Source organism: Girardinichthys multiradiatus, chromosome 17, assembly GCF_021462225.1.
Source record: "Girardinichthys multiradiatus isolate DD_20200921_A chromosome 17, DD_fGirMul_XY1, whole genome shotgun sequence".
NCBI lineage: Eukaryota > Metazoa > Chordata > Actinopteri > Cyprinodontiformes > Goodeidae > Girardinichthys > Girardinichthys multiradiatus.
This window is the reverse complement of record NC_061809.1, coordinates 15,684,167-15,745,114: the sequence shown is the minus strand read 5'-3', so window position 1 is coordinate 15,745,114 and position 60,948 is coordinate 15,684,167. Positions and strand designations below refer to the sequence as shown.

General features: G+C 38.5%; 2 protein-coding genes across 5 annotated transcripts; both read right to left on the bottom strand.

Moving 5' to 3' along the window:
- Nucleotides 1-561: 561 nt before the first annotated feature.
- Nucleotides 562-24,440, bottom strand: waslb (WASP like actin nucleation promoting factor b). 4 transcript variants are annotated; one of them, XM_047389451.1, is made up of 12 exons: nucleotides 24,025-24,440; nucleotides 16,559-16,693; nucleotides 16,268-16,354; nucleotides 15,823-15,919; nucleotides 13,080-13,103; nucleotides 10,015-10,198; nucleotides 9,295-9,337; nucleotides 7,481-7,634; nucleotides 6,997-7,014; nucleotides 4,738-5,258; nucleotides 4,541-4,649; nucleotides 562-3,654 (listed from the first exon to the last, which is right to left on the bottom strand). In XM_047389451.1, exons 1-12 carry the CDS (start codon nucleotides 24,127-24,129, stop codon nucleotides 3,590-3,592), a joined length of 1,542 nt encoding a protein of 513 aa, XP_047245407.1. In that variant the 5' UTR covers nucleotides 24,130-24,440; the 3' UTR covers nucleotides 562-3,589. The 4 variants fall into 4 exon arrangements, with proteins under 4 accessions (XP_047245407.1, XP_047245410.1, XP_047245409.1 ...); XM_047389454.1 differs by lacking the exon at nucleotides 13,080-13,103; XM_047389453.1 differs by lacking the exon at nucleotides 6,997-7,014 and having other exon boundaries at nucleotides 24,025-24,438.
- Nucleotides 24,441-38,306: 13,866 nt separating this feature from the next.
- Nucleotides 38,307-42,539, bottom strand: tmem229a (transmembrane protein 229A). Its single transcript, XM_047389091.1, has one exon. It carries the CDS (start codon nucleotides 42,433-42,435, stop codon nucleotides 41,371-41,373), a length of 1,065 nt encoding a protein of 354 aa, XP_047245047.1. The 5' UTR covers nucleotides 42,436-42,539; the 3' UTR covers nucleotides 38,307-41,370.
- Between the last annotated feature and the right edge of the window lie 18,409 nt (nucleotides 42,540-60,948).

The window sequence follows — 60,948 nt, the reverse complement described above, 5'->3', positions numbered from 1 at the left end:
ACTGTATTTCTATTTATAGGTGAAGAAGAACAGCTGGGGCCATCATACCATGAATGACTGGCTAGTGAGAGCTGTACTTTTCTCTATCCACCACCTAGTTGTCATTTCTACCTGTCTTATGGGAAAAAACAGTAGCTACATAATATGTAATAGTAGTATTTTTCCCAGGAAAACACATTTAAGAATGCATCTTGCATAGGAAACAAAACATAAAAAGACATCAAATTATTTTGTTTATTTTTGGCAGGATATTATTGTAAGGTTTTCTCTATGACTGCGTTAGAAGCCTGTTTTGTTTAGAGGACTGTGAACTAGTGTGCTACAAGCTAAGCTATCAGAATAAGCTGCTAGCTGCTACATTAGCATCAAAACCAAGCCTGTTTAATACTGTCAACTCTTGAACAGACATGATCGATGCCAAGTCACCGTCATTCATGAGCAACTTTTAAGGTCAACAGAGGGGAACATCCTACGTTTCATGAGCTGCTAATTGAAGCTGGAGGGTTAAAAAAGCTGCCCAACAGAAAGCCCAAAAATATTAAGCAGAAACATGACAAGAAATGTTTTGCAGTCAGCTTTATTTTCCTTAAGAAGAAATATATTTTTTACACTGTCAACAAATTTCACATCCATGTATTTACCTATAAAATATGCATTTATTTTTCTTGTTTGTCAAGTATTTTGATTGCTTTGAGATATTGTAAGACTCAGACTTCTGTCTTCACATCCAATGTTCATTGATTGTTGTTTTGGCTCATTTGGGCCGCTTGACTTTAAGTATTACATTTTTAAACTCCTGTAAGCAACCTCATGCTGGACATATACTTCTTAGTCATACAACCATATTTCTTTACAGTAGACTACAGGCAGATTTTGAAAAATTGCTTTATCTATAGTCAAAGTAGGTAGGAGAAGGTTAGTATGAAATGTACACTGGGAGACCGTAGCTTAAAGTTTTTCCTCTATTCGACTTTTTGGGGTAGAAAGAAATCCCCATAACATTAACCTCACATTAACTATTATTAATTGTTGCATTTTGTGTTTGACTGATGGAGCATTGTCATCTTAAAAAGGCCAAATGTAAATTTTAAACTAATGGATGACATCTTTACCATTCTGTTCTGCAGCTAAGAACATAAGGTGTTGCTAGGGGAAGATGGGCTGGAGATCGTAGTAAATCTCTTTTTTCTTTGGTTTTTGTTGCTCAGGTCAGTCATTTGAAATTCCTGTCTTCTAACCCAAAATATTTTTTATCCAAATAAAATGCTTTGAAATGCAAAAAGACCTATAAGGAAGGTCTATTTTTTAACAGTTTATAAGCTAGCTGGATGGCTAGGTTCTAAACACTAAAAAACATGTTTTTTCCAATACAGACTATATTTCTGTATTTTCAGGACTACTATACAACAGTTATACCTTTTTATCTTTCATCAAAGCAGGTATAAAACTTTCCTAAACAGGTACGAATATGGACAGTCAGGAGGAAACTTCCTGTGACAGATGGGACCTTCTCATGCCCAAAATATATTTTATTTTGTAGCTGACGTTCCTGGGTATGAAAAACAAAAACATGTTGAAGGTGCGAACAGATAGTGTCCATTTTCTGTAACATAACCTTAACAAATTATACTGACCATAGCAGAGATGGGCTTATCTGTTTAAGAGATGATGCAAGCACCATTGAGTTGAACTTGACTGCATCATAATCAGAAATATGAGATATTCTGATTGTTTAGATGCTACTTTGAAAATGCCAGAGAACACTCAAACTTATTTAGGTGTTTGAAACCCAGCTAGATAGCTTTACAATACAGCAATGTTTTTATACTATAAAGCCGCCTAAAATTGACGTGTATGGTACAAAATGTCCCGTAGCAGATGACACAGGACATTTTAAAAAACCGAAATGGTGGAGGAGCAAAGTGACCAGCACCTCATAATAACCATAAGCAGGTCTACGTTACCTTGACCTCAGAGTAAAACTAAGGTACGGTTGGCATATAATGGCCAACATTAGGAAACTGTTGACTGGTATATAACGTTTGTCTCATGTCCAAACAATAATGCAAGAACCGCTGAGCTAAAAATTTTTTCTCATGTTTCTTGTAATAATGCATACCTCTAATAAACCCCAAAATTCATTATTTTTATTAAACAGTAATTTCACTTTTAAAATGTAAAGTCAAACTTAAATAGAAAATGTCTACATGATAATTTGATTTTTGTTATGCGTTGATTCCCTAATGTTACATCCCATGAATAAAAGTTATATTAGGTCAGGAGTTTGCAACCTGCAGCTCTGGAGCCACATGTGGCTCTTTTGGCCCTCACACATTGACAAAAAATGACAAAGAACCAGCTAATGTTTTTAAATACCAGTTTTACATGATATATTTGCATTGAATTTTCACAACAGAATGTCACAAAAAGTACCAGTAATATTTTTTAGATCTATCATGGTTAGAAACCATGTGCTTTGTTTCCATCCTCTTTTATGAAAAATTCTAAGTTGGATTGATGGCAAACATGGCTCTTTGGATTGTAAAGGTTGCAGACCCGTGTTAAGTAATATATGTGCCAGCATTTGGGGTGTACATAAATGTAGCAGGGGACCCAGTAGAAGAATCAGTGTGCAAAACTAAAATATCTTTATTTTAGCATCACAGGATGAATTACCTGATTACAAAGAACAGGCATTTATTAATACTCCACTTTCTACTGCAAAAGAAAAAAAATGATGAGCACAGATTTGTTTAAAACTGTAGTGTTGCGGACATAAAAAAAAAAAAGGAGGCCAAACATAACACTGTGGGCTACCCTTATTACTGTTTGTAGTGTGATCGATTACTAGCTCACCTTTTCATACTTAAAGCACATCTACTTTAAATCATGAAGCAAACCTTCAAATATTCTCTATTCTCATTTTTTAATCTGTGCAAAAATAGAAAGACTGAAAGTTTAAATAAAATTTAGTCTGCAGCGAATGGAGCTAAATATTCCAAAGAGTATTGTCGTCCTTTTCCTTTTTTTCAAGAAAATATAACCAATAAACTAGAATTATTTGAATATGTAAAAATAAACTACAGAGCAACACGGTATGAAAATAGCCTTTTTTTCTCCCTTTCTAAGAATGTTAAATAACAAAGAATTTGTGGCAACTTGTCTCACTATCTTGCAAGTCCCTCCCAACAATCGCTGAAGAGAAAAGAATTATAGCAAACTTTCAACTCAGAGACATTTAAAATTGCACATTGAGGAGATGGGAACAAAGATAGGAGGCAGCAGATATGAAAAATGTCAAACTGATAGTGATCAACACATCTGGGAATACAGGTCAAAGCCGTATAGCAACAAAGAAAATGATCCAATCAGGAGAGAGATGCAGCCAACAACAACCTCTAAGATTAGACTGACAAACAGATTAAATGACGTATTGCACAGATTAATAAAAAAAAGCATAAAGGCAAAAAAAAATTTACAGCAAACTGAAAGAACATTTATAATTTTAATTACGAATTCATCGATTTTATTTTGGAAAAACTGGGATAAATTTTAGTGTCATGGGGGAAAAAATAAAAAAATAAAAGTTTCACTCGTCGTCCCATTCATCCTCATCCTCAAAGTCCTCGTCATCCTCGTCGTCGTCATCATCATCTGTGGAGAAATAAAAAAATAGAGGAGAGGTCAAGAGCAATGAAAAAATTTTTTTGATTATTTCTAAGGTCCGAGTTTATTTTTTTAACAAATAAATTATTCCTCTGATAATGGTCTGGTACTGGAGTGAAAACAAAGAAAAAAAAAAAAGCCTCCAATGTGGAAGAAAAATATTAGAAAGACCTGGAGGACAAATGCTGGCAAGGTACCGATTATGATCGCTTTAAAATAATCTAATAATAAAATATTACGGGACAAACTTATTAATAATACCCTCTTTGCATATGAAAATGTTTAAAAACAAAAACATCCACAAATGTCTTTTTGTTACTCTTCGAAGACGAATATGTGAAATAATATTGTAATGTCACATGTGAACATGTATGGTCAGTCTGGGAGGTTCATGATCTGCACACCACCCAAATAAATCTGTAAAGAGAATCCACAAACGCCCTCTACTGTGCAGGGGGTGTAATAGCCAAGAAGTCAACATTTGTGGGGCTTCCTACATAATTTCCATTTCAAATTTCTAGTTCTCGGTCCACTTATTGAGCATAAATAGAGGTTTGATGTGAGTTTACAGGCGATACCTCGACAGAGGTCAAGATTTAAAGAAGAATAGAAGGAAAGAAGGCAGGCTATAAACATACAGAATACGGTAAACTGAATGAAAATAAAAAATTAATCTAAAATAACGTAGTTTTTTTTACACTTATTTATGTTTCAACTGATATTATTCAAACATTTGTGATTGAAACATTATGTAGAATTAATTTTTATTCAATTGAGTGAAGCCCAGGCTGATGTAGTTACAATTATATACTTGGTTTGGGTTATTTATACAAATGTAAGGTAGAGAGATTGCAAATACCGAATGTGTATGTACCTGAAGAGTGAATAGCTTTGCTTCTTTTCTGCATCGCTGCCATCAGTGCCCCAACGATGCCAGCTGTAGGGGCTGCATCAGCAGGTGCTGGTTCAGAGTTATCATCCCTCTGTAAAGATGGTAAATCAAAATAAGTGCTGAAATACAGTTACACACAGCTGACTTGGAGATACCGTGAGTAATAAATAAACACAAACAGTTTTCAGTTGGAATCCTTGTCGGATCTGGTCCAGAAGTGCGTCTCTGCCGCCGGTGGACACCGGTCTCTCCTTCTGGTCCACCTTCTTCAGCTGGGCTCCCTCTCTGATCTGACTCAGCAGCGCAGACTTGCCTTCCCCTCCGTTAGCCTCCACAGAGGGTGGGGGAGGAGGTCCAGGAGGCGGGGGAGGAGGTGGTGGCGGAGGACCGCCATTGCTGGATGGAGCTGAAGAAGGCGGTGGAGGTGGGGGCGGTGGGGCCACAGGGATGGAGGCATGAACTGGGGTGGGGGGAGGCGGGAGAAATCCTCTGCTGGGTGGCGGAGGCGGTGGAGCGGACATACCCGGTCGGGATGGAGGTGGAGGTGGGGGCGCAGAGACGGGAGGTCTGGAGTGGGGAGGAGGTGGCGGGGCACCTCGTGTAAGCCGGGATGGAGGAGGAGGTGGAGGAGCCGAGCTGTGATGTTGGGATGGGGGTGGAGGAGGAGGGGGGCCCCCTCTGGATGGAGGTGGTGGAGGAGCTAAAGGAACAAAATAAAACAGAAAATAAAATGTCTGGCACTTTTCATGGCTGTAAGTCAGTGACAGCTACTATGACCATCAAATTTCATTAAGTTTTTCCCTGTTGTGATGGGACTGTAGGAGGATCTCCATCACCAGAGATTTCACAGACCAAAACGTCTGGTAGTTCTGCAGATCTTACATGTGCCAAACCATGCAATAATAAAATTAAGCCAAACAGGATCAGCCTTCCTTTCCTGTAGCTAATGTCAATAATGTTAGTAAAACTGGTAAACATAGCACCTTGCAGAGTATTCTGACCTTTGTCACACTACAACTACAACATCGTTTGTATTTTATCGGGATCTTATGTGATAGAACAAAACGTCGGGTCCCTTTTTGCTCCATTTGGAGCAAACTGATAAATACCTTTTGTCTCATACGTTTGTGTCACATTGCACTGTGGTCAAAGTTCAACAACCTTTGGAGTGCAAAGCAAGTACTACACTCCATGTGTGCTTTGCTCAAGCAGTATTACATGGTGCATGCATTACAAATGAATGACTTTAGAGCTCTGTCGTGCTGAAGTCAATCGCCGTCCAAAAGCCCCTTTAATTGGAGAAGCAGCCGTGGGGTCCCATGGTAACTCTGGGGGAGCTGCAGGGATTCTATCTCCTTCTACGTATCTATTCATAGGACAACCGTTAGTCTTGCACTCCTCAAATTTGGCCAGAAGAAAGCAATAATAAGTCTCGTTTCCACTTTGCCACAAGCCATGTAGTTGTCCTGGCAAATGTGACAGAAAGAACGTAAATTTAACTTTCGGCCTGTGAAGAAAAACTAACAACATTCACCCTTAAAACATAACCTCCACAGCAAAAAAAAATGGTAGTAGCAGCATCATGCTGTAGGGGTGCATTTCCTCAGCAGGGTCACAGAGGCTGGTCAGGATAGATAGGAAGAAGAATGGAGCTAAACACACAACAATCCTGGAAGAAAACGTTTTAGAGGCTGCAAACATTTGAGATAAGAGTGAGGCCTAAACATGCAGCCAGTGCTACAATGGTATGGTTTAGGTTAAAGGGTATTCATGTTATGGGGGGCCCAGTCAAAGTCCAAACCGAAATCTAATTAGAGAAACAGTAGGAGGGCTTTAAAATTAAAAGGTTTTAGGCTCTAGATGTGCAAAGCTGTTAGACCATAGAAGACTTGGAAGTGTAGCTGTGGAGAAAGGTGCTCACACAAGGTACTGACTCAAGGGGTTGAACACAAATGCACACTTTCCAGATTTTTATCTGTAAAAAACAATGACTCACTGTCCTTCCACTTCACAAACGTGCACTTCTTTGTGGTGGTCTATCACATAAAATCCCCCCCAAATACTTGGAAGTTTGTTGTTATAAAGTGACAAAACAGTTCAGGTATATAAAACTTGACCAACAAGATGCTACCAAGTTTCAGCTGCATGTAAAACCAAATTCCTTCCTGCATTATTTTACATGCAAAGAGTTAAACAAAGTCAACCAGAAGTTTGAAGTTCTTTAGATTCTCAAGGAAAGGGACGCTCTGCAGTTATTCAATAAAACGTCGGAAAATGTATCCAGCAAGACTGGTGGCAGGGCATCCAGCTAGAGTATCATAAACAGCAAACACAGAACTTCTGCAGTAACTACAAACACTTGATGGTGGAGTTCTTAGCACAACGGCACATGCACCGCCATAATAAGCTTTCACAGCAGGTCATGCACAGAAACCTACCGCTCCACCTGGGCGGACCTGGGGATAAAACCACCACACTAGTTAGACTGTTTACGGCAATCAACCCATTTAACAGAATTTCAAATGATCCTGAAAAACATGTACACTCAATAAATTAGAATATTAATTCAGTATTATTAAGTTTTTTTTATTGCTCTGATGTAATATTCCAATGTTAAATGTTTTAATGTGTTTTCGTTAGCTGTAAGTGGAAAATCATCATAATGAAAAGAAATAAAGGTTTGAAAACATCAATATGTGTGCAATTTATCAAATATAATGTGTTTCACTTAGTGAACCGAGTTACTGAAATACATACAATTTTTAATATTCTAATTCAGTGTATATGACTATATTCATTTAGCAGCTGTTTTTCTATTCATTCTGGCTTACGCTCCTCATTCCTAAGGAAACATCATGTTGAATCTAAATTCCATGTAAACACTGAGCGGAGACCTTGATTGCAACAGTGTGACCGTCTTACCTTGTCTCCGTACCTCGTTTTTCACGGCCTCCACGCCTCCATTTTTCTCAATGAAGTCGTAGATGGCCTTCGAAGTCTCCTTGTCCTTCAGCTGAGCCTCGGAGATGCCGGCCAAATCAAACAGGTTTTTTAGCTCTGGGTCCAAGTTATTCATCTACAGCAGGGGGAGAAAGAGGCACGCATAAAGCTAATACATACCTTTATACACAGTTAATTGCAAATAAGCATTCATACCCATCAAACTCTCACATTTTATTATGTTTTGACCACAAACTATTATTTTTTTGTCCCACAAAATACCTCAAACTTAGGTAAAAAGAATGGAGAGTGTCTGTGGTCATCAATTATCAAGTTTTGCCACACGTCAACTGAAATTAGATCCAGGCTTGAACTAGGCCATTCTAACGCATGAATATACTTTGAGCTAAATCCATATTCCTATCAGCAGTTTCTCTGACTCTGCTAAAGAAAATATCCCCACAGCATGAAGCAGTCACCACCAAGTGAACTGGTAGAAGAGGTGGGTTCATAGTGATGTGCAGTGTTACACTTCCATTAAACACATAGGTCATAAAGTTGATATTTGGTCTCATATGACCAGAGCACCCTCCTCCACATGTTTGCTGTAAACGCCAACAAAGCTTGTGGCAAACTGCAAACATGACTAATGTTCTGTGACCTTTGAGGCCAGCACAGACAAGCTGTATAAAAGCCAAGATTAAATTCCTTTCAGATGAACTATTTACTAATATTGGACTTCTGAAGGCAATTGGCAGCCCTGGACTGTAGTTGGGGAATATTTGAGTAAAGAATAAAAACACAGGCCATGTTTTTTTATTTTTTTATTTGATAAAATCCAATTAATACACAATAAACTTTGTGGTCGCAGCGTGCCAAAATGGAGTGGAATGCAAGGGGTATGAGATCCTTGAACAATTTAAACAACATTGCAACCTAAAGTCATAGATGTAATCTGATTCTCTTAAAAAAGTCTGGCATCAACCATAAAAAACATCTAGACTAAAAAGATTATATCTGTTATAGATTAATGTTCCAGCTAAGAAACTTCTTGACATGAGAAAAAAAAATACCTGCTGCTCTGCTTCCACCTAGTGGTGAATGTTTGAACACCAGTTCTGACCTTGACTTTTGGCTCATAAAATAAAAACACCATGTTGAGCAGCTCTTCATCACTGTACGATGTTGAAGACGAAACAAAGGTGAGGTTTAATCCGCAGTTCTGTCCATATTTGCGATGCTTGCACTTATGAAAAAGTTCCTGTCATCTAGAAATCTGTATTTAACCTAACATGACTGAAAGTAGCCGATACCAGACTAAGCTCTTTAATAATGCATAGAGGAAAAAAAACAAAAAACGCTTCTATATGTGCAGCCAATAATAGTGCCTTTTTACCTTTGAGCCAAGAGATTTAGCACCCTATAAATTACTCAGAGCTATAAAAGGTTCCCTAATTTATTAAGCAAAAATTGCCTGTGCTTAATATTCTCATTTCTAGGCTCAATAAGTACTGTGCCCTGCATGAACAAAACTCCATCATCCTGCAGTTTTACTGATTGTGCTATTTGGAGCTTGGGCTATAGATTATGCAGGTTGATTCACTTCCCTCTCAAAATCTCGGTGCACGGCCCTTCCCAGGATTGTGCACGCAGCTCGGATTAGCGTTTAGAAGCTGATATTAAGTTTTAAATAATCTGCCTCAAAGAGGCATGCCTGACTGACGGACAGGTCTCCGTCATGCACTGTGACATGCGAAGACACACAAAGAGACATCAACTCAATCAATGCTGCTTACGTCAAAGCCAGTGTTTGGATTCCATCCTATGTGATTAACATGCCTGTAAGGGAGAAAACAGAAAGAGTGTAAGTTAAGGTAGTTAGGCAAGACTAAACAGGCTGTTTACTGTAAAATGTGGTTCTTTTGCAACCTGTCAAAACTGAATAAAGTATTGTACAGAGATTTCAAACAATTTAAGGCGAAATTCCAGAAAGATTCCAGAGATATGAAAGGAAGAGCTGAAAAAACAGGGTTGAAGAAAAGGTCGAACAAAGGTTGAGAGGTGGGGTTGAAGACAGGAAAGATTTAAGAAAATTGAAGAAAAGCGATTGAAGCCAGGATCGGAAAAAAGGTTGATGGAATGACTGAAGGAAGATGAAGGATTGAAAAAAGGAAGAATGTAATAAGTAAGGAAGAAAAGAAGGTCAATATTTAAGTGATGGGTCAGGGAATACAGATCATGCTATTTTTTCACACTTTAAAATTCTATAATTTTCCAGACTTTTCAATCGTTATTTCACTATCCTTGCAGTAAAAATATGGTGGTGGAAGTATGATGACATGGGGACCAGCCAGTGGATTTAGACTGGGACATAGGGTTACTTTTCATTAACCTGAAACAACAAAAATCTATACACACTAAACAGGACAGAGAACCTCAGGGAGCTGGGTTGTGCTGACAATGTCTGTCCATTGCCTGAAACTAAATCAACTACGGTTGCACCAAAGGTTACTCACTGGAAGTTACTGGGTGTGCCGATGTCCGCCTTGGTCAGCCTCTTCCTCTTCCCGTTGTCCTTTTTGATCCTCCTGGGAAAGGAGGCGTGCACAATGCTGTTCAACTGCGAGTTGTTGTGAAAACGATGAGCGTTGCTGATTTCTGGGTTTTTGATGTCGATGGTAGCCATGGGCAACGCAGGTCCTGGAGAAACAGTGACAGTATGGTAATGGTACCAATAATGTAAATGTTCAAAGAAACAAAAAATAGACAAAAAAAAAAAAAAAAAAGACAAATTCATGAAAGGTGGTGAAAAAAAAGCAAAGCATTTGAAATATCATATTATAAGTCCTTATAATATTAGAATAGGTTTTAGTTTAGTAACTGTGAAAATCCAGGACGCACAGAAAAAAACTGAGCATGTTTGAAGATGGTGGCAGTGAAAAATCTGGGAATTTACATGTAAAAATAAATTGGATCTTTACTGGACCTTTATCCAAAAACACATGATATTTACTATAGAGGTTGACATAATTCAGTTTTTCCTTCCACTCAACTTTCTATGAACATGCTTGGATACAGCTATCAGCTGCTTCAGGAATAATAATTAGTGGTTTACTCTTCTTATGGACAACTGTTGACTGGACAACTATCAACTCAGCAGCTTTATTTATGATTGTGTAGGCCATAACATAACATTTTATAACTGGTCTTATGTTATATTTACATTTTCTAGGAAAGAAAAGCTGTAAGATATAAGTTATAACAATATAAACACTTAAAATATGACACTACGTGTGATGCGTTAATACATTGTTTGGGTCACAATTTATAAACTGATTTACTAAAAAATTACCTTATCAATAAATTTTTTTCTTTTAGATGCCACTGTACATTTGTGATTGCAACACCTTAAAAGGTAATCAGATGAATCAAAAGTAAGACCTAACATTCAAAAAAACTTAAATTGTCAGAAAGAAATTGATTTGGAAATCTCTTGAGGTTAAAATGGACAAATATTGAGTTTTTCTATTAATACTAAAGGTAGGCTGTCATAACCTCTCCTATGATTAAGAATTAAAGCCATATTCTGTCTTTGTCAACTCTGCTTACTTGAGCTCTCTTCACAGAAACATTCGGGAGTTAGGCTGGGCGATGATGACGCTGACTGACCGCATCGCCCTCCCACCCTGCCCCAAACACGCCCGCATTCTCCCGCCCGGCAGCTGCTCAACCCGACATCTACGAGCATTTTACCCCCCAGGCTGCGAGCTCGCTCCTCTGTGTGAACGGAGAGCTGAGCAGAGGGGTCAGAAAGAGACGAGTAGAATTCGTCCTGAGGGAGAACCAGGCAGTGAAATGAGGAAAGACAGCCTGGACCCAACCCACCACCACAAGCAGCTACCTGAGGTGCTGCGCCTCCTCCAACCCTACCCTCAGAATGAAGCTCCTCACAGGGAGCAGAAAGAAAGGTCGTGCAGAACATCATTGCATCTTTCACAGTTAAAAAAAACCTCTGTTGCAGAAGATGTCAAGCAGGTAAAACATCAAAAAAAGATTTCCAAAGGTAATAGAAAAGAACGTCCACTTGTTTGGCTCTAGAGATGAGACCAGGTTTCACAAGGAGGAGGATAATAAGATATACAGCTTAATAAAAATTTGAAGCTCCGATTGTTTTTAGCCCCAGTTTACCAAATTGGTCCGCATAAACCTCAGGTGGAAATGGCAAGTTAATTGCTGAACAAGAAAGGAAGATATCCAATATCGACAAAGCAAAAACAGCCAACATTTGGCCAGCCAGCAGCTGACATATCCGTTCTACTTCATTCCCAGCTGGTAGGAGTACAACGCCCAGTTTGGCATGCCAGGATCGATTAGTCTGCCACGGTCCGCTACTACCAGCTCCTGGTCTTACCCTCCAAAATACGCAAATGTATCTAATCCCAGAAAGTTATTCCGGACACAGTGATGCTGGCCTTTACGTAACCAATAAAACCCACCCAGCCATAATCCCATATTAATCTGTTTCTAAAACATGATGAATCCGCAGGATGGGAGAAAAAGAGGAAGCAGACAGAGTAAGAGACTGAGACGGGATGAAAATGGTGACAGATTAAATGATGAGCGAACGGGGAAAGAGCAGCTGAGGTCATCGATGAGCAAAGAATAGCTGGAACAGGCAGCATTAGAAAAGAAGAAAGTGGGAGGACAGCAAAAACCAGAGCTGGGATGATGGGAAAATAAGAACAGGTCAGATAGAAACAGAAAAGGGCTGGCTCTCTCAGATAGATTAATGCAGCCCTAATTTCACATTTAGGAGAACTTAAACTCTGCACATACAGTGGATGTAAAAATCAAATACATCTCTGTTAAAATAGCTTTTTTTTTTAAAGCATTTCAGAAAGAGAACATGGTGGTGCTCTATAATGGAAAATCATGAAGGAGAATGTCCAGCCAACAATTTGTGACCTTCACACTTGGGTTGTGCAGCAGGACAATTATCCAAAGCCCACAAAAAACGAAAATTCTCCCGTTTCTTCTCACCATCAAAGGTTTTGGAGTGGCCTAGTCAAAGCCTGGACACGGATTGGTGGGCCAAAATTCATCGAGATGAAATGTTTGATGGCTATTGTTGCCACCAAGGGTGACACAACCGTCATTAAGTTCAGGGGATAAGCTGGTTTGTGTAGCTTTTCGCTCCCTCATGAATGAAATTATATATATTCTATGGTTATCTTTGGCTGATATTCAATTTTGTTTGATAATTTGAAACATTTAAGAAGGACAAAAACAAAATAAAAGAAAAGGAAATCATAAAAGGATGAAAAAACTTTTCAAAAATACTTGTAAACTCTTCCTTTAGATTCCCCAAATAAAACGGTATGGTCTAAAAAAGCTAAAACTAAAAACAAAAACAATTTGTCTTTACAGGAAACCAGCTCTGAGTCATGGATTCCTGCAACTACAAGGGGCAATAATCATCAAGTCGTTTGCCACGCCGCAAAAAACCGATCACCACAGCGTTTGGTCAAGATAAATGACAAATTGATATTCACCATTTTAAAACATACAATCAAAAACATACCATTTGTAGGGTCTCGCCTCTTCTCTGTGAACACAAATAAATCATATCATTACAACCCTGCGTTTGACGAGTGGTTCAAATAATTAGAGGAGAAAGCGAGCGAGCGCCAAACGGTGCGCAGATGTGGAAAAAAGGAGCAAGGTGTTTTAGCATTTTCAGTGCAGGGGTCAGAAGGTGGAGCGGAGCTGGCGAGAAAACTGTTCAGTTAGTGTGTTTAGGAGACCAGACACTCATCTAATATGAAAAACAGATACCTATATATAAAAAAAAACACAAGTAGAGAAAACAAGGTTGAAAAGACAGCTTCAAAATACAAGTTTGTCTTCCAGGAGTTAAAAGGTTAAACAGGAAATAGCGATAGTCATAAAACGCAGAAGATTTAAAAAGGGACAGATAGAAAAAAAAAAAATAACCACAGAAATGAAAAAAATGTTTTTAATCAAGTTTGTGACAATAGCAGTGATGGAAAAGTGCTCATAGTAAGTTTATTAAGGGCATGGGTAAATTAGAAGTCCGAAGGGAAAGATAAGACAGAGCATGATCTGAAGACTGAAAATAACAATTTAAAGTGGTGTTGAAGAGTAACTGTTAAAAGACAATATTTCCGCCATTTATTGTGTGACAAAAAGAGTAAATAATAGAGCATCTCAACAAATAAGAGTTAATTATTTTTAAAGTAATTCAATCAAAATAATGGAACTCATATTATAGATTCAACACAGAGTGATATATTTCAAGCATACAGCTTACAGCTAATAAAACATACATTTTGTAATTTTTGTAAATTTTAAATATTGCAAAACGCCAATAAAAAAAATACATCTGATTTTTAAAAACAGAAATGTCCTACTGAAAAATACATCCCTGTACTACACAGTATAAGCACTCCTTTTGCATTAATCATAGCTTATGTTCTCCAGGCCTTCCACTCAACTTTCCAATACTATGCTTGGTTTCAGCACTCTGTGGTCAGTCTGCTTCTTTAGCAATTACCTTTTGTGTCTCCATCCTGCTTGTGGAGGGTGTCAGGGACTGTCTGGTGGACAACTGTCAACTCATCAGACTTCCCATGATTGTTTAGGCTATAACATAACATTTCCGTATTTAAAATATATACAGTACAGACCAAACGTTTGGACACACCTTCTCATTCAAAGAGTTTTCTTTATTATCATGACTTTGAATATTGTAGCTTCACACTGAAGGCATCAAAACTATGAATTAACACATGTGGAATTATATACTGAACAAAAAAGTGTGAAACAACTAAAAATATGTCTTATATTCTAGGTTCTTCAAAGTAGTCACCTTTTGCTTTGACTACTGCTCTGCACACTCTTGGCATTCTGTTGAATGCTCCTCCTTCAAGACTGTTGGAAAACCATTTCAGGTGACTACCTCTTGAAGCTTATTGACAGAATGCCAAGAGTGTGCAGAGCAGGTAGTAAAGTAATGATGGCCACTCGTTTTTCTTTACTTAGCTGCTTTTTTCTTGCCATAATACAAATTCTAACAGTCTATTCAGTAGGACTATCAGCTGTGTACTGTATCCACCTCCTGCACAACACAACTGATGGTTCCAACCCCATTTATAAGGCTTGAAATCCCACTTATTAAACCTGACAGGACACACCTGTGAAGTGAAAACCATTTCAGGTGACTACCTCTTGAAGCTCATCAACAGAATGCAAAGAGTGTGCGGAGCAGTAATCAAAGCAAAAGGTGGCTACTTTGAAGAACCTAGAATATAAGACATATTTTCAGTTGTTTCACACTGTTTTGTTCAGTATATAATTCCACATGTGTTAATTCATAGTTTTGATGCCTTCAGTGTGAAGCTACAATATTCATAGTTATGAAAATAAAGACAACTCTTTGAATGAGAAGGTGTGTCCAAACCTTTGGTCTGTACTGTATGTTTATTGGACTTGTGTGCTACTGTAATTTTCTAAAATACTGGATTTCGTGTGGATTTCATGTTTTCATTATCTTTAAGCCGTGACCAGAACATTTAACAGAAACAAGCATTTGAAATATATCACTGTGTGAAATTAATCCATAAGTGAAGTACTGAAATGAAACAACTTTTAGATGATATTTAAATTTACCGAGCCGCACCTGAATCATCCTGCTAAAGGCACTTGTTGAATTAAGACCTTAATGGCGTTACATACAGGTTGAGAATGGAGGAAATTATTTAAGAAGAGGAAAAAAAAGTAGAGACAGACCCTAGACAAAAAAACAAACGTTTTTGCCAAGATCAGTGCATTAAAAATCGACAAGCTCAGACATGCATTTAATTTGGTGCTCTCATTTGTTATAGCGGTTCAAGTCAACAATCATTTTTTTCATCGAAATAATTGAGTGACAGTTTTGGCTTGAAATCAGCTTAAAGAAAGTAAAATTGTTTAAATTACAGGTTAAAATGCACCAATATTGTTTTTAAATAATTAGTATTTGCACCCCTTGGACCTTTTCACAGTACACCCACATTGGAGATTTATGCAATAGACTAATGCAAAGTAGCCCAAAATTGAAAAGTGGAAGTAAAAGAATACATGAACTGGATTGAAAGTCACACATTTTCCTTCCACTCCAAATGATGTACTACTTTGTGCTGGACTATCACATGAAATCCCAATAAAACAACACAATGTAAAAAAGCTCAAAGTGTGTGAAAACATTTGTAAGGCACTCAAGACGAGTGGTGGTTTTAGCAGGGAAATAAGCAGTAAGGTGGTACCGGTTCTCCTGTTTCTTTTCACCGTCACCTCTGTTAGGGCGGCATCAAAACGCTTGGACTCCTCCTCGCTAGAGAAGTTCAGACCCACTTGGCATGTCTGCAGAGGCACAAAAACATAAAAAAAGAAAAAGCTAATCACCACCCTGATTTTAATGACGCACACACTGAGCGGACGTAGCTCCATTGCCATCGCAAGAAATCTCTCACACAGCTTGCTGGAGTCTGAGCAACTGCACCCACCAACAAGATGTTCACTCAACATATAGAGGTAAACCTCTTACGTTTTGGTTTATGGTTTAAGGTCAATTAGTAAAAGTTACCTAAAGATCTGTTTTGTTTACAAAATGGCACAAAACACAAGCGAATCACATCGTGTAAGAAAACCCGTCAACGACAGAAGATTAGGTTTAAATCTGGACACCCAAAGCGGAGAAGGACGACTTACATCTCCAGCGAATGTGATGAAGTAAGGTCTCTGTAGGTTATCAGTGAAGCCAGTATACAGCTCCTGTTCAAACATCGTCTTACCCTCCTGTGGAAGAAAGAAAGAAAAAACAGGCTGCTTCTTAAACAAAATATATTCCACAGTTAATTAAAAGACATCAAAACAACACCATAAAGGCTATTTCTGGGAATTAAGTGGGTGTAAATCTCAGTTTACGGTCCCAGTGGGCACTCTCCACTGACGTCGTCACGTGCAATCTGCTGAAATGAGAGTGGTCATATCTGCGCCTACCCTGATGTCTAAGACCCTGATGAAGTAGGAGCGCCTGATGTTGTCTTTGACCAAACAGGCCACCCCGCAGCATCTTCTGTTCCAGCTGCCGTTTCGGTCTGCTGTGAATACCTGGACCACTCCTGAAGACATCGTCTGGAGAGGAAGCAGGGGAAAAAACAAAATGAAAAGACTGAGAGGTGGAGAAAAAAAATCAGGCAGTGTTTTATGCAGTTTGAACGTTTGGTATTTTAAAATAAAGACATTTGCTTAACCCTCTGTAATCAGACACATATAGTTGCACTTAAAATAACAGCAGTAGGACATCACTAACCGGATTAATGGTTGTTTTTAGGAGTTTTATGATTCTTTGTCACTGACTCGTCCATTGAAATGTTCATGCTTAAAATTGCAATCAGTGATGCCATTCGTTCTGGTATGAGAAAATACATGAGTCGAACCGGAGGCCCTCATTAAAGGATGTAGGTGATGGATCATTTCTCTCAGAAAAGCTTGAGAGTGCTTCCAGATAATCAGCTAACATGATCTTAAAAGCTTTTAAATGAAAAACAAAAGCAAAATAAGTGTATGAATTTAGAAAAAAAAAGACTTTATTGAATAACTAAAATGATAAAGATTCAGCCACAGCGTGATCAGAGAAGGTTTACAGGTATTACTTGACGCCAAGTGCGCCCCGCAAAGTCCCACCACTGAAAAACGTTCTGAAGACGTTACAATCTGCCAAAGAATACACTGCCGGGAAAAAAGGAAAACATTTTGAGGTCCAATGAAAGTAAAAGTGTTTTTCAGGTTGAGACAGTTTATCAGAGAACCCCCAAACAATGAATTCAAGCCATTGAAGACTGAATCGGGGCCTCGGGCATCATAGTGAGGAGATGTTTCTCATTACCTATCTATGTTATCAAGATGATTAAAATACAGTGGAGCTACTTGAAATTATTTAGCCTTTCAAACAAAGCAGCCATGAGCTTTGGCGTCACAGCCGCCACATTTATACATCCTGTATGGGCATTAAGGGAAATTAAAGTATTTTCAACTGGGCTAACTAGTTATAGATATGCTGAGGGAAAAAAGCCAACAATCCAAAACACACAGAGTTTTTGGGGTTTGCAAACGGCCTCAATTACAGTTTATTCTATCATCATGAACTGACCAGCTCTTATGTCCGTAGATTTTATTGCACCGAGTGATATTTACCCGACCCAGCTGGACCTGAACTCCCTTCAACTTCACCACAAATAATGTCCGGTTTCGATATCACGAGATCTCATTACACCCCTAAAAAAGACAACGATGGGGAACAAAATCTCTCCAAATACTGCTTCATTTTTATAGTTACAAGAACACAAATAACAGGTGTTAAAAGCTGGAACAGTTACTCACCACCTAAAGTGTAACAAAGGATTTGACCATAAAACTAAGCAAACACCTCATCCCTTAACACACATTATGAAGTTAAGCAAAGTAGACACCCCAGCAACCTCTGGAGAACGGTCTGCCAGACTGACTAATGATGTGGACCCTGTTGTTAAGGCACGTTCATGTGGTTGCTGCAGGAGTTCAACATACAGAATGCAAAACCCATTAGCTGCAGGGTGTAAAGTCTTCTATATGCACACACCTGTAGAGCACAACAGAAGTGAGATCATAAGGGCCGGATTAGCCTCTTATAGATTTTACATGCTGCTGCAGGGTGTTTCTCTCAAAGGGGGGCTCCGGTTTCACAGCCACTAACAAACACACACATGAAAGCAGGAGCATCAGGAGAGGAAATACCCGGCAGGGCTTTTGGTCCACGTTACTGAACTCCGGTTCCAGGAATTACTGCTTGCATCAACATCTCATGGACTGCTCAACAAATCAAACAAAAATAAATGTCACCCAGCAGAAATGTTGAATTCAACAGACACAGAAGCAGCATGTTCTTATTGTTCTTATAGGCGCTATAATTTCTATTGCAACACAATAATGTCAAGGTGTTTCATCTTTTCACGAAGCTCTGGTTTGTCTTGACAGACCTAAAGGCTGCAAGAAGTGTGTGTGTGTGTGTGTTTGGGGGGGGGGGGGGGGGGGGGGCTGTGCATGTGACATCACCATAAATCCAAGAATAACACTCGCTTACGGAGCTGCTTTCTCAACACCAAACGGCCTCTCGATCATGTACTACTTCAACATGCGACAGTGATAATCCAGTGATGTAACCAAAGCACAAATTCTGCACAGTCAGTCCTTATTTACTCAGAACAAGAGGACTACATTTTGCTCTCAAGCCATTAGGCTCTACAAGTCGCTCTCAGTGAAAGCTATGGAAACATAAATGAAATGGCAATGGGGGCCATTTTAAATGTGATTTGCATGTGAACAAAGAAATTGGTAAAATAGTACTCAAATGTCTAAAAGTTGACTTGACTTTTAAGCTGAATGTAGAAAATATGAGCTGGAAAAAGAACAAAAAGCCAAGAGAATATGAAAAACAGCAAAAAGCAAAAGGAAAATCCAGAGGAGGTCGACCACAGGGCTTCCTGTAGGACACGACTGCTGATTAAGCAGTCCACACACACACCCCGAACTGGACCCTTTCCACCTTCTGCCAAGTAAGACGGAGCTTCTGATGCTGAAAACAGCAGGAGGAATACTAACGAGCCAAACCAATCAGTGAGTTCGTTGTTTAGCTACCTGTGGGTGTCTAGCACGTCAATGAGAGCAGGAGTTCGCTACAAAAAATGCAAAATAGACAAAAGAAGAAAGGACACAAACGAGGAAGGCAAGCAAAAAAGAAAGCCAAGGAAGGACATAAAGAAGGAAACACAGAATGAAGAAAGGAAAGAAATTAGGGACACAAGAAGTCAGGGAAGAAAGAAAGAAACAAAGAAAAAAGGTGAAGGAGGGATAGAGAAAAGAATAACACAAGGAAGGAAGTTAAGACATCAGAAACAGGACAAACACGAGGACGAAACACAACAAAAAAAACAGAACATAAGTGAGGAAGAAAGGAAAAATACAAGGAAAGAAGCAAGAAATGACACAATGAAGGAAGGAAGTAAAAACATGCAATTTAGGCAATGAAATACAAACAATACAATTTTCTTCTATTGTTTTTCCAAACTTATTCAGACCTGAAAATACACAAATCAAAATCATTACTTTTCCAGACTGCATAAGAACCCTATTATAATCTGTGTCAGCAAAAAACAACAGAGACCTGGCAGCCTGTTTTAGGACATGTGTTGGTGGTGGAGTGCTAGTTTATGCTCCGTCCAACTAGAGAGACCCACACCGTCTCTAGCATGTTTTTAAAATGGGATTAAACCACATAAAAGGGCAAAGACACCATATTATAGGGATCCAGAAATGGGGACAAGTGCGCATTCAGATAATGTGTAAAATTGGAATGCTTAACACAATGTTGACAAACAGGTTCAATTCATATCCAATTATAAAGGATCAAGTTTAAATTGAATTCTAATAGAATTCTATAATTAGATTTTATTGTAAAAAGAAATTTTTAATAGAGCAGCCCAGCTTTTCGTACATTTTCTGCATAATAAGTACATTACATAATATGCAATCATTCTGTAAGCCAGGACATCGCTTACTGCTGGCCATTCTAATTAGATCCACCATGGAGACACATAACGTCAATCACTTCCAGTCTGACCCTCGCCGCCATCCGTCACTCTGTCTCACACACACATTGTCTCTCTCTGCATGAGACGACACACACAAACGAAACAAGCGTGTGGGCCTGGGAGGAATGTTCCTGATCCGAGGTCTCTGTCACATGCTGCAAGATAACACAGCCAGGAAGCCAGAAGAACGCCGTCGCTGGATTTCAAACAGGTTACGTAGCTGTCGGACACACCTTAGAAATCTTTGCGCTTATGTAAAAACAAATGAAGGAGGCGAGGCATGTCACTGTGTGACCTCGTGCAGGCTCCTCCAAGCGTGTCATGAGGCAGGACATGTGGGATTTTTTCCAAAGCAAATATTTCTGCACACACCTGAGCAGAGAAACCATGGTTGGTTTACCTGCGGCTGGTCAGTCTATATTTGTAAAGAGGAAGAGACATTTCTCAGTTGCTCGAGCACCTGCACTGCAGACATATACAAGAAACAATGGTCGCTATGAGGAACTAACCTGAGATCAGACCCAGTTAAAGCAACTAGGAAACAGCAATATCTGATTCACCTTTACTTCAACCGAAAACACTGTTTAATTCACAGATTAAAGACAGAGTTATAAAAAAAAAATTTAAAAAATCATCTTCTTGCCCTGATCCTCCACCACTGTGGCTGCACACTGCCAGACAGATGGCTAAAAATGCATAAATAAATGTAAAAAAATCTTCCTATTCTTCACTCGCTTTCAAGCAAGACAAATGTTCCAACTGCAGGCTGGCTACCAGAACAGAAAGCCTGACTAATAAAGCTGCCATTGCAGTTTTATTGTGCACAAGGACTAATATTCTGCGCAGAAAGAAAGTTTGCATTAAAACTACAAAATTTAGAGGGTGCCCAATTTTCATTTTTGCTTAAGTCTATGTATCATAATAAAAATGAGTACATGGTACAGCTGACGTCGATTTAATGATTAAAATCGTACATCTTTTTAGCAGCATCAGTAACAACTGTTACTCCTCCATTTTAAACTAAAGCAGCTGGATCACTTTTACTGAGTATTTTGAAAATGTGGGATTTTCACTTGATGTCCTCATAATGAGAATCTCATGGTGACTCGTGATGACCTAAAAATGTATTTTGGGCTATCTGGCAGCAAAGTTTTGCATCATTTCAAGTCATAGATCTCATGACATAATGACCTGCATGTTTTGGATATACCCCTGCCTTAACACCAATGACTTGAATGACTGAACAACCTCCTCAGCTGGTCAACAAGTTCAGCAGAAGTCAGCAAATTAAATTAGGGTGCTGAGAAGGGGTACCTCTAAAGCAGACAGGGCAGTGAGTTCACAGGATTAGCCCAATATGGAAAACCATGAATTAAATGTGTCCCAAAATGCTGATAAAAGCCACGTTTAGAGAAAAGAGACCGACGTGGACAATTATGCACACATGCATGCATTAAGAGGGACAGGACTGAATTCTGTGTTAACAGGTTTAAAAGCATAAAAACTGCATCAGTGCTTTCATCGGAGAAAAGTCAGTCCAAAAGCTGGACTTTAGGTGACTTTATGATTCATAAGTAATAATTGATGGAATCTAATAAAATGTCATAAAATCTAAAGACAGAAAGACAACGACTTCAACTGCAAGCTAGTTGAAGTATTAATTCCACTTGTCCTTGTTTTAAGAGCTAAACCTGTGAAGAGACTTGTGAAAAAAGTCAAAAAGTACAAATCTGTAGAGTTACCCAGTCCAAAGTACGCATTATTTAAAGTACCAGTGTGTGAAGATTGTGAGAAGGTTGTTTCAGATTTTGGAACGGTTGTAATTGGAGAATATAGTGAAAAGCCAGCTGGCGACTGGAAATGGATGATCGTTTCAGTTAGTGAACGAACAATCCCTCAGCGCTACCGAACTGTGCTGAAAACAATGTTCTCAACTGGTTTGTCTTTGCTGCCAAATAAAGAAGGCTTATAGTTAGCCATTATTGGTGTCAGTGAGGCTCTTCAGTCAGAGGAAACACAAACGGTATATAAAGACATTTTAAAGCAAACTGCACTTTCTACAGAGGAAGTTTGACAGTTCATTTAGGCTGCTACTTAAAGAGAGTGAGACGTTCAGCAGACAACAGGAAGGCAGCTTCTCTCTCTTTCCTTCTGAGCTGGAATTTAAAATGCTGGCTTTTGAAATGCGGACAGCCATCTGGAAACCAGTCTGTTTTCCACAAACAGATCCACTTTACCATTGACTTCAGTACTCAGGACTATCGCTTGCAAAATATTAGAAAACTGAATTGATACTCTTTGTGACGTTTTGAATCTTGGGCATTATCATCCGTAGGTACGATTTAGGGCATAAAATTGGTAACTAGCTGCTGCTTCCGATATGAAAAACTGATAACTGCTCCCCTGGGAAAAAAAGTAATAAAAAATAAAAAAACAAATCTCTGTGCATCTCTAGTTGCAATTCCATAAAATTGCTGCAAATTGCTCACCAAGAGGCCACAAAAACTGAACATAGTGCTTCCTGAGACAGACAGAGAAATAACGCAAGGGAGTTTTAGCCATTTTAAATACGGGCAGCATTGCTCTTTGTCCTGGGTGGTATTAAGTTAAGGACAGCAGGAGCAGTAAAAAGAGTTATATGTCATTTGCACCTTGAAGGAGTTTTTTTATTGTTTACTTGCAGGTTCTGTCAATGGTAGTAGGCCCCACACAGAGTTGTGCATGCTCCTCCATTAACTGTTGAGAAATGGGGTGATGTGGTGTCCTGCTTTGTGTGAAACTATAGCATTTTGTCTCTTTTGTTTCCCGTTTCGATTGGTTTATGAAAGCCTTCAGTAGATGGCACATTCCAATTTCTGTTGTAGCATCTTTTAAATAAGCTTCAATCCATCCCTCCTCGCTTATCCTTGCAGGGGAGGGCCATGGTGCCCATCTCCAGCGGTCATTGGGCAAGAGGTAGGGTCCACGATTCAATTTGTAAAATTATACCACCTGCCATCAACAAGTCAATGGTATTCTCTGTGTATAGAGATTGGAAGCATAATGATTACATTTGGATTATGGCTTAAAGAGGGCCTTTCAAAGCAAATGTATGTGGTTTGAGGTCACTGAGGGTGGCGGGGACAAAAAAAGGGTCTCATCCAGGGGGTCACGCATGCCAGAGCCACCTCTGACAAGCAGGACATGAAATAAATCAGTAACATGATGGATGTCTTACATAATATGGGATTATCTCATAAAACGGAATCATAACATTGCACTATTGTGATCTGAACTGAGTTCGTCGTGGAGGAACAGGAGGCTACTCCCAGATATTTTTGGGACTGGTTTGCACTGCACTGGGGAGGAAAATTTGAAGGATCTCAGCTCTGCTCTTTTGCACATTCTTCTCGGTGGACGCACACTTCCCGAAAACAAGCAGGCTTTAGCCAGCTTGTGTAATGAGAGTACAGAAATCTCTCCTTTTTCCGCTGATTGGTTTAACATCCCCGACACCAGGCTGTGTTAACTCCGGGCTCGCTGCGGTTAAGCTACTGACAGCGGAATGGCAGGATTTCCTGGATGATTTCAGCCTCCAACTTTGATTTGAACCCAACGGAAACAAAAAATATGGATTGAAAGTTATCTTTTAACCCCAAGCTCAAAACAGTCCCACCGCCTGTCAAAACAAATCAGCTCGTTAACTTAGAAGTCTTGACAAACATTTAAAATCGTAGGCCACAAACTCACGCCGCCGAAATGCTGGAAATCAGTTCTCAGGACGGTACAAGTTAGCGACATTAGCCATTTTTTCTTCTTAGCAAACATTTATACAATAATTTAATAACACAAACTTACGGTGCATTTCTTGCCAAGGTGGTTAAAAAGGATTTCATTGTCCTGTGGTGAAATGAGTAAGGAACCGACGTTGATTTGCCGCCGTTGCGACGGGATTCCACTCATTATTAAGGATCAGTTTATGAAGTCTGCACCCGCTGACTGCTTGTAGGAGCCCCGGAAAGATCCATAAACAATTCCTCGGTCATCCGTGGCCTGCCTCCGACTCCTAACACCGGCGCCGGAGTATTCCGCCGAGATAAAGCTGCAGGAAAATGAGCACAGTGTAGGAATGTTGTTTTGACGTCTCCTAAATCCTCAAAATGAGGTCCAAACTGGGACAACAGAGCGAAGACGGGATGAGGTGAAAACTTTCCTTGGAAGTCCTGCCGTTGTAGAAGCCCTGAGCCAGTTCCATCCAACATGGCAGAGTTAGAGCGAGTCCAAAATGTAGCAGCAGGGGGGGGGGGGTGAGGTTTCCCAACTCTGTTCCAAATAATAAACAGGTCATTTTAAATGGGATTAAAAATCATAGAAAAATGTCTAAATACGACATTGTAACATCTTATTATGTTCAATTCAAAGTCTAACATCACACATGTCACGAAACCTTGATTAAAAGCTTATGGCGCCCCCCACAAAGATGGTTTGATCCTGTCCGCCAGTGGCTTTTTCTGACAGGAATGTGTACAGAATTGGGAGGAGATAAGGAATAAGGTGAAGCCGCACGTATGTCATAAAGCTTCATGAAACTCAGAACGAATGCAAATCAAATCCCACAAGCGTATCAATGTGTGAAAGTTTACCAAGAAGGGTTAATTATCTTCCTGCAATAAAAAAAAAAAAGTTTTTAATAGAAGTTCTTAAAGGTAAAAGATTCCTCTCATTGCTGACATTTTAAACATTATTTGTTTTTTTTGTGTGTGTTTTTTCCATTTAAGATGTTAGTTGCATTTGCAACCAGCTATAAATTGTCTGTAAATAAAGCAAAGAAAAATTATGAATGCTCCACTAACTGAAGTTTGCCTCAAGGACAACAAGGCCTAATTTGACACATGCTTTAAAGTACCTTTAATATTCAATTTAACCCAGGCAACATATGCATGTAGTCCCCATATGGATTTTGCCCAGGGTTGTTTGCTACGAAGTGGGCCCGGGCTCTGAGACCCATATGAGTCCCATGTAACACCCAGAGTTGTGCTGCATCAAATATACATATGCAGTTAATGCAGGACAATTAGAAAGCCTTGAACATTCCCATCTTGAGCCATTATTCAAGCTATTTAATAAGCTCTGAATCAGATATGTTGAGGCAGCTCCTTCAAACAATGGCAGTGTGTCTGGTTTGTAGATATTTGAATGATGCACCTCGGGGTGTTTGAAAGACTCAGCAACATGCTCGGTCAGGCTCATGAAATAACGTTTGTAGATTTTGTTCTGATTTGTAATTCTCATTCGTATACATACAAGGTTTAATTTAAATGAACAGACAAGCAATGGCCATTAACTGGAGCATATGTGTAGTTTTGCGTTGATGTATTCATATTTATTTCATATTCAGGTATTATTTTAAGACAGCCTTTAAACATTTTATTTTGTTAGCACATGTTGAATTATTGTGCTCATCACTATTAATGTAAATGCAATAACTGCTAGATAATTGAAACACAATTGATCAAAACAGAAATGTTAGCCTTAAATCAGAGGCGCCACTTAAAGGAGGAGTCAGGAGGACGATAGCTCCTACAGGTTTGCGGGCTTGTCCCCTGGCCCCACCCTAAATACACAGTCTATGATGCATTGCATTTTTTTTAACTGTCTGGGCAGTCAGTCAGCCTGGTCCTCAATATGACAGCACAGTATAAATTCTGATAATCTATTACAGAGTTTTTATTTCTTTTTTTATCAACCACCCCAAGATCACAAGCAGCCACCCATTTGAAAACGTTTTTTTGACGTGCCCATCCTCATACGTTATAATAACTGCATCTCACTGGGCAGTGAATTTAAATACATCTTCGCACTGAAATACATGTTTAAGCAGGTCTGTTCCTGCTTTCATTATTGCTCAACACAGTCACAGCACTTAAAAAAAATCTGAAACATTTAACTCAGTACACATACTATTTGTGTACAAATGTCGTATTTTCTAAATGTGTGGAAAAGTGTGTCAGAAACCCCATGTTGTTTGAGTTTATCTGGTTTCTTTGGGTCAGAACTGATTTAGTTTTGATTAATAATTATTACTAATGTTTCTTCAGCTGATTGTTTCAGTTTTTGGTCAGATCTGACCCCAATCTGTGGATGAACTTCAGCAACTATTCAGCAGGTCTCTAGCATTTTCCCTCCCCTCGTCTAAAAGCTACCATTTGCTCTTTCCTAGACCTGAAAAACCTGAATGACAGGTGGAGAAACACCTAAAGACACTCAGCTTTTCTCCGCCTATAGAAGCTCAGCTATGTAAGTATCATTGTGACTCAACCTGAAAAATGTGTCACAGTTTTGTTCCTTTCCCTGTGCAGATGAAGTAAGTGTGATGTCATTTTAACATCAGAACATCTGATACTGAAAATATGAAGGCTAGCTCTCATAAGAAAATAACTAAAATGATATGAGATTTTTGAGAAAAAGTCTTCCTCTTGTTTAAGGATCTGGGTTTCAATTTGACATGGTTGGCATGAGATGGTGACATTGGAAGATACATATGTTGCTTTTGATTACAGAATACAAAACCCACTAACAATGGTTTCACCCACAGTCTTCCTCTCTTCACAGGGAACTTAACTGGATTCACTTCCTTCTGGTTCATGAAACGTAATTTTCAAAACTTTGTTCTAGACTTTTCCAATTTGAGTAAGGAAATAAAATCTGCATGCATTCACATGACAAGGACACAAAAATGCTATTCAGTGAATTTCAGTGACAGAAGCAGCTGATCCCAGTTGGTATGCACTTAGCTCCCACAATGACAAGACGTGAACTGAAAGCGGACACAGTTGCTAATGTGTAAAACACATAGTAACCATTTTTTACTTATGTCATTGTATCAGAAATGGTGGGCTGGGAGCATTAGTGGAGAAGACTTTTCCATCTTGCAAAAGCATTTACACATCTTGAAGTTTTTCCATATTATGCCATGTTGTAACCACAAACAGTAGTGTAGTTTTTGGGGACTGCATGTGACTGACCAACACAATGTAGTTTGTCATGTGCACAAATTAGGTTTTTACCTCCTTAATCACATACAATTTCATTTGGATTCAAATTCCCCCTAAATACATAAAAATGTGTGGTTTTAATATGACATACTGAGGAAATGTTTAAAGGGGTGTGGATATTGTTACAATGCCCTACATATACAGTATGTGTTAGAACACCTCATTACCCTACAGTTGAAACATTTGGTTGACCCATTTTTGTGACTATGAAAGATTGAAGGACGAGGGCAACATGAATATTATATTTTGTACTTCGGAGGAAGACATCCCTTAAAGGCTTCTACATGAATGTTTAATCATGCCCGCCTTTTTGGATCTCTTCTCATTGTTCGACACTGGGGGTTTATGGAAATGTCATAACAGAGTCAGCCAAATGGGTTGTCCCATGCAAGAGGTGGTGATCTGCTTTGAAATAAAGTAAAGACAATGAACAAACACATATGCTTGAATGGTGAATGAAGAAAACGAAGCATGCATCTGAAGATCCCGGCTAGACTGAGCTGCCCAATCTGTGGATCACATGTCAGTTACAACACAGTGAATGATAGAAAAACAACGAACAAACATCATGGACATGAATATCATGAACTTTAACCTTTTCATGATTTCTTTGAGCCGTTCTTTCTCCTGGCTGGAATGATGATACAACAGAGGTTTATTAAATTTAAAAAAAGAATATGTTGCAAACATTTGACATTCTCTGGTATTTATGCAAAATCAATTATATGCATACATTTCCACTACTATAGAGTTAGATGCCATTCAGCACGATGCACTTAAACCACAAACGTTTTGCAACCATCTGGTTGCATATTTGTCTGCTCTTCTTTGCAGAATTGGCAGTTTTTTTATAATAGCTTGAGTGAAGGTCATAATCATCACAGAAAATGTATTCTACCATGTTTCATCCATTCTAAAATCAGTTTTTATGTGTGTTTGAGCTCATTGTCCTGCCTGATTTGAGATGAAGTTAAAGAGTTTTGGTCCTCTTTCATTATTATTCCATCAACCTTGTACAATGCAGCATTACAACTACCCCACAGCATGATACTGCTACCACCATGTTTTACAGTAGGTGCAATGTACCTTGAACCCACCAGAAATTCTTCTTGTCATGGTAGGCTTCAGCCTACATGGATTTGGTAAATTCAACAATAACAATACCTTCCTGAGGTGAAATCTAACCAAATACTTGTATGGGTGTATTTACCATTATTAAGCCTATGTGAATAATTTTAATGCTATTGGAAAAAAGCTATAGTATTATTAGTATTATTCTTGTTTTTAAAAATAACCAAAGTTTTATATGTATATTTATTTCACCCAGGAAAAAGGACAATAAAAAAATCACAAAAACTTAAAAATTATTTTGACATTCATTCCCATGATTAATGTACATAAATGCTCACTGGAACTGCATTTTCAATAGTATTTTTAAACACAATAGCTCTCAGACTTTCATAACTAGCCAGCTGTACCAATCTGAAATGGAGTAAGATTACCATAGTAACTATTCACTGCGTACACATACTTGATTTAGACAGGTTTGCCTATAAAAACCTTAATAGTGTCTACTGTGATATTTCAAAGTCCAAAGTTATATCAAGTAATAAGTTGTTAATTCATTAAAAAATATCAGAAATGCTTCACATGATCAATAATTGAATAATTCAAAATGCCATTGCTCAATTAAGCAACTAAATGATCAAACCTCTGTGGGTCAGAAACTTTTAAGCCAAAGCAATTTCAGATCAAATCCGAACAGGAATAACTGTACATATTTCAGTTTCTGTTTCTTTTAAGTACAAAAATATGCCGAATAAAAAAAACCAGTGTCTTTTAGTATATTAAATTAAGAGGAGCTTTCTTTGACTGATGATCACATGTGTTGATCATAGTAAATGATAATCAGTATTTTTGAACCTTTCAGTAATAGCAATGTTTTAATTCTCTCTCATTGGAAAAAAAAATTCAGCAGCAACCCTTGTTCAATAATTTCCCAGTATGACCACAAGGTGGCAGCATTAGACAATTTGTTCAGTTTCTACTATAAGGCAAAGTGAAGGGTTTAAGTTTTTGTTTAATCAAAGTTCGCACGCCAACATTTGGCTTTTGTGATGTTTGAGGCTAAGTTTAATGAAGGTCGCAGCTTTGTAATGTTACATTGTATGAAAATTCAATTTTCAAAACATTTGTTCGACTTCATGGTATAGATTCTGTGTGACTGAGTAAATCACTTGTGTATGTTGTAGTGGTTTAGTGTATTGCTTTTAGGGATGTTACAAATCTACTCTAATCTACCCTGCTGTGGATATTCAACATATCCAAGTCTTTTATTATAGAAAAAACAAAAGTATTCATACACCCTTTCACATTTTGACACATCAAATTATATGTATATAATTGTTGAGTGGAAATAAAAAAATGCACTTGTTATACAAATCTGATTAGTGTGGCATTCATATGTATTCAGGCCTTTTTAAAATCTGGTGCAACCAACAGCCTACTGACATCACCTGTTTAGTATATGAAGTATCATGGAGACCAGTGAAGCAAGGTCAGGGAGAAAGTTGTAGAGCTGTTTAAAAATTCTAAGTAAGGTAATGTTAAACAAGCACTGTACAATCCATCATTTGAAAACGAGTATGGCACAACTGCAAAATGGTCCACCACCTAAACTGACAGGAAGTCAGAGAAGCAGTGCAGAATCCCATAGTGACTCTGGAGGAGCTGCAGAGATACACAGCTCAGCTGGGACAATCTGTGGACAGGACAACTGTTAATCATGCACTCCATTAATCTAGCCTTAGATTGTGTGGCAAACAAAGGTAATTAAAAGTCCCATTTGTCATATTGCTTAAACAACTGACTGATCTTGGGCAACAAATATGAAGGAAGAATAGCAGTCTCACAGATTTATTGAAAGGTAGGATGGCCGTCTGGATATCCTGGGTAGATCTGACTGGGCACTGAAGAAGAGAAGTAAGTTATTATCTGGACAACTGCGAGTATTCAGAGAAAGATGAAGGATCTTATTGTTGGAGGATGGACGTTTTCCAGGAGGAGGTGAGAATACCCACAGAGGCTGAGTCTGACAGGTGGTGGTGAATGGTGGCTTGTTGGCACTGAATCTCTCTGTCTGTTTGGCTTTTGGTGGAGCGATCAAAGTTGGAGGGTGGACGGCAGATGATTACATGGAGAAGATATCTGATTTCGGGAGGTTGGATTCAGGAAAGGATGGGAGACTCATGGCACAGTTTGCAAGAAGAAGTTTCATGGGAATCCACAGAGCACAGAGCACTGGAACAAGGAAACCAGGGCACGGACGTCTGAGGAATCCTGGAAGGAAGGAGCAACAACCCAGGTAAGAGCTGGGATCACAAAGAGTGCAAAAGTCAGAAAGCACAGGCCAGATTACCACACTGGAAGAGCTAACAATCTGTTGCTCTCTTGGTTCCTGCTCCTTGTAAACACCTCCTGATTAGCCTTCATGAGCCACACCTGTGGAGATGCACCTGCCAGTCACACCCTGTAGAGAGTAGGTGAGTCAGAGAACAGCACCACGCACACACCAACCTGCACACACCTCTGGTGGCATGACACCATTTTCCATAAGCTAACGGACACAGCAGAAACTTAGGGACAAAAGTGCACTGTTCAAATGAGACCAAAACTGAATTTCTTTGGCTTTCCTGCAAGATGCTACGTGTATTAGAAAGCTAACACTTAACATCCCTCTAAACACACCCCCGCCATAGTAAAACGTGGTGGTGGCAGCGTCATGAAGTGGGGAATGGATGCCATTTTTCCGTGATGGAAGAAAACCTGGAAGAATCTGCAAAATACTTTAGATTGGGGTAAAGGTCAGGAGGGCAACTACCCTTACCATACAGCCAGAGGTACAAGGAAGTGGTTTAGATTTAGACTATCAATATTAAAAAGATCTAGTTAAAGTCATATCCCAAATCCAACTGAGAGCCCACTGTCAGACTTGATGTTCATGGATTCAGCCTGAGCTTGAGCTGTTTTAAAAAGAATAATGGACAAAAAAATTATCTTACTATACAAACCAGTAGAGACATATCTCAAAAACGTCTTTGCTATGCATAGCATGTAAAGACATTTATACTGAATGTGTGCTGCTAAAGAAGCCAAGATATTTATGATAGGGGACAATAGGGGCCTTTAGTAGAATTTCTCTATTTTGTACTGTAGTTTTGAGTAGATGTATGGTTTCTAATTATGATAATGCAGAATATTGCCTTTGTTTCTGCTTTTTCTGGTTTGCAGTTATTTTTGCGAACAAGAAACAAACATCTTCTTTTTGCCAAACGTCCGTGTCAACATCATGAAATGCACTTCTCCTATTGTGGTAAAAGACGTGATCAGTTTGAGTGCGCACTCGATTAGATTAGGTCCATCTTAGGTTACGTCTTCCGTCGCTGTAGGGAAGTGTTTCCACTCAAGTGATCCTGTTTTCTGGGGAATTTGGTTTCTTTAATGTAACAACATCCTGCTGAGGTGGTAAACCTCCATTCTGACACTCACACCAGGGGTGCACTGTGTACCTTCTTCTCTCACCCTATTCTGCATGTACTCTTTAACTTCAACATGTTTAAAACAAAGCAACAGAAAAGTCTGCAAGGTTTATCATTTATTTCATATTTGTTTTCCCTGTGTACCGAACCATCAGCGATACTGACTGAGATAAGGAAGATCTGGGGGGCAGGGGGACCAGTGCTAACTGTGATGATCAGATAACATAGTGCATCATTGATACAGACGTTGATGGGAATGACATAACACACCCTGCTGTAGTTAGACAAAGAACACGTAGATGATACTGGAAACTGCTCAGGGGGAGGGATGATGGTGCCGTGGCTTGCCCCTACAGTCTTCATAACCCTTTAACCTTTTCGCAGTACAACCACAAATGTAATGTATTTTATTAGGACGTTATGTGATGTGACAAACACAAAGTACTGCATTATTTTGAAGGTAAACTAATAAAATACTTTTATTTCACAAATAAAAATCTAAAAAGTGTCTTATGCATTGTGTTTTCACACCCCCTGAGTCAATGCTTTGTGGAACCACCCTTTCATGCAACTACAGCTGCAAATCCGTTGCAGCATGTGTCTACTCGCGTTGCACAGACTGAAATATTGTCACTTTCAGTGGGCCATTGTAACACATGTATATGCTTAAACAAAAAGATCCCCACAGCATTATACTTTCACCAACATGTTTTACTATGGGCATGATGTGCTCAGGTTGGTGAACAGTATTAGTTTTCTACCACACAGTTTTGCATGTAGTTCAGAAAGTTTAAACAGGGTACCTTTTCCAGATATATATTGTGTTCCCTACATGTCCTGTTGAAAACTGCAAATGAGATTTATTTTGGCCTTCTCTCAGCAATGGCTTTGTTCTTGCCTCTCTTCCACAAAGGTCTGAGATGTAGAAGACACTACCAGTAGCTTTCTTCTCGGCAGATTCTTTCACCTGAGATGTTGATCACCGAAGCTCCTCCAGAGATGTCATTGGCCTCTGGGCTGCTTTTCTGAATGATGAGATGTTTAAAGCTGGAAAAAAGGTTTTTTAACCTAACCGACAAGTTTTACACAGTTACATTCTTGACATGCTTGCTTTGTTGCTTGGTTTTCATCATACGGTTTTGAATATATTTTTTGTAAAATTCTAAGCCATGTATCATTTTCCTTAAACTTCACAATTATGCACTACTTTGTGTTGGTCTGTCATATTAAATCTGAATGTTATCAATTAAATTTATTTGCTGTAAAATAACAAAATGGGAAGAAGTTTTAGGGGCTTGAATAAGCTTTTATGACCGAACTCAGCTTTATGATCATTACTAAAAGACTAATTCCATTCTAATCTGACAACAACCAGTAATCACAAACAAAAACCTAGGAAGCCAACAAATGTGTTGCTACAACAGGCAGAATCAAAGACTGGCACCATGCTGTGTCAGAAGTGTTTGGTGTCTGAGACAATTTTAGCTCCATTGGATATTTGCATGTTATTTGACTGCATATTTAAATCAAGCAAAACAAGATTGGTGGCTATAGTGTGTTCATTTCCTGCCCTGAAATCATCCTGTATTCACTAAATTAAAATATTGAGAAAAAAAAAAACCTGAAATGAAAACAATCCTGTATTATAATTCACTTTGAAAAATTTCTAGAACATTATTTTTTTTTAATTTTTGCCTCTGGTTCTGTGCTTGTTCAAGTTATTACACACATGTGTTTGGAATTGTTCTTTTCCCATTAGTATATCTGTCTACAGTGAGAACCTGCACAAATTATAATTGATCTTTTTTCTAAAGCAAACCTTTTACCTTGCACTCAATCAAATTGAAAGGAATGACTTTGTTTTGCCAAATTCTGTATTCCACTCAGGATTGTTCAACTCACATCATGGTCTAACTGGAAAATAGGTAAATAGGAAAAGAAAAATCTGAAATGTTTGTTAAAATGTGAGATATCTGCCTTTTGTATTGTAAGCTAGTCTTGGAAAAGCACAACTCCATTCACTATTAATAATCTATTGATTGTCTACTGTCAGGGTAAGGGGTCCAAAAAATAATATCTACTTATCTACCAGCATGAGGTCACTCGTTTTGATCAGAAGCCATAATCTGTCATATCAGTGATCAGAGGTCATTGTCTGTCATAATGTTAGTGTTAGACTTGTAGTTGCCTTTGTGTTTTGGTTCAGCTTACTGTATTTTCTGAGTAATTATTCGTCTACCCCCAGTTTCCTCTGCTCAGTACACTCAGCTGTTCAGCATTCTCCTGATTAAACACACCTGGTTTCCATGTCACTGATCACACCTCCTCTGTATTTATGCTTCTTGATTTTCATTGTTCACTGCTGGCTTCTTCTGCAAGTCCTACCCGGGTTCCTCTTCCTGTACTTCTCGTGCATTACATGTAAGTTTTGTCTTTTTTTATCGTTGAAATCCTTCAATCGCTATGCTGCTCCTGAGTTCCTGTCTGCACTATGCTCCTGTTACAAACTAACAAGCCATGACACAGATTATAATTACCACAGTGTTGATGAGTATTACAATGAGAACACATGCAGTTGACACCATGCTTAGTAGGAGTTAAAAATGGTAATTTAATGACATATTACAAATTCAACAGTCTTTAAAAAATATGGTTAATTCTCTTGTTCAGTTCATTTCATTAATTCAGCAGCAATTCACAAGTTCTGCTTGTCCCAATGATATTCAAGTAGGTAGAGTTCAGTTCAAATTGAATTCAGATCAGTACAATTCAGTTTTATAGTTGGATTTGGATGAAATTATATGCAGTCCAATTCAATCCAAATTATAAACCTTCAGCAGAACCTAGCTCAGTATGGGGGCCATCTGCTGTAATGGGGTGGGAGCTCGAGCAATTGTTCAATTAGTTCATAATCCGTCCTAGCTTTAGTTGTTCATAAGAACAACTAAAGCTAGGATGATCATGTCAAACCTTCAATGTGAAAGTTGTCAGCCCTGAAATAACTATCATGGGTAAAGTGACCCCCAGGATGTTTAGACCCCCTGTCCGCCAAGCAGAGAGCATGGAGTGCAATTTGTGACATGCTCAATCACATGATTCTTGGTTTCTGTGATTTGGACACCACTCGAATCAGACCTGATTTAGATGTTTTCTGTTTTAGGAAAGCACCGGGGGCCAAGCCTTGCAGGATCTTATAAATAAGGCAAACGTCTTTGAATTTAACACAATTCAAATGTGATGATGAGCATTTGTCTTTCTGTCCAGTATTTTCACAGCCTGATGGTAAACTATGTATACTGATCTAAAAGTTGTACAAGAGGCTTGGGCCCGACTAGTCAGAAAATATGACAGATGTGACATGATAATTGATGATAATTGCATTAAAATATAGTATTGCTGCCTTTATTGACAGTGAGTTTAAGATGTGACAGAAATTTGATGAGTGAAACTTTGCTGTGCTCACTACTGCTTTAATTAGTTTTTTAAATGTAAGATTTTAATTATATTTTGAATATAAGATACTTGTATTCTGACACTGTCAACTTTTCTCTGGTGACGTAGACATCAGGTTTTACAGTATCCACCAATCTCTTAGTAAAAATCATACATACTATTAAGCCATTCAACAACCAGGGCCACTGCTGCCGTTAACTTATCTGCGGCTTGCTGCTGGTATTAAGGTGATTAATCAATTGTTCTGCTATATGTTTCTCTGCTATTTTAGACAAAGCAGGTAATATACTAATTGGCCTGTAGTTTGCTACTTCTAAGAATTGATCTGCTTTGTGTATATAGGGGATATTATAGCTTCCTTCCATACTCCAGGAATATGTTTTCACTATATGTTAATAGTCAATAGTCGATATTGGTCCGGACAAGCATTCATCGAGTGTTTTTGAAAACGTGTGTTGTTTATATCCTTGGCTTTGGAGCTCTTCAAGGAATTTATAATTGTTGTTACCTTTGCTTCAGCAATTTCACATAACTCAAAAACGGGTTGATCGTGGTCCACTGGAAACCTACTCAAATCAGTAGGGAAGCTTTGCTTTTCTTGTTTCTTTTGTAACCTTATTTCGCAGTCCCACAAACTTTAATTTATCAGCTTTGGTCTTATAGATGCCTTCAGTGCCGCATCAAGGTCCACCATCATTTAAAATAAATTCACCTCCTATTCATAACTGGATTATGAAGGTTGAATAAAGGTGCCAATCGGTACCTTATTTCTATATCTAAAATGTTTGCCAGCTTTGGAACACTCACTCACATTTAATATTAGAATTTGCAGCAGAAGTCCATGTTAAAATTACAAACAATATGTTTAAAGAGCTATCAAAATGCCAAGAACGCCTGCTGGACTCAATAACACATTATCAGGACCAAAAACAAGAAGAGACCTTCCAGTGGGATTAGCACTATTTAACAGATTTACTGTCACTTAAATAAATCTTAAATAATCTGAAATATTTGAAATCTCCTGGCTTCTTTAATGTGTGATAAACATTGTTTAGTGGGCTTTTTTGATTTTGTTTTGATAGATTATGAGACTGACTGATTAATGAATATTAATATAGTTTAAGGTGGGTAATACAATTGATATTGTTGGAAGGTGGTCCTTTACAGTACTCAACAATATGATTTGGAAGTTTTAACCAACCCAGCAAACATGTAATTAATAGGGAAAGCTTCTATCTGATGGACACACATGATTCCTTAATAATTGGTGGCCTTTTGTGCATGTACTGCAACATATGTTGCTAGAAAAAGTTGTAAATTAACATTAAATTAATACACTGTGGTTTAGATGAACAGATATCAAGTCTAAAATATCAACTACATACTTTTATCCAACCCGGTTCAAAGTATCACCTTTCAGAATCATCCTTCTGTCCAAATATGGTGTTTCAGGCTCTCAAACGACCAAGGCAGCAACTGCTGGATAACATCACAGTGGCTTCATATTCTTACACTATTCAGACTATGCACTTAAGATAAATAATGACCCCTTTGTAACTTATTTATAGCTTTACCCCTGCAAGTCTATTACTTGCAGGGGTTCTGTAAAGAAAGCTTTTAAGCAACTGAAAGCGAAGTAATGGTGAGATGAATGGTTTAACCTAACTTCCTGTTTTTATATACCCTAAAACCATGTCTTGCTTATCAGTAACACATCAGTATTGCTACATCAGTTTAAGACTGCTAATGAGCCTTTATTAAGTAGTTCATGTATTCTCACTGTGAGGTGCAGTGAAGTTTGCTGAATGTTGCTGGAGTACTCAGTTGTCCTCTCTTGGGTTATCTACTGTCTGAATGAATGCCTTCCCAGGTTTAGTGGGATCTCCAATGTTTCATAAAGAGTGTGATGTTTACCTTTGGTCTTATTCCCCTGTTATTATTTAGCTTTTAATACATAAAAACAAAAACAAAAAAAATACACACTACCCATATAGCTACTCCATAGTTATTAGGACTTGGGGTATAGATGTGGTTATAATCTAAATTTACATGAATTCTTTTAGAGTCTTGGTAACTCTAAAATGCCACAACAGTGAGCAATATATATTTAACTCTCTATGAAAGGCCTGTTGATTTGGATCATTATTCTGTTGAAACACCTGATGATGACCCATTTTGAGGTGTCTGAAAGATGCCAACAGATTTATATTTAAAATGTCCTGGTATTTCATAGAATTTATCATGCTATTTTCACAGGGCCTATGGAAGAGAGAAAGTCCCACAGCATCACAGATCCTCCACCTTACTTAACAAGGAAGTTGAGGTGCTTTTCCAGGTGTTTATTTACCAAAAGTTCATTCTAAGTCTAATGTGATCAAAAGAAAACGGCTCCAGATGAACTCCTGGTCATATTTAGTCTAGCTTTGTTTCTCATCCCAACTGTTTTAATTATTGCTCTGGCGGCGTGCATTTAAGAAAGTTGCTGTATATTTGATCAACCATATTTAAATGACATGTTCTTTTTGTCTTTCTAATTTTGAAGAGTGTTTCATAGAAAAATATACCTATATTTCATGTCGGTACTTTACCCAAGTCAAACAGGATTACTAAATAAAAGTTCCAAGACTATGTAATCAATTTAAAAAGGCAAAGTATGGATTATGCAAGTGGTTCAGTGACATTCAATGTAAAGACAATATTAGGAGAGTCAATTGGTGCAGCCCCAGTAAATTTGGGAACTATATACGTTACTTAATGCGGGTTTTCTCCTACCTGCACCAAATAAATGTGTTCAACTTAAATGTTGGATTTTTCAAAATAATTTTCTGTGAGATTAGACTACTGCAATAAAATCTGGCTTTTTGCACGTCTTTACTACGTATAATATAGTTGACAACAGCATTTGATTAGACAGTATTTAACAGTTTACCAGAATTGAAGTTAAAAATCCAGACCCACCTTTTAGGAAAGTGAAAGCACAACTAAATTGGTCCAACTTGCTATGTAAATTGATTCTCAAAGAGAGCATGTTGACATTTGAAACACTGGTGATTATAACGGATGCAATTTTAATAAATAAGTACAAGTTGTAACAGTAGGTTTTTGGGTTTAATCAAAATGTTAAGACAGTGCATGCTATTTTTTTTTGTCTTTTACCAGAGATTTGCATGTTGCTCAAGCCTTCCACGTATTTTTCTTAAACTCATTTTGGTCTTCACACAAAGTGCTCAAACAAATTTAAAGTATGATCGAAAGTACAGTTATGCGGTCAGGGAATATGTTTAGCAAGTGCAACGTCGTTCACTCATGCAGTAAATGGTATGTATATGTGAGACATTAAAGAACATCAGTCTAGCTTCCAAATCCAAAACAGACAAAATCATCAAACCAGGATGAAGAAACATAAAAATATACACCATTTGCTTTTACTCAGTTGGACAAGAGCATATTTTTTTCATTACTGAGCACTCACAACCAATTTAAGTATTTCTGTATAATCTGTCCGGGATGCTGGGATCCATGGCTGTAGCACTTGCAGCTGAGTACAGGAGTCATGTTTTGTTTAATTGATTCTCTGTTTGCACAGGAAGGCACTCCAGCAAAGTAATGTTTGGTTCGTGTAAAACTCACAGTAAAATCCCACTTGGTTCCAAATTTCTATTCTGCTCAAGGTGCTCCATTGCTACATTTATGACTGGGTCAATGTCTTCTTGTACTGATCCTCTGAAACTCACTTGAAAAATCCTAAACTATTATTTTAATCTTAGTTAAAAGTTAATAAGCAGTTAATATCTCACGAGGGAAGATGTCAACTTCTATTACAATTTACTGGAACTTTACTTTTTAATTTTAAACTATCCCTTTAGGCCAATTAGGGAAAACATTTAAGTTTATTTCTAAAAATAGAATAACACATACCAATGAAAATAGTGGAAATACAGACTTTGGAACATCAGACAGCATTTAGTGCTGTTTAGAGTGTAAAAAGCCAAAAAAGTTTCATGTTTTTTCATCAGTTATAGCGTGCAGGAGATGTAGCATGCTAACTGACTCACTGTGATTAAAAACTACCCACAGCGCGGATACTTTAGGTGAGTCTGCCGGGCCAAGGCTGTATGGGGCCCTGATCATAGTTAGATTTGAGAGGCTTCCAGCTATGATCAGTATTCAGTTTTATATCATCCTTGTTCCAATTATCATGCAATTTACATCCGATCCCGACCATTATTGTAGTTTAAAAATTGAAAGTAATACACACTTTCTATATTGGTAGGAATTGGGAAAAAATTGTGTAGGCTTCTAGAACTCAGAAGTTATTTCTGGCTGGGTAAATGAGGGAATCTGTGAGATGAATACCGATCTCCATCTTGTTCGTTCAAATGATGATTCTAGATCATTTGTCTTTACTTTTGGATTTTAGTTGATTGCACCACATATAAAGGAATGGGGGAAAAAAAAACCCCACCTAGGCTACTTTTAAAATGTCAACTTATTACACGAAAAAATTATTTACTCCAGAAAACATCTCAGCAGTCTAACTGCTCTAATTTACAGTACATAATATTAAAATATCAGATATCACAAGTGCTGTCATCCATGATACTTTAGGCCAGCTCTGGCCTGCCTCTGTACTCTTTAATAAAATGACCAGTTACAGTTCTAAACATATGAATATATAAAATGTTCTAATATTACAATCCATTTTGTATACTATATAGATAAAAATGGCAGTAAGTTAATGGACTAATAGTCATGGGTCTTAATTGGACATCATAAAGTGAACAATTAGAAAATGTTCAGTATTATACAGGTGCAGCTCAATAAATTCCAGTATACTCTAAAAGTTAATTTGTTCCAGAAATTCAATTCAAGTGAAACTTGTACATGATATTGATGTCATTAGACAAAAAAGTATGCATTCTGTTAATATTGATGATTATCGTTTAAAAAGATGAAATTTTGTTTTTCAAAAAATGTAAACCTTACTAAAAACCAATTGAAAGAATATATTTTTTAACAAAGAATGCCAGCATGCATACTGTAAATAAAGGGATGACTCATTACTATAGAAGCAGCCTGTTCACACAATGCTGTTTCCAATCATATTTAAAGAAAGTTTAGTGGAAGGTGGTAGAAAAATTGTGCTTAGTTACCACTGAGTTCCGAGTGCATATATTGTACAGTACATGGCATAATTTGTCTTTTTTGAAATCCTTTTTTCAAATTAGTATTATATAACATGTAATTGGATACAACACTCTGGGGTAGAGTGCTATATCCAAACATATTACCCATCGTATGCTTAGATACATTTGTGTCATTCTACACAAAGGGTAAGGCAGAAAAGGTGCCTTATCCTTCATGTAGAATGACAGTGTGGCGAACAACTGTCAAGTCAGGACCTACAGATGATTGTGTAGGTCAGCTTTTCTGTATTTAAAAATCCTTTATTTTTTTATATTTTTATTTGTTTACTGTAATATTCAAATGTTCAGATAAAATTTTGGATTTTCATTAACTTTAAGCCATAATCAACAAGCCATAATTAATAGAAGTAAACGCTAAATCAGTCCTTGAACATGATTTACTGCATAAAAGGCTGCTTTAAAAATGGCCTCTTTCCTTCCACTCAACTCTTCATTAATTTGCTCTGATAAAGTACTCATTGAACAGCCAGCGTCTTAAATAAAAAGCTTTTATGGCTTACCCTCCCTGTAAAGCTGACCCTTGTCTGTTTACTGTACAACAGCTATAGTCAGCAGCCTTTCCTTGTTTATTGTGGCTGGCATTTATGTATTAAAACTTTTTTTTATTTTTTGATCTTATGTACTGAGAAACTTAATTTGAGGTTTTCATTACCTCTAAGCCATGTCATGATGGCATCAGCCTTTTTCCTTCCACTTAACCTTCCATTATTATGTCTAGATACAGACTGCTTCTTGACCATTGACTATTTGTGGCTTTTTGGGAATTCATTAACAAACACTTCAAAGATATTACCCTGTCCTCGGTCATTAAACAAGCTTCACTTTTTGAATAGAATTACAGATATAAATAAACATTTTGGAGATATTCTAAGTTGCTGAGAATAACCTGTATCAACATTCTTTTAATAGTCGGTAGCTATATCTTTTGGGGGCCATATTTTACATTAAGCGTTATTTTTTCTTAGACCCCAGTTGTCCGTTGACCTCTCCACTCTCCTCACTCACACACTCTAGACCTCTGGTGCACCTTATTCTCAGCAGGACGTTGGACAGCACGTCCTGGTACAGACTCAGAATCACCCAGCCTGGCAGGTACAGGAGGGTGATGAGTCCCATGAAGTTGTGCGGGTAGTGGGAGTAATCCCAGGAACAGGCGTCAAACTGCCTCAGCACCAGCCCCCAGCAGAACTCCCAGGTGTAGATGAAGCAGATGTAGATGGGCAGGCGCCGCCATGTCCCCCAGCCTCGTCCGAAGTGCAGGTGAAAGTAGAGCTTCTCCACCACAAAGCTGCAGCTGCCGTACATCAGGAAGGACCAAAGGGACGTGTGGCCACTGAGGGTCCGGTCGGAATTCTCCACCAGGTTGAACAGAGACGTGAAGAGCACTTCGTCCAGAAAACCGTGCATCCCAAAAAATATGAACCGGACGAACCCGGGGAGTCCACATGAAGGAGGACGATCCGGACCGCTGAGGCTCCTCCAGAGGTCGGCGCAGCGGCAGTCGGGGTGGTACCGCAGGTGCGCCAGCCCCCTGTGAAACACCTGGGAGAAATACAGAGCCAGGATGTAGTGGACCACCAGTTGCGTCCCAGACACCACTCGCACCTGCTCGGTCAGAGTGGTGATGTTCCCGATCAGGATCTGCAGTCCGATGTAGACCGACGGGTAAAAGACCAAGTGGAACACCACGGGCCGACCTTGGAAACACTTCTTCTGGGAGTAGATCTTCTCCAGCACAAAGTGGGTCAGCGCGTGCATGATGCACAGATACGGAGAGGAGAAGCCCACCAGCTTAGGGTCTCGATTGGTAACAACCCCCTGCAGAGAGGACAGCAGGACATCCAAAGTCACGCCGTGCATGCTATAGAGGTAAATATGCATCCATCTCGGCAGCTCTCGCAACGACTCCCCGGTGTTTTCGGACGGTTCCTGTTGCCGGGGCTCAGCAGCTGTTATTAGGCTGACTGCATGCTCCCTGGAACGGATGCGAGGATCCTCTCTACACTGACTGGCCATGATCAGTCACCCAGTGTGGAGAGACTATGTTGTCCTTAGCATTGTTTTTTTTTCCGCTGCGGCTGCAAAATGAATCCAAAGCTGCAGCAGAAAGCGACTGGTGCCTTTAATGGAGCCCGGAAATACCAGCTCTGAGAAGCCTGCTCACACCCACCCTGCGGAATTTTGTTATAAACACACAAATGTTGTGTTTAAACACCCCCTTCCCCATTCATTAAAGCTTCAGTGAAACAATTAAGCCAATTTGCCATTTGGATTTTTCTCAAAATGCCTTTAGCCTACGGGTAATGGTGCGCTGTAAAAGATGAGAAATAAAAACATTGATATACCTAATGCAAAATGCACAGTTATTTAATATATATAACGTCAAAAATGATAGTTATGTTAATGATGCAACACCAGCCAAAACCGTGATTTACTTCATGCCGATTTGGTAAACGTAACGGGTCGTACCAATTTCTAATTAGCGTTTGAAGGCAGCATCTGCAGTCAGGACGTTTGACGCTGGCGCAGTCCTGTTGCGACGTCGTGACGCACTGTAATTACAAGTCATTAATGATGATTACATGAGATTAGCGCCAGTAAGGATATGCCAAGCTAGACTTAGCATTACAATGCTAATTCAGATAGCGATTGTTGAAAGACACAAGCCATTAAGGGGACAAACCATGTGGAAGAAGGTGGTCTGATCAAAGTGAAAAACTAAACTTCATCCTATACATATTGTCCTACATTAAACATTGGTGGTGGTGACACCATCATGTTGTGGCTTTTCTGCAGCTGGGACCAGGACACAGGTCAAAGTTGATTGGAAGATGAATTCTTTTTTTTTTCTTGCTCTCAGTGGAAGACATGCATTTTCTTTCCCTCCCTCCCTGCTGATTCCTGCTTCTGCTTTTTGTCTGTGTATTTCTCAGAGCCTTGTTTTGCATATCCTCCAAACTTGTAAATTATGGATTTGGTCAGCTGGACTCTCAACATAATTGGTCAAAATTTTTTTTTTTTTTTCCTCCGGAAGACAGGGTATAGGAAACCCTCTTGTCCAGACGGGACATTCTTCTCTGGAAACACAATGGATTCTTGGCAGCAGTGGAAGATTGTGTTCCTGACTACGATGTCGGTCGAGGACGTAGAAAACCTGTACATATTTGGACTTTTGATAACAGGATTTCTGCTTTTTGGAGTTGGTGGTTACCTGACTTATTGAGTGATTCTCAAAACGTGGGCGGCTGTTCAAAGCTTTCCAAAGCTTCCTGCAATGTTAGATTGAGTCTGTAGAACGATCAACACTCAGACTGAAATGTTAAGAGAGCAGAATCGCAAGCTGGACACGATTCTCGAACAGAATCGCAGCCTGGCAGCGGTTGGACTCAGAGGTTAAAGGATATAATCTTGGAGAAGTTGTATGCTCCAGATCTGTGGAAAGTACCAGAAATTTGGCCATTTGGATTCGCAATTGAGACACACCAGTAAAACTCTTAAGGTAGTTGGAAATTCACAACTGCCTGAACCACAACATTTATTGTTTTTCTAAATCTGGCTCCCCAATGTGGCCTTGGCAACTTCTGTTAACTGGCTATCAACAAAATATCTCCTGGATGTTATATAAACACGACACCCTTCCCCAGCACTCTCCTACCAGCTGTGTGCTGATAGGACTATGCGGCCGATTGATAAAACTTCCACCTCTCTTCTCAAGGACAATGGCGCTTCTATCAGTGTTGACAGTCTAATTCTTGCAAACACACTCAGACTTATATATATTCGCACCCTCAAGATTCCACCGTACTCTTACTAAATCTTTACTTATGTGTTGCTTATCCCTGCTGAGGTTTTTCTTTTCTATTTCAGACTCTATTCTGCTAAGATTAGAGTCTGAAATATGATTTTTTCCCCCCCTCCTATCTTACTTTACCTGAATGTGATTTCATTACTTTTCATAGATTTTACCAGTGAAAACCAAACATTATTAGTAACTTGGACTTTAGCTGCCTTACACCAATGACCCAGGTTTCTTAATTAGATTACTTAGTTCAACTTCAGTACCAGTAAAAGCAATATATTATTAGCACCTGAAAATGTGGATTAAAGCTGTTTTGTACCAGTGACTCAGCTTCACTACTTAGAATTCAGTGGAATGATGAGACTTCTTAGCACAAGATGCTTTCCCCTACATAGAGGACTTAATGATATAATTACCTCTTTAGAAAGATTGGTTTAGAACCAGCTCTTACCAGTAAAACCCAAAGGACTATTAATGTTATCTGTATCATTGTAATATTGACCGGAGATTTTTAGATTTCTCAGAAGGATTCATAGATTTTTATATTTCTTAGCATTTGATTTGTTTTTCTGTGTTCTTTGTGATTGTATTGTAATTGTATGTACAGCGCTTTTGAGTGTCTCGTTACTGAAAAGCGCTATATAAATAAACTTACCTTACCTTAAATGCAAGGCAGTTGTGGATGAAAACATGTCAATGACTGCAAAAGACCTGAGGCAGGGACAGAAGTTCTCCTTCCAGCAGGATAATGACAAAAAATATAGTGCAGGCTACCAAAAACAGTTTAGATTACAGGTCACAAACTCCACTCCTCAGGGTTGGTGCCCTGCAATTTTTAGATGCATACATAGTCCAAAATAAATTAAATGGGCAAATACATACTCACCATGCTGACCTCTTCTACAGAGTTCTGCTTTATACAGATTCTGCTAATGACTCAACAATTTCATTCAGGTTTCTTGAATGAAACAAACATCTACAAATTGCAGGACTCTAGGCAATAAGAACCAGAGTTTGAGACCCCTGGTTTTCACCAAAGGATATTTATGCTTTAGAATGACTCAGCCAGACTCCAAACCTAAATCCAATTCAGAATAGGTGGTGAGACTTGAAAAGGTGACATGCAAAACTGGTAGAAAGATATCCAAAAGACCTCCAGCTGTTACTGCAATGAAATATGGTTCTGCAAAGTGTTGACTCAGGCAGTGCTTAAAATAAATACACACCACTCTTTTCAGATTTTAATTTGTTAAAAAAAGAACACTGTCCTTTTCCGTTTAATTCACAATTATGCACTACTTTGCATCGGATAATGACATAAAATCTTAATAAAATACGCCAAAGTTTGTGGCTGTAGAATGACAAAATATAAGTTAAAAAGGTGTGCATATTGTTGTAAAGCACTGTTGACAGAAAGATCATTTTAAATCTAACATTAAGTAATTGCTCCATTTTGAACTACATGTAAATCAGGTGCTCTTGAGAATAAAAATGTACAGTGCATGAGTGATTCACTCTGCCCTAATGGAAAACAAATGAACTCACAGTTGCAACATAGTCTGTATTGTTGAAGCTTTTAGTGGTTATATACGAGGTATAGTACCTGTGAGAATAAAACATGTGTATGATTGTGTGCATAATCGCTTTAAGCTTTTTCTAAAGACGTTAATCCAAACCCTAATTCTTTGCACAGCCTCCAGTGATACATCCTTGTCATATAGAGGTGATGTTGCTCTCAATGCAACCAAACAACCACAAAGGGGCGCTGTTGAGTGCTTAAGTGACTTGCATGGGAGACAAGGTCCATAAAGAGGACTTCTGTATGTCTCTTTCTGGGCACAAGTGTTGAAGCGAACCCAGACAATTTGTGTTTGACTAAAATATTGCTGTGTGTGTTAGAGAGGAAACCAAAATGAATCTATTATGAATTATTTGAAACCTTACTTATCTTCCTTTGCATTGTGTACTTTTTTTTTTTTAAGCTTCCACATGTGTAAAAGTGTGCTTAGTTTATGTGTTTACATGTATACTGCCTTAATTCATTGTCCATTTCAGTGTGGATATATAGCAGAATGTTTGTGGTTTCTAATTGCATTATCCATAAGTTTCAAGAAGTGTTTGTAAGTTGCAGTCTTTGTTCAAAATTTCTGTGTGCCTTGTTTTGCAGTTGCATGTTTGACTGCATGCAGACTCATGGAAAATAGAGATGATATCAGTGGCCTCTATGGGTTATGCAGAAAACAGAATGAATCAGCTTGGTTTGCCGTGATCTGAATCACAAAACTGAACTGCTGCATAGTAATAGCAGACTCGTACCTTCCAAATGTATTCATATAATTTACCATTTAATATTTTCTCTTTACAACCACAATTTGTGATTAAGTGAATTCAAAATACATGGTTTAAAAAATATTGAACAAATATTGCTATCAAAATTGTTCCAAACATCTGTATTCAACCCCTGTCACACTACTCTGTAGAAAAACCTCTGCAGCAATTTTAGCTGTAGGTCTTATGGAATATGTTTTCACCAGATTTGGGCAGCTGTACTTTGACCGGGGTATGCTGAACTCCATTCCATTGACAAAATGCAAAAAAGTTAAAGTGGTGTAAATGCTTTTGTGAGTCATTATGTAAATGAATGACTTTAAGATATATAAAGAGCACTATAGGAAAACCTCTTAGATCTCTTTGTTTATGCAGTTTAATAAAAACACGTGAAATTCATTTTTAAAGGCAAGTTTTCAGTTCAATGTTTGAAGTCATTCCTTTGTAGCTCTTAGAGCTTTGAAGTCAGTTTGAATCCAGCAGGACTGAAGTTAGACACAACAGGGTCTCACAGGAGAAAAGATGATGTTTTCTACTGCTCACATGTTTACATGTTTTGTGGAGTGAACCCCCCCCCATATGACAAAATCTGTATGCGCATAAGAATATGTTTAATAAATGATGTTACTGGTTGCACTGTAAGTGGTTGTGGGAGACTTTAACATTACAATCTACGAGATGCACCTTGTTTCATCTACATATCAAAACTGTCATAATTCCTTTCTTCCTCATTTCATTTGATCCAACATCAATCATAATGGGTCCTGCTTATGGCCTTGTGTTGGAATGCTGGAACCTATACTCACAAACCCATTAAATGGTGCTGCTTAAACAGTGCAACTGTCTTCCTGTTGCTACACTGCACTGTACTATCAAATCAAAACTAAAGTGACATTTGCAAATGACAACATCATAGACCAAGAAGCCTGGAATTTGGTGTGGAAAATCCTTGTATTTAGTTTTTCTTGGGTTTAAATAACTATAAAACTGGAACATGACGTTAAAAACTCAAAGTTCAAAACACATCTGTGTCTTTTAGTAGCTGTTAAGGTTAAATGCAATATTTTAATGATAAAACAAAGTGTAGTTTAGCCAGGTTTAACCACTAGATGGCATCAACGCCACACAGCCTTTTGTTTGCTTGAGTGGAACTCTTCCACACCAACATTGTTTTACTAACAAAAATTTTTTTTAATGGAATAAAGTGTGATAACTAAAAGTCTTACTGATTATAAGAATTCATCCAGTGATGGCAAATTGGTAAATGCTCCTCATAGAGTACATATCAACATGTTACTATGGGAGGTTTCCTGCTCTACTTACTATTGCTGTCATTGTATTTTTGGACTTGTTTAGTGAACAGAAGAAATTTACATTCAGCTAAAATCAGATAATCTTCTGTAAATGTATAAGAAACAGCCCATGCATCAAAAGGCCTGACAGAACAAATGGCTAACAAAAATATATCCCCATCTGACATGCGCCATTAAGCTCATCACAGCCGTGGACATCTATAAGACAAAGTTATGGGATGTTTGACTGATGTGATGCTTGACCGAGTCACACAGGAAATGGATGTTAATCTGCGGTTGTGTACTCAAAATGAGAACCCCCATAAAATCTAATTTCAGAAGCCATTTCCCCCCCATTTTGAGCTGTTATTGAATGGACAGCTGGCCCTGTGCTCTCGTAGCATCTCTCACATTGGCAGCTTGGGCATAGTAATGTGTTTGTGATGTCTCAGAGCTTGTTGGTGAGCACCTAAGTTTGTCTTTCTGCATCTGCAGCACTTTGCAGCCTGTTTGCTTTCATTTAATGTATTTTGACCTTTTGATATTTTCCAAAAAAAAGGGTATTTCTTTTCCATGTATAAAGAGTCAGTATGAGGGTGGACTAGAGTGTGAATTTTTGCCCCATCTTGAGTTGGGAGGAGAAGGAGATTAATTAGCCTTACTGACTGAGGGTTTGCAGTGTTCCCTGGAGCAGTTGTTTCTTGTTAGTAAATCCCCCCTCATTAGGAATTCTGTACAACTCTGAATCCTTGCAGAGCTCACACAGTTTGGAAGAAAACAACACCCTGACTCCTCTGAGATCACCTCTCCTGTCCCTGTTTCTGCTAATGTTTTCTCTCATCTTTTGTTGTTGATACTCAGATCTCATCTTGTATTCACCCACAGCCTGTCGTACTATAAAAGTCACTTGCTACATTTGTATGTGATTGCCTGCCATATTTATAAATATAATAAACACTTTTTAAAATGGGAAAGATAAGAGAGCTTGTCATTCAGCTAGCTTTTAAGATCATTTAGCCTACTTCATGTTGTCATACAGCTTCTATTTAAGGGATTCCTTGATTCTAGAAGTTTGACTGTAATCAGAGGGTGGCTAGTGACTTCGTATAAAAAATGTGGTTAATCACAGTTGATCACATGATTTATAATTTTTTTTTATTTTATTTTTTTTAATATTCAGGTTAATTATATGAAAAGTACATTTTGCTTTTAGTCAGGTGATCTTTATAAAGAAGTTGCCCAGTTCCTCTAGAATTTAGTTTGCACCACAGTCTATCTGTCATGCTATCCCAGCTGATGAGCATGGAGAAGGCGTGTAGCTGAATGTGCTCCAGCTAGTGGCTGCTGCCACTGAGCCAGCTAAGGTTTTGATATGAAACAGGATTTACTTTTCACAGCACTTCCTGCTATTAAACTGTAGTGTTCCACTTACATGATCCTGTTAAGTTTTATAATATTTCCAGTCACTCTTACTCCTCCTGGCTATAGAGATTTAAGGAGGTGCTGAAAGGGAATGTTGTAACTTTAGTTAACCTTTCTCTTTATTTACACATTTAAGACACAGTTGTTCTGGAAACTAGGTCAAGACACTGGTTGTATGTAACATTGCCACTTCATAAAATAGTTAATACACCAAATGCACTGCTTAAGTGTTGTGTTGTGGCTGTGCATGTGCAGTATTCACACTACCTTACTTTATGTGTCAGTGCTGCTGCATAGAGATTCATTTTATGATCATCAGGAAAACAGTTTATTGCAAGATGTTATGAAGTTTAAAATGATACAGAGAAAAAATATAAAAATAAATTCAACAAAATGCAGCTGGTGGAGGTCTTGCATGGAGTAACTTTCAGCAAGTACAGAGCAAGGACCATGAACCAAAAATGTCAGCTTAAAAGATTTACTGAGCACCATTGTGAATGTCGTAGAAGCAAAGGATTGGGGAATTTTTGATAGGAACATCTGGGGAGACAACAGCTGGAGGCTTTGGGAATTGAGAGTTGGAGTGGGGGTTCTTTGTCAGGACATCAATTTGCTGACCTAAATATGGACCAACAAATGCTATGAAGAGTAGAAACAAAATAGAGTGCCTTGCAAATGTATTTATACTTTAAGTTTCTTGCATTTTGTAAGGTTACAACTACAGACCTCTTTGTACTTTTTTGCAATTCTTTTTTTTTTTTTTTTGAAAGACACATTGTTGTGCTTTATTGTGAAGTTCAAATCAAAGCATATTCTTGTGTTAGAATGACCCAGTCACAGTTCACGCCTAAATCCAAAATCTGTGGCAAGACCTGAACATTTCTGTTGAGAGACTCTACATCCATTTTAATTGAACTTCACCTACTTTGATAGAATAGGCATCACCAGATGTGGAAGGCAGATGGAGGCATACCCCAAAGGGGCTGCAGCTGTAACTGCAGCAAAAGGTTGTTCTACAAAGTATTGGCTAGAGGGCTAAATGCCGATGCACAAAATACTTGGTTGTGACTTCAGAAAATATGTAAAAGCCAAGAATGAGGAATGATGTAAATGGGGGAAAGATGATAAAGGTAGGGATGAGGGATGGGTAAGTAAAGGTGTGGCTGAGGCATGGATCTGCTCCTTAACCCTAGAAGAGCAAATTGATGCGGATGAGATTAGACAAAGAGCTTCTGAGGCACTGTTTCAATCTGCATTGAAATGACTAGTTCAATGCAGAATTTTTACCCAGTTCAAGTAAGATTCTGGTCATCTCTTACCCCCTTATATCATTTGTTCCAACCTACTACCTGATTCAGACCCCTGTTACCTTTCTGTAAACCTCCTCTTTTTGTTTCTCATTCCAGCTGCCCACTTTGGCCACTTCTCCAACTTAACTCAGTGCATCACCTTGTATACCTGTTGCCAGATAGCCCTCTGTCTGCCTCAGGCTTTGTAGATTGACCTCTCCACCTCTCTCCTTCCTTCTCCCCCTCGCTGTCTAGACAGCAGCAGTGGACAGTGTAATTTAATTTTACTCGCCTAGGGACTGAGCTGGTAAAGGCGAGAGAGTCAGTTTATAGTGGTTTGGTTACTTCTGTGGTAATTTGAAGAAGAAGAAGACATAGAGAGATTATCAGACAGACTGGGTTTATTTGTGATCCAGTCCCTTTTCTTTTCCATCTGATTTTCACCCCATGGGAGGCCTGGAAAATTGTAGCCATGGGATACTAGGGCTCTTTGGATGTGTGTCATGCTCTGATTGGTTCATACACCTCAAGCTGGGGCATGCAGACCTGTAGTGATATAGATATGGATCAGTGACGGCGCTCTCTTTGTCTTACTACCTGCTTTTGTCTAGTCTTTGTCCTCACCCCACCTTATTTAGTCTTTCTCTGCTGTGTTTTTGTGCACAGTATATTTACCCACATGCAAACGAATAAAATGAGATGGTCAGTCTGATTGATGGGTTGAGACAGAATAGAAAATGGGGAAAAAATGACTGTTAGAAAGCAAGAGAAGTTATATAGGTCAGCTGTGTATGTGCTGATGCGTAGAGGTCCTGTGGAAAGCTGAGCAGGATATTGTCCATCAACTGTGGCATCTGGAGGTAAACAGGAAAAAGCAGCAGGTGGCTTGTCAGACCTTAGCTGACCTTTGGCCTATGACTCACTCCCTATTTCAGCATTTAGGAGCTGTTTGCATGCTCTTCTGAGACAGAAGGCTCCAGTTTAAAAATGCTCTTTGGGTGAATGAACTCTTATAATCTAATACACGATTAATAAAATAGATTACAATTGTTCTGTGAACCTGTTTTCTTGTTTATTAAATGTTTTTTTTCTTCCTTCCCTATAGTCCAAATCCTGACTCATCTCAGGGAAGACACCACCATGGTTTCTATTAATGGTCTGTCTTTGTACTTATAAAAGCATCTTATACTGCTCTACATACAGCTCTACATTTACTCTAACTCACTTAAAACTGTCCACATATATTTATATTGTAGTTATATTTATACTGTTTAATTTGAGTACTGTAGTGCACCGACTACGCCAAAACAAATTCCTTTTATGTCCAAAAACGTACTTGGCAATAAAGCTTTTCTGATTCTGATTCTCAAGCAAATTGTCTGTGGTAGTTTCTATACTAATTTAACCTGCATGTGTTACTGATTTCTCCAGTAAATGTTCATGTTTTTTGCTTTTAGTTGAATTTCTCTCTCAAACAATGGACAGTGGTGAATCTGTTAATGGGATTACGAGATAACTCACCAAATCTGGCTTCTATCGAAAAGTGCCATGAAGAAAGCTATTGCTGAAAGAGCCTCAAGACATGTAGGCGACACAGGAAACATGTAGAAGAAACTGATCTGGTTAGATTAAACTAAAAGTGAACTTTCTGTCCAATAACTCAATTTGTAGGGGAAAACCAATACTGGACATTACCCTGAACACACTATCAATTAAATTAAATTCAGTTTTATTTATTTGGCGCCAATTCACAACACGTTGTCTCAAGGCACTTCACAAAGTCAATTCAATTGAATCATACAGATTTCAAGTTGGGTACACATTCCAATTAATCCTAACTACTGAACAGTGCCGTCAGATTCAGTTATTTATTCAAATTGGTTAAAAGTTTTGCTATCTAAGGAAACCCAGCAGATTGTACTGAGTCAGTGACTTGTAGCATTCACTCCTCCTGGATGAGCATGTAGTGACAGTGGACAGTCACTAGTGTTGACTTTACAGCAATACTAACATGATACATTTATATGTACTGCATGTAGTCAATTTAAATTGACATTTCTAATTAATTAAGCAAAATGACAAATAATGCACAACCCATGTAACTGTAAATACGTTAAGGCAGTGAGGCATTAAGACTTGCTGCTGCAATTGCAGAGAAATGTAATTCTGCAATGTACAATCTCAACGGACATGCAGGCCACACTTTGCATATTTTATCACTAAAAACCATTTTTTATTTTCCTTCTGCACAAATATTTGCTCATTTGTGTTGGTCTATAACATTAAACGCCTATAAAATAAACTAAAGTTGTTGTTAATGCATGGTGCATTAAGTTTCCATTTTGCACATGATCTCACTTTCAGTTGTATAAAGAAATGCAGGACAATTATCCTTGCAAACTTCAGTGAATGCTACAAGAATCTTAAGAAGCACCCAAGTCACACAACAAAAATAGTTAGTTTGTGCATCGAAAAAATAAACTCGCTGTGATCATTTTAAGAGACTGCAGCCTTTTTTTCTAGCTCTACGAAGGCTATTCTTAGAGTTCTTGATGAACAGAACAAGTGGATAAAAAAATAAAACGCTATCAAACCTTATGATGTCAAAATGCTTCAGAATCCTAAAAATAAAGTTCTTATCTCAAAGGAGAGAGCTGTCAAGATGTGGCATTTTCTTGGATTGAAAAAAAGCACTGAGGACAAAAAAAAAAAAAAACCATATAAATACAAACAAAAGAGAGAAACCTTCTTTTAATGAGCTCTCATGACAGCCTGCATGTCTGGGTAGACAAAAGAAACTACAGTGGATCTTCTTGAATTCTTGACCCTGTAGCTTGACTGTTTAAGCCTGCATTTGCTCTGCAGGAGAAACTAGTTGGGTTTTTATGTGCACTATTGCAGAAAGACCAGTGAATCCCACCCGCACACCCTGAAGGATATCTGGAAACGAGAATAACAGTAGAATTATGGTTTTCATGGCCTCCTTGTTCTTCATAATTGACTTCTTGTTCTGCTTGAATCAGCTTGATGCCGTAGGCTGGACTTTAATGGAGCCCCATTGTTTTCGCATTAATCACAAATAACCAAGAAACTTCCTCAGTCTTTTTCACATAAATCGCAGAATCCTGTTATTACGTCTTTAAAACAAAACAACTGCTACTAGAATGAGTGCGAGCTGCACTCTAATGTGTTTTCCTTACAGATGTTTTCCTGCAGGATTCTGTCGCTCTATAAATAATTACATGACACATCTCTACCTTCACCATCCCCAAGGAGCAGCGTGTTAATGCCCTGGATCTGACTCTCATCATTTGTCTTTTTTTTCTGCCTCAATTCATCATTTGGCATTGGTCCTAACAACATTTATTTGAGCTCTGCTCCTAAGTTCATTTTTTATTTCTGCTGTACATCTATAAATAAGTTTCTTAGTTTCCACTTCTTGCAGTACTGCTGAATCCCCAAACTATGACATTGGGAAATATTTAGAGTGGGTCATTTCCATCCATCCATCCTTCCTTCCTTCCTTCCTTCCTTTCTTCCTTTTTAAAGTTTGAAGGAAGCAAAAAAATAGTCAAATTAAATGTCAGACAGGGAACGAAAGAGAGGTTATGTCTTTTTATATAGTGAATGTAAATATCTGGTATAACAGTACATGACTTTAGGTTAAGTATAATGTGTCAGAATGAAAAAGTGTTAATCCAGCTCAGTTATTTCTCTGCTGCACAGCACCCCTAAACCTCTGACCTGTATGAGGAAAAACAGAGTATGCTTTAGTTGTTGCTTTAATTGCCAGGCAGTATCATCATTAAATGTCCCATAAGTGGGAAGACTACATTACCATTATCATTGTTGTGAGTATTTAAAGAAGAGGTGTGGAGGTCAGTGAGAATTGAAAATTGAAAAAAGGTCCTGTTTATGACCTCCAGCAGACAGAGTAAAGTATGATCCAGAACTGTTTATTTATGCTGCAGGGGGATGATAACACATGAATGGATATAGACTCATTCGTCCATACTGTGTTCCTGTACTTATATTCCAAGCTGTACGCTAACTGGGTTAGAGGTGTGCAGGGCATTTCTCTGTGTATCACTGACCCGTATTAAGTTACATGCCAATCCCCCGGGAGGGGATATGATCGTCTGTGTCACTAAAAAATGAAGGATGAGAGGAAGTGGTTGGGGGAGGAGGAGGTAAGGCAGTAAAAACATTCAAGCTCCAGCTGCAGTTTAACTGGAAAAAGGAAAGAGTTCTAATTATATTTGAGTAAAATCCCTGACAGGATGATGGGAATACATGATAGTCTGTTTGTAGATATTTTTGTGGTCATGATTTTTGAAAACATAGAGTTTAACCAGATGTAAAACATTTTCCATTTCATTCGCACTCATGAGATGCAAGGTGCTATTTGGAGTCTATTGCTGTATTGCAACATTGTCATTGCTGTGGAATATGAGAGTAATTGGAACACAAATAGGAAACTAAGCTCTCCTGAATAAATGTACTCGGGGAAAATAAATATTTAAAGCAACAATGAACAACTTTAGCATACAGTCTGATAAGGGCTATACCAGTTACTTTGGTTTTGTTTTCAGCCACACCATACCACTGAGACTGCATTGGTAAAGGTTTGGTGTAAGCTACATCTTAACAGATGTGCAAGATCTGTTTTGATCTTACTTGGCAGCCTTAAACCAGTTTGTGTACTTTGGTGCTCAGAAATCAGAACCAACGAAGATCACTTGGAATTCTTCAAGGCTTCATTCCCAGGCCGCTTTCATTCAACATTCATAAGCGTCTAAAAGTTCTAATAATGGAGTACGACAACATCTTTTACATATGTTGATCAGGCATTACAGTCACTGAGACAGTGTGTCCATTATGTGTATAGTCCATTAAGTGGATGGGTCAGATTTCCTTCAGCTTCATGTAGAAAAGACAGAAGTAATTGGTTTTGGTACCAAAAATGCAACATTAGGTATCAGCACTTATATAGGCTCAATGAGACTAAACACCAAGAAACCTATTGTTGTGGGCTATAACCTAAATTTTACCAGCCACAAAAAGTCTGAATTAGCTTGTTACAATAATACAAACATGAGGTTTTCTGTCAAAACAGGACAAAGAAAAACTGGTGCACGCCTATTTTCAGTAGGTTAGATTATTGTAATGTTGTCTTTTTGGGTCTCTGTGAAAACAACAAAAAACAAAATTGGCAGCTGAAGCTTTAAATGGTTTTGGTCTATACAGGACTGAATGGTCTTGGGGACTAATATATTTCAGAGATGCTGTTCAGGCTTGAACAATGCAGACCTCTAGGATCATCTGAGTTCTGCCTACTTAGTGTTCACAGGATCAGAACACAAACATGTGGAGGTAACACTTAGTTTGTGTGCTCCTCAGCTCTAGAATAAACTCCCTCAAAACCTAAAATGTGGACAAACGATTGGCTTTTGTTTTATTTCTTCTTAGGTGATTCGTACATTTTACTGTTATTCTTTAAAGACACTTCTTGTACCTTTCATGGACTTTCAGTTGTGAATGAATTGTACAATTCAGGGCTGCACAGTGGTAGCAACGTTGCCTTCCAGCAAGAAGGTCCTAGATTCAACTCCTGGCCTTGGGTCTATCTGCATGGAGTATGGATGTTCTCCCAATGCATGCCTGGGTTCCCTCCGGGTACTCCAGCTTCCTCCCACAGTCCAAAAATACGAGTGTTAGGTTAATTGGTGTCTCTAATTTGTCTTTCGATATGTACATGGTTGTATGTCCTGTGTGTCTCTGTGTTGCCGTGTGATGGACTTGCAACCTGTCCAGGGCGTTCCCCTCCTGTCACCCGTAGACCACTAGAGATAGGCACCAGCTCCCCTGTGACCTGTACAGAAAAAGCGAGTATAGAAAATTGATGGATGGTGCAATTCAAATAAACTTGTTTTATCCTCTGACAGCTAAGACTGCTGCTAGGACATAGTGCACTTAGCTCTTTCCTTTTTTTCTACTTCTATGACTGACCTCTGCACTCTTTGCTGTTCTTCATTACTAGCTGCATCCCTTTCATCGTCTCTTCCTCTGACGCCTTTCTCGCATCACTTTGTCCTCTCCTTCACACCTCCCACACCCACTGTGGCTGGCCTGCCTGTCTGAACCCTGTATGCACACACTCACATTTAGCAGCTGAAGCTTTTTGTCAGTAAAATGTCAATGGGAGGCTGAGCATGGGTGAGGACAGCTGAATACAGGGCTGCATGTGAGAAAAGCTGCGCTTTAAACTTAAGGAAAAATTCTTGTTTGTACATTATTATCTGTCATCTATTACAGGGGTCAGACAGGAAGTCCCCTTTTGGAAGGAGTGGGATGAAGATGGAAATAATACTCCATGTTCCTCCACTCATTTTCTTTCTATTCTGCTTCTTTTCTCTCAAATGGTCAGAGGTCCTTTTTTATTTAGCACATTCTATACAGCACTTGATGTCTCATCTCAGCTTTACCGAGAAGATAAAAAAAAACTTGGCATTAAAGAAATGATCACTTACCCACAGGACATAGACCTATTTTACAACCTGCTGCAGAAGTTGTTTAATTAGTATAATATGTTGCAAATGTGACAGAATTTAGCATTATTACTTATACTATCTACTCAAAAAGATACACCTGTACTGCTAATTAAAAACTCCAACCGTTAAACTTGACAACTAAGATTTTTAATGCTGATGTAAAAAAAACCATGCAGCTCTAAATTAAGCTTTCGATGCTGCCTCTGCTTTTCCTTTTGTGAATGAGGCCTGCAGTGGATGATGATTATTATTTATTTATTTATTTATTTAAATAATCCAAAACATGCAAACTCAATGCAGAAAGACCCCCGGCAGGGAGTCAAACCCAGGACCTTCTTGCTGCAAAGCAAGAGTGCTATCAGCTGCGCTACCGTGCACTCCTTAGCATGTTCTCCTCCTGCATGTGTGTTCTCTCCGGGTACTCCGGCTTCCTCCCACAATCCAAAGACATGACTGTTAGGTTAATTAGTCTCTCTAAATTGCCCTAAGGTGTTTTGAATGAGTTTGTGCTTGGTTATTTGTGTGTTGCCCTGCGATGAACTGGCGACCTGTCCAGGGTGTACCCTGCCTCCTGCCCATAGACTGCTGGAGGTCGGCACCAGCTTCCCTGCGACCCACTATGGAATAAGCGGTAGAAAATGGCTGACTGACTGATTAATCCAAAGCATGTGATAGATATATGGTAATGCCCAGAGCCTGGCAGTGTTGAGGATAAAGTGTTCCCATAAAGCAAACAACAAAACTGTATGAAGATGACCTGGAGACTTTATTCCTCCTCAAGTTTAGATGCAAGAATCATTTTGCCCATAATAGTGTTATATCATTACAAATAGCCAAGAGTTTTCTTTTGCCCTGAAGATGAAACCTTTTGTTATTAATTTAATTTAATTTGCAGCATAGTGGACTACAGATTAAACCTTTACATTATTAATCATATTAAATTCACATAATCTCTAGGGATTGTGGATCAGTTTTATGCAGACTGTGGATGAATTGCCTTTCTAAGTTTTGCAGCTTGTGGTTATCGTAAATTCTTAAATGACATGTAAAATCATTACAACTTTTTATTTGTAGTTGCACTTGGAATTTTACCTCACAATAGTAAAATTCATTTTCATGCCTAAAAGAAGTTAGCACAAGCCAAGAAGGACCACCATACTAGGGCATCAGAGAACGCCTAAGAGGAAAAAAGTGATAGAAAAATACAACACTAATTCGCCACAGTGGAGAATAACAGGATAGGGCAATGAGGCAAGACAACTTTATTTGTATAGCACGTTTCAGCAACAAGGAATATTCTTTTAAAAGATGTCCACATCTGGACCAAGAGTCAGAACTTTCTCGGCGCTCTGCAACCTTCCCCCTAACTATTGTTAGGAGAGCCCAGCTCGACCACGGTCGTTCAGGGAGAGGTTTTCTGCAGGGACCACTTCTCACTGCACACAGCGAGGTCCACCTCGCTCAGTTCTAAAGTGGAAATTGAATAGATTGAATATGAGAATGGAAGCAGCGAAAAGTCTCACCTTTTACTTATAATCGGTCTGTTTTTTTTTTTTTCTGCCTGTTGTTTATTTAAATATTGCTGCAGGCAGGATTTTATCCTGAGGACAAGCCTGCCATGACAAGATCATGTCACACTTTCTTGTTTTTGTGGTTATTTTTTTTTGCATCAGAACTACCATTAAGGGACATAATTGGATCATCCTCAATGCTAATTTTGAGTTTTGAATGAAGAACTAATAGTTTTATCCAAGTCTCTGTATGCTTTTGCATAGCCTTGTAAACAGCTCAGGGTTTTATTCCTTTTGCTGGAGGAGGTGCACTCATCCAACAAAGAAGAGCAGGCTGAGCAGGCACAGCTGGAGAAATCAGTGGCCTGTGCACCTATCAATGGTGTGTGTGTGTGTGTGTGCCGTAATTTGGGACAAGGCTCTAATGACCAAATTATAATTCAGATCACGCACAGAGGCAGGAATGCACACAGACTCTCTGTGTACATTCCCACACAAACATGCATACAAGAGCACAAAGCAACAATTTGTGGGGCTGTCAGACTGTACCTGCACTAATGTGAAAATATTGTGCTTGCATTAGTATGTGTGGTTTAGAGTGCTTGTGTGTGTGTGGAAAATACTGTACATCAATCTGTGCTCTATGCGAGATGACGAGGTCACTGTGCTGAGCGTCTTAGCTTCACAGTTCAATTTGGATTTGCATAATCCACGCGCTAATTTCCACGGGTGTACTCATGCAGCAGATTTTGACAGGTGACGAGGTTAGACAGCTATCCCGTATCCCACAGATCCATCAACAGAGCATAGCAAACAACTGTTCACAAGAAGCAGGGTGCCAGGAGTGAAGAATGGATTAGGAATTACGCACGAAAAGTCAAGAGCAGAGACTGTTTTCTATCCATATGTGTTTTTTTTTGCAATTCATCCCCAATTAAAATTTAGCCACATATTCTACATCTCCACTTAGTGCTACCCAGGTGCACTTAGTCACATAAAAACCTATAAAAGACTACAATTTAAATGCTGGTCCTCTTCCTGGAAAAGTTGCACTAAGATGGCTGTCCTAGTCTGAGTTTGACCCAGTGACACATTTCTTGTCCCATCTGTCTGTGAGACCCAGCGGAGGTAAGGGGCTCCCCGCTCACTAGCAGAACAGAAGCATGTGTGTCTGCATCCCTTTGCCGACTTAGCATTTGCTTGGCGAGCCACAGCTTGTCTCTGAATAATTCAGTTTTTTTGCACACACTTGGGTGCTGTCAGCCCCTGCTGTTAATTTGTACCAGATGCATCCAAATCACTCCGCTGCCCTTTTCTTCTCCACATTATGATCTTTCATCTTCCCTCTCTGCTGCCTCTTTGACCCCTATCTGCTTTATCTCTCCCCATCCTTCTGCTTTATCTTCCATTACACTGATCATCTTCCCTCTGCTTTCAGCCCGTCATCTGAATTTTTTCCTTCTCTTTCTCATGCATAAGTTAATGCAAAGTAAGGAAAATCTTCTCTTTATTCCCAAAGTTCTACCTCTAAACATGCATAATGAAGTAGTCGGGGAAGTAAGATGAGCAGAATAAAAATCTGATTACAAAAATGGTGCAGTGAGATGAATCTAACATTAAACTATTGAAAACTATTGCATATAATATCCAGCATGCAGTAAAAAAATCAGTTTTGTTATTTTAGTGCTTTTATTGAACTAAACGCTCTGATTAGGTTTGATTCATACTTGAATAACGTGCTTTTCTGAATCCTTATGGAAATGTTTTTCTGCAATCATTCTGACATGTGGAGTCCCACAAGGGGTGTTTTTTGGTCCTCATTATTTATGTTATCGTCGTAGACTTTGCTGACAATATTGAGTTTTTTTTAAATCTTGATTATTTTACAGTTTATTTTATGTTCTTCAGTACATTGCCAGAACTAAGTTAGTGCGGCAATAGATCAGGGTTCATTCTGCAGATGTGGCCAATCCATGTCAGACTGCTTTTATGGAGTATTTTGTCTGTGGTTAGTTGACCCTGGCATCGTTCTTAATTTCTCTCTGATGGAAGCACTACATTTGAAAACCTTTAGTGTACAGGTCCTTCTCAAAATATTAGCATATTGTGATAAAGTTCATTATTTTCCATAATGTCATGATGAAAATTTAACATTCATATATTTTAGATTCATTGAACACTAACTGAAATATTTCAGGTCTTTTATTGTCTTAATACGGATGATTTTGGCATACAGCTCATGAAAACCCAAAATTCCTATCTTACAAAATTAGCATATTTCATCCGACCAATAAAAGAAAAGTGTTTTTAATACAAAAAACGTCAACCTTCAAATAA

Coding starts and splice junctions, on each gene's coding strand:
- tmem229a (XM_047389091.1), bottom strand. CDS start 42,435: ATGGCCAGTCAGTGTAGAGAGGATCCTCGCATCCGTTCCAGGGAGCAT.
- waslb (XM_047389451.1), bottom strand. CDS start 24,129: ATGAGTGGAATCCCGTCGCAACGGCGGCAAATCAACGTCGGTTCCTTA. Junction 7,635..9,294: donor ATCCAAACACTGGCTTTGAC/GTAAGCAGCATT, acceptor CCCCTGCTGTAG/ATGAATAACTTGGACCCAGA. Junction 3,655..4,540: donor CAAAGCTATTCACTCTTCAG/GTACATACACAT, acceptor ATTTCTCCACAG/ATGATGATGACGACGACGAG.